General features: G+C 38.3%; 1 protein-coding gene across 1 annotated transcript; it reads left to right on the top strand.

Moving 5' to 3' along the window:
• The first annotated feature begins 25,067 nt into the window (after positions 1 to 25,067).
• On the top strand, positions 25,068 to 58,459 carry PKN1 (protein kinase N1). The gene is made up of 23 exons (XM_015822384.1): positions 25,068 to 25,115; positions 26,638 to 26,703; positions 31,662 to 31,962; positions 39,253 to 39,398; positions 41,070 to 41,199; positions 41,862 to 42,007; positions 43,401 to 43,614; positions 43,983 to 44,183; positions 44,339 to 44,448; positions 44,859 to 45,002; positions 47,360 to 47,435; positions 49,592 to 49,748; positions 50,475 to 50,571; positions 50,659 to 50,741; positions 51,693 to 51,771; positions 53,594 to 53,685; positions 53,897 to 54,073; positions 54,358 to 54,420; positions 55,159 to 55,235; positions 55,814 to 55,956; positions 56,376 to 56,483; positions 56,775 to 56,855; positions 57,511 to 58,459. The coding sequence occupies exons 1-23, from the start codon at positions 25,068 to 25,070 to the stop codon at positions 57,712 to 57,714; spliced, it is 2,943 nt and encodes a 980-aa protein (XP_015677870.1). The 3' UTR covers positions 57,715 to 58,459.
• Positions 58,460 to 60,327: the final 1,868 nt, after the last annotated feature.

Raw genomic sequence — 60,327 nt, 5'->3', positions numbered from 1 at the left:
TCTTTCTTTCTTTCTTTCTTTCTTTCCATGGCTTCTTTTGATTAATTTATTGCATCCAGACTCTGGTCCAACCCTGATAAATTAGATTTTACAGATGCAATGTTATTTGACTTATTTTTTTTCTCTTAACAGAATAATGCAAATATTTCTTTGAAAATGTTTATGCAGTTCTTGCTTCTCATGTCCCAGGAGCCTCAAATTACTTCCTTAGTAACGGATTAAAGCTGTCTTTGTGTCTAAATAGAAGAAAATGCAGAATTTTTAACATAGAGCAAAACCTAAAATGTAGTTTGGCATAGGCACATTTAGCTGATGTGAATAATTTTTAGGTTACAAAGAGCGAGCTCCCAAATTATATCTTTATAGCCACCGATCCATCTAAGTATATTAGTCTGCCTGCATATCTCAAAAACTTGAGACTGAAATATTGTTCATTTCCTATGTATACTCTCTGTTTCCCAAAACTGTTTACAACAAAATTTTACTTGTACATTTTTTTCACCTGAGAAAATCTACAAGACTCTAGACATATGTATATAGTTTTGCAAGCACATGTAGATTCACACAAGGGTATGCCTAGAATTGGGAGTTTCTGGTCACAGTGGCTACTGTCTAGATTGGGTTTATACATGTTCAGCTTCCAGTAATACATCCCAGCCCAAACTGCGAGATACCTTGCCACCCAACAATTCTTGGAGGGCACTATCTGTATGAATGTATGTTTTATAGGTAGTGCTCAACTTATGACTGTAATGGAGCCTGCCCATCATGGTTGTAAGTCGTGACAGTTGTAAGTTGGATCACCCATGTGATTCACCCTTTTTATGACCTTTTTTGTGATGATCATTAAGTGAACTCAGCCAACATAAAGCAAACAACATGGCCGTTAAGTGAATCAATGGTTCCCTATGGGCCGGTTTTGCCAAAAATCAGAAGTAAATGCTGATTTTTCAGCAAAACCATTATAAAATGTGGTCACGTGTTTGTGGGACGCGGCAAGCAGTTGTAAATGTGGGCTGGTTGCTGAGCATCCACTATGCAGACATATGACTGCACAGGATGTAGCTGGATGTCAGAGCTGGGTCGTAATTACGCCCAGAGAGCTCCATCGTAACTTTGAACAGTTGCTAAACAACTATTTGTAAGTCAAAGACTGGCTGTATTTTGTTGTAAGTCAAAGACTGGCTGTATTTTGTTGTATTGGTTTGAACTTGTGGGACCATGAGAGTTTAATAGCTGTAGAATAGAGAAAGGTGACCTGTAGTATTCCATATGTTTTTGAACTAGAATTCAAGGCATCCTTCATGATTTGTGCAGCTATTGAGAGTTGCAATTCAGAAATGCATGGAGTGCTTTATGCTGTTCTACCCTGCAGTATAAACTTTTTCAGCCTCTTGCCTGGAGACTGATTTGCTTTTCACAAAATGGAACTGAAACCAGAAACTGATGCCCTGTAACGCTATATTGCATGTGTGTGTGTGTGTGTGTGTGTGTGTGTGTGTGTGTGTGTAAAAAAGGGCTTCATGTTGGGCGCTTGAGAAGTGAGAATGAGAGCTCATGTGTCTGCCAAGGCTCTTGTGTGCCTGTTTAGTATTTCCACATTCATCTTGGATACAGAATATTGTCTGGAAAAACAGAGAAGAACTGCTTGTACTTCTCAATGCTCAAAGCTTTGAATCCTTTCTGCGATGGAGGTGAGAGAAGCAATGGGGTTCTTTTAGTGTCTGTATTTGTGTGTGTGTGAGAGAGAGTGAGATTCTTCTTTGAATACAAAGTGCCTCGGATTGCTACATCTGCCTGCTTCTGATTTTGAGAAGCTGTTCTGGTGACTTCACTGCAAGGCTAAGCTACAACTTTTCTGAATGGCTGTTGTTGTACAAGCAGACAGTTTGCTATGGATACTCATTTCTTATAATATCTTTGCTATATATTGGCTCTGACTGGCAATTGGCTAATGTTGACAATCTGTTAATCAGAGCTTGATTTTCATAAGTTGTCCATTCCTGCGATTTTGTGCTTAAGTAGCTGCAAGTGAATGATGTATTGGGAGATGAGGGGAATCCACTGTTTTCCATTCCACTTTATGGATGCCACTTGGAAGAAAACAGTATGATTATACTGTAGTCCTTGGTCCTTGGATTTGTCTGTACACATATAGGAAATACAATTTCAGAATAGTATGAAATAATTAGAGACATGTTCTATTTCAAAGATATGCTGTTATCGGTATTAAAGAACAACAAGACAGTAAACAAACCTTGAGGTACAATTTTGATATACTTGATTATTATAATGTAATAAATCAGTTGTTAGGCCTGATTCCCACACTGAGCCAAAATTAGCAAATTTTCGAACTAAATCAAAAGTACATGGATTCAGAAAGCAATGGATTAGAAAACTGAGCAAAAACCAAGTACCTTTGCAATATTGTTTAGAAATCTAGTTCATGTATTCAATCTTTCAATAGCTAATTTAACAATAGAAATCTTTCATATTTTGAAGAAAGGTTGATATATTTAATCATCTTTCCCTAAACAATAATTCATTCTTATCTCTGCCTTTATATTATATTTCATAGTACTATATTCAAAATACCTGTAAATTGCTTTGTGGATTCAGGCTTATTATGACTCCTACAAAGAAGAGGAAGAGACAAAGAAGAAATCAGTGTTGTTCATAAATAAAATTAGGCTGATTAGCTAGTCAGGTCAGCCAAAATGTGTGGCTTCTTAATGAAAAATCATTTGAAAGGTGTGTCTTGAAATTTATTATGTATGTCTTAGAATGGAGTGATCTTCCATTTTGAGAAGGGAAATAGTTATTTGTGGAGTGCATTAAGCAAAGCTGTTTCTTTGTGTGCAGATATCGGTAACGATCAATGCTGTTTGCTTCTTTGATATTACTGTCCAAAACTATTTTTGTCAATCCATGTACTGTACAATTTTTTAAGCCGGTCCTGCATTTTCCCTTAATCTTTTCTAGTGTAATTAATTTAGGTAGGAAATACTTCTCATTGCATATGTATTCTAGAATATTCCAATTTCCTAGATGACATTTGCAATTTCCCAATCTTTTTTTCTCTGAAGGACTCATTCAAGTTATCTTTTATAAATTATCTTTTATAAATTCACATTTCAAAGGCTTTTTTTCTCCTGATTGCCACTACTTCATACAAAAGAAGCAGCAAGACATAACAGCATGCAATTTGCTAACCAACAACAAATAAGTTGACTGACTTTTTGAAAAGCTACCTTCATCTGTTTAACCCTACTCCTTGTTTCCATGCTAAAACAGGAACAAAGACTCTATTTAAATTCCCTTGGCTGCTGTTATTTAATTTGGACGTGACAGGAGGGAATTTAAGCAGGATGATTGAATGCAAAGTAGTTTTCAACTAATTAACAAATGTCTTATAATTTGTCCATGAGGGATACTGCACTTAGAAACATTGATATGATTTCCTCAACTTTGCTTTAATGTGCTGTTTTGAATCTTAGGGCATATCGAGATACTACTGAAATTCTTGTTGTCATGACCTTTAACTGGATGAAATCATAGGCAACAGTTTTGAACCAAGGTACCTTAAATGGGCTGACTTACAGAATGTGTCCATGTGTCTAGGATCCATGACTCCCAAGGGATGAAATTTGGGAAAGTGGTGGCTGCTTCATTGCTACTGGCTCCTGCTCCGATCACATGATGTTCACTTTCAACGTCATTTTCTAAAAGTACAGCAGGTGTTCATATTTTCACAGATTACATTTGATTCACCAGGTATCTGGTCAAGAAGCAGACCTGATAACATAACTGTAAATTTACTTTTATCTCATAGCCACTATGAATGCTGCTCAAGCCCAACAGTGATGTAAACCCCAGGCTGCTGCTGCTGCAGCTGGGAACAGTGAAGGGCAGCAATGAAGGCTTCCTTGTTTCTCTCTTTGTTATCTCAGACACCTCTTGGCCTTAGCTATGTTTTGATTAAACACCAGTTTCCCTGCTGCTGTGTCAAGCAGTTCTAAATCTCAAGTTGTTTTCCATGCTTCTTCCTTAGCCAAAGTATGCTTAAGCTTGTTTTATTTATGAATTTTTTAAACCACTTTAACTTTAGAAGACTGAGTGATTTACAAAGAGCCTTCCCATGATTCTTTTCTCCAGGCTTCTGTCTTTTAGTTTACAATGAGTGACTGGAGTATTTCTCCTTGTGTGACTAAATCAGCTTGCATTCAAGAAATGCCATCCATTAATGTGAAAAGTCAGAGGTGACCTTGGTTGAAGCCAGTCCTCTCTGTGTGGCCTAACAGAATTCAGTACAGTATATACCCATTGGTTAAAAATTGCTAAAATGGTTTAAAAGAAATCTAAATCAGGATTCAGATACTTTACTACCCTTTCTATTGGAAAATTGATACAGTACTGAAAACATCAGCCTCGTAGTAATGGCAGGGTTTAATTAAATACAAAGTAGGATTGCAAAATTGGATAGGTTCATATGGCCTACTTTGTGAAACAGTTCTTCTCTAGGGAGGACAACACTTATATTAGGATAGACTGATAGTCAAGAGAAAGCACTATACTTCACTGATTGATAGGATATTGTTACTCTTTGTCATAGAGCAGATATCTTGCAACACCTGGTAAGCAGGACTCCCAAGTATGATGGTTTCTGGGGAACCATGTTCCCATTCACTTACATCAGTGTTTCTCAACCTTGACAATTTTAAGGCATGTGGACTTCAACTCCCAGAATTCCACAGCCAGCAATGCTGGCTGTGGAATTCTGGGAGTCGAAGTCCACATGCCTTAAAATTGTCAAGGTTGAGAAACACTGACTTACATGCTGTGAAGTTCTGACTTAATGATGGGAAGAAGAACTTATTTTTATTTTTTTCAATGACTTGTCCAATTTTATACCTCTTTCTTTTCTAAGCAAAGAAGCTTAATTTTGGCAATTTTTTCCATAGGAAAATGATTTCACCACTTCTTTGTTTTTGTTTGTTGGACAGAACTGTCCATAGTATTCCAAATATGACTCATTATGATGACATTTTAAAAAAAAATCCTTTCTAATGATTCTCAAGATGAAAATTGTCTTTTCCAGAACAGTTTAATTAAAAGTTTTCATCAAGCTTCCATCCCTATCAGAAGATCTCTTTCCTAGTCAGTCTCTCTTAGACGATTTGCCATTAGTATATGTATGAATTTAGGCTTTTAAAAAAATTATTAGTACTATGCTATAATGTGCATCATTCAGTGCTGTTTATAGTAAGCCTCATCTAGAATTGGAAGGAACCATCAACCTAATCTCCTGCTGAGTGCAGGAATCTAAATTAAAGCACTCCTGATACATTATTATCAAGCCTCTGTTTGAACACAGAGAGTTAAGGACCTTATGCCTGATCCTCTTGTTTGTAGAAATCCATTTAGAGTTCTTCACTGCCCTTTTTCCATATTGTCCTCTCTAAATAATTTGGTAGGGTCTATAAATTTCATCAACCTTCTGTTCCCCCATAATTAGATAATTTAAGGATGAGTTAAAAATTAGCTGATTATTTTCCATTCTTTGTGGAGGAAGAGCTCTTTCCATCACCCACCATTCATAGTTATAATTGCTGATAATTATTGGCTGTGAATCCTGTGTTCCAGAATTCAAATTGTTATATCTGAATATAGTATCATATTGGGGATTAAATAACAGAGATTGCTATAATTACTGTAAAATGACTAAAGGGAGTAATAAGCTATACATGCAATTAAATCATGTACAAAAAGCTGTTTTACCTGTTAATTTTTCCTTGTTTTCTCCCTTCTTCCATGAAGGCAGAACGAAAGAAACCAAACACCTCGTTCACATTGTAATCATTAATTGACAACATGTTCCACATATCACCTGCTCATAGGTACTGTTCCAGGAACAATGTCTTGCATCATAACATTTTTTTTCAGACAGTCCTGTATTATAAACTTTTTGTGTCTCATTATAATTGTCTTAATTTTCCCCAAAGAAACCTAGGAATTGTAGTTCAGCAGGAGTGCTGATCATTCACTTAGAAATTTATAATCCCATCTATCAGGATTCCCTAGAGAGGATGATGAAATGTCCAGAATCTCTAGTCCAGGCATGTCAAACTTGCGACGTCATGTGATGTCACATGAAGTATTGGAGCTTTTTCGCCATTGCCGGCAATGGGGTGGGCGCGGCTCCGGTATGATGAAACCGGCCCGCGGGCCGGCAGTTTGACACCCCTGCTCTAGTCTGAGAGGTAATACCAAGTATTGCAAGCTGTGATGCTTGCTCTCACTTAGTGAATTTGCTTTTAATTCATGCACTAATCCCTGTTCCAATCATCAATGAATGTAATTCTAGTTCAACTAAGCGCCTCCTGGTACTAAATGCACCCCACTATAATCAGTTCCACTAAATGGGTGCGCTGGGTGGTGGGTTCAGATGGCCTAGTTGGAAATTTTCTCTTATCTTATTGTAACATGGACACAGCCTGCTTCATTAGCCTGTAATGTGCCAGTTTAGTTCCTGATACTTTGGCAGGGATTCTTGGGAGGGATGAATCAACTGTATGACCAGTTCTCTTCTCCTACACAATTGCAAATCTTTTGAAGGTCCCTTTGGACAAAAGGCAACAATTTCCCCTGGTTCCCAGCATCTGAGTCAGTTTCTCTCACTGGCTTTTGTCCAAGACAGAGTTGGAAAAAAGGGGTGGAAGAAAGTACAGCCTGCTTCATTAACCTAAAATGAATTTGCTCAGGCAAATAACATTTCTTGGCTTTTCAAAATCAAGGCCGTTTTTGTTCAAGCGCCATCCTTTCTCCCCCTCCCCCATTTTGCCTATGGATGGTAACAGAAACAATGTCTTCCTGCAAAGTTTCTCATAATCCCTACTAAACTCTAGTGACCTACACAGGGGGAGCTTGCTGGCAGGAAATTGGATGCCTTGGTTGCCATCACACCTTTGCTAAACTTCTACATCCCACTGTGTTAGTAGTAGGGCAGAATCTTCTCTAGCCACTTGTCCTTCAGCATTTGGGATGGTTTTGGCTTTGATCTGCATCTCTGTGTCTTTTTCAGCAAATAGTTTGGGTTCCTTATGTCCCCATATGTTAGCTCACCTGAATTATCCACAGGCTAACGGGGGAGCTTTTATAGAGGAGTTAGATGGGTCAAACAGACAGGTTCTTGTGCTTCCTTGGCCCTGAGAACGGTTAATGTGGGAACTGGCTTGGATTTGCAGAGCCTGATACAGGCATTCAGCCATACACTGAAAATGTGCCAAGCTTATAAGATCTTTAACAAACCCTTCCCCCAAAGTTTTTCTGGAAAAGAATAAATTTATACTTTGGGTAGTGCTTCAGTCTGTTCTCTGTATGCTTGCAGTACTTTAAAGGAGGAAAGAGAATTCAGATAGAGAGAAAGAAAAGAAATTATATACCCCCTAGAGCAACCAAATATGAAAACATTCCAAGGCAGAAGATGGATGTAACAATTTGAGTTTGGTTTATATTGTCCTGTAGCAGTCTTTGAGAGTCTGCTAAATAAGCTTGGTCCTCTGAGAGAATCTAGACTGGCAGGCCAAATCCAAAGGCCCCTGAAAAAAGAGGATGTGTCCCAATTCCTCTTTTTGTTGTAACATATCAGCCTCTCTAATCAGAATTCTGAGTAACAAATGACCAAATAAACAATGAACAGTTAAGAATGAAAACTGTCTTGCCAACTATCTGGCTTTAACACTCTTCCTAGTGCCCCAGTATCTGAGCTGTGAATGGCAGGGGATTTGCTAGTAATTTTCCATATGTGATTTAGAAATTCTACTCCCTGTAATGGTGGTTAGTGTTACATGTGAGGGCGGAATGGGGTATCATGCAGGAGAGACATCTTGGAAAATCTCTAGTTTCACATGAAAGTTTCCTGATTAAAAAAAAAAATCAGGTATAATTGAAAGTGTTATTTTTTCTAAACAAAATGTTCAAAGGAAAAGCCAAAGCAAGTGGGAGAGGATGGAGATTTACAGTTTTGCTTGTTTTTCATCACTGGAAAACAGAGGACAGATATTTTTTCCATTCTTTGCAGTAGGAGAATTACAGTTTCTGAACAGTAAGAATCCTGTAAAGAATGTATTTATTTGGGATTTTGAAGACAAAGATCTATTTTTCCTGCTCTCCCAACTATTCCTGCTCTCCCAAGCTATTTTTCCTGCTCTCCCAACTCTTCTTTAAATGTATGTTACATCTGGCATCTTAGAAGGCTATTATTGTAGTAAGCAGTCTGTTTATTGCTGTTTGCAAAGGAGTTGTATGAGCAATAGTAATTATAAAATAGTTTTTAAAAACAAAAGCTAATAGATATAGAATGGATAAATATTTCAATAATTTTAGCATGCGCAATGTAGTTGGCATTCAGTTTATAAGAAAGCAACCTTAATAGGCTAGCCTTTACCTTCCTATTTTCTGTGATCTAGTATGCACTGGGTTTTACCTTTCTTGCAGCCATTAGTCATCAGATATTTTACTATTACAGTAAGAAAGGAAGGCCATCAGGAAAACTAGATTTACTAGGTTTCACTTTATTTGCAACTATCATTCAATAGCTCTGTCACAGATGCCAGAGGGAAAAACTAAAGTCCTTACCACATTAAAAATAACCCCCTTTATCTTTGTTTCCATTTTCCCCTCCATCTTTTTTTCTTGTTCTGTCTTTAAATTGAGGAGTGCCGTTGTGCTTTTTTATCGATCATTCTAGTGTAAGTGCAGGATATAAAAACAAAAGGTCAGTAGTAGAATTTACCTTGTGCTGTATCATGGCACTAAGCATTTCCCTGCATTTAGACCCATAGCATTAGCTTATATAAAGGCTGAAACTGGCAAGAAGGAAACCAGCAGTTCTTAGGCCAGAAAGAATTGCTGTGTAAATATGGAACAGATGGTCTGACTCTCAAGATTCAGAAAAGAATGACCAACTATCTTTTGGCTTAAAAAAGAGGGAGGAAAAAGGCCCTGAGACTCTTCCTCTTTCCCTCCCTTACAAGCAGCTTAACTCCTTCTTTATGCAGCAGGTTGATTTTCTGTGTATATATATAATTCCTTGTTGGCAATAACTTATCTAGCCATGTTAAGTTTGAGAAGCTCATTCTGTTAGCTAGCTGCGTGAATGCAGAATTTAATTTCCAGAGTAGAGAGATTTATTACCATGACTGGTGCAAATGCTTCCAGTATGGTGAAGTGAAATGCAGAAAGCTGTGAATCATGGCACATGTCAAGATATGTATGTGTTGTTCTGGTGTGTTTGAGCCCAGCATTTATCCTTGTAGTATCTTGTGGATGGTTTGGTTCTCTTATGTAAGAGGTTTGGGTTATTTAGAAGATTATTTGCAGAAAATCAAACTATTTACAGAATTTAGGAAAGCTACTTGTTAACCCTAAAGTCTTTCACAAATGATGCTAACTATAGCAGGAATTCTTCTTCTTCTTCTTCTTCTTCTTCTTCTTCTTCTTCTTCTTCTTCTTCTTCTTCTTCTTCTTCTTCTTCTTCTTCTTCTTCTTCTTCTTCTTCTTCTTCTTCTTCTTCTTCTTCTTCTTCTTCTTCTTCTTCTTCTTCTTCTTCTTCCTCCTCCTCCTCCTCCTCCTCCTCCTCCTCCTCCTCCTCCCCATTTCTCCAGTTGCTGAATGCACAACTCCTGGCAGTAAAGTTAAGATCTTTATGCTCATTGCTTTGTGTCGGCTGTTTGCCAACTAGCATGAATTATTTATCACGCTGCTGTATCGGCACTTGGTTAATGCCCTGCAGGATACATTAGAAAATTGCCAGTGTCCTAGTGCCTTGAAAACCATGATACAAGGGAATATTGCATAGTACGGTATTGTTTTATTTCCCATTCCAAAATTCTGCCCAATTTCAATAACAAAAAACCATCCAGTGCTACAATAATAAATTCAGCCACTGTTGTTATAAGATATTTGTGATGTAGGAGGATAATTGGTATTCATGGGAAATAGAATGTTGAGAATTAGAAATAGTATTATATTCTTTGAATGACCAGTCCTTTTGGTTTATTGGCTGGATTTTGTAGCCAACTACTATGACCACTGGTTTGCAAGCCAAAGCAGGAACACGACAAGAGAATTTCACTGGAAAGTAGTAACCCCCCCCCCTCCCCAACTCTCAGTGGGATAGCACTTTCCTGACAGAGTTGATGCACAACTTTGGGATCCTCTTGGACTTACGATCCTGCTTGAGAATGCTGTAGCTGTGGGGGGGGGCATTTGCACAGATCCATTTTGTGCCAGTTGAGCCCATTTATAGACTAAGAGGCCTTGCTCACAGTCACTCGTGGCCTTTCCACTTCCCAGTGATGAGAACACTGCAAGCACACTCTGTATGGGGCCTCCTTTGATGAACTTCAGGAAATAGCAACTGGTCCAGAATGTAGCAGGTGCACGGTGTCAGTGCCATCTGGTTTGCAGCATTGCTTCCAATTTTTCTGGTACTGGTTGTCACCTTTGAAGCCCTAAATGACATGGTACCAGCTTATTTGTCGGATCGCCTCTCTGCGAGGGTATCTGCTTATTTCACTAGATAGATGGGCATGCTTCAAGTGCCTTCTGTAAAAAATGTAGTATGCCTGCTCAGTAGTGGTCCCTATCTTGTAGAACAGTGTTTCTCAACCTTGACCATTTTAAGGCATGTGGACTTCAACTCCCAGAATTCCACAGCCAGCAATGCTGGCTGTGGAATTCTGGGAGTTGAAGTCCACATGCCTTAAAATGGTCAAGGTTGAGAAACACTGTTGTAGAACAACCCTCCCTGCACCGGCAGGCCATTAATCTTCCAGTAGGCCTTCAAAAATTAGCTCTTCTTCCAAGAGTTGGGATCCAGTGAAGCTGGAGCCCAGTGATTGTTATTATTCGGAAGTGTTGTTTAAGAGTGCCAAGGCCATGCCTTTTGAGATTTTGTTTGTTTTAGGTTTTTAATTTTTTTACATGGTTTTATTGTACTTGCTGTAAGCTGTCCAAGATTATGGCATATAAAATGGGCATCCATATATGTTTTCTAATAATTAACTAAAGAGGGTGAAAAATTCTGTTTAAAAAAATTCTTCACTTCAACCTTAAAACAACGAAAAATGCTGCTTTACATCAAATACTCTAAACTGCTATTGTCTACTCTGTGTTTCAGGTTTTCCGAACAAAGGTATTTGTGATCACCTGCAACTTAATCTTTTTTAATTCAAGCTTCTAGGAATAGAGTAGGTTTCTACCCTAAAACAAAACTGTTTATCAAGAACAAGGTTAAATCTACCCGAAGTGATAATATGTTTATTTAAGGTTAAAATGGATTATGGTAATTGTAAATTAATAAAGTTTAAAAACAGGATTAGAATTTATAGAAATTTAATATAGAAATGGATTATTTTAAATATATTATATTATTTGAGGGAAATAGAGAGGGAATATTTAATGTATTTACTTGGGTTATTTTATATGGATTTATTGTTGGATATTTGACTACCCCAGCACCACGGTGTGTCCCGAGCACTTTGTTGTAAGAGTTAAAAAACTAATAAAATTTATTTTTTTAAAAAAAGAACAAGGTTAAATCTGTTGCCTTGTAATAGAAGAATTTTTGCCTTGTTTCGTTACTGTAGCTGCATTAAAAAAAAAGTTCTCTCTGTGGCAGAATAAAACAAGAGTCTGTTCTTTGTGGATTGCCTGAAATAAACCTATCTGCCACTGCCAATTAATCTTCATCTTATCCCATGTAAGAAGCCAAGGCAAGCAACAGCTGATGTTGATTGAATTCATCTGTGAACAACTACAATTGAACTAAGCCTTTGATAAAATCTAAGTACCAGCAGTAATATTTGTAGTCTCTTAGTTATTGTGGAATAAATATTAACAGCTATTTTAGTTTGGAGATTAAAACTCTTATTTTTGGCATTCCACATTTTAATAATTTACTGTTATATTTTTTAACTATGGAAATCTCTAATTAGCCAGCAGGGTTGATGAAGAGAGTTTTTGACCAAATTCAAGTAGACATGGATCTAGAAAATAATATACTTTGAATAGTCCTGGAGTTGGTCACTAACCATTTACTCAAGGATCTTATATTGTATAAGAAAGATATGTAAATAAATGGCCTAGAGTTGCCTACTTCTAAACCTAAATTAGATTTTTTTTCAGAACTGTCATTAGTGCTGCAATTGCTCTGTCACTCAAGGAGGCATCATAAATTCCTGCAACTAACTGTCTCTTCTTTCCTTATCATCTGTTAAGAAGCCTAATTAATTAATTAATTAATAATTAAATTAATTAAAGAAGAAAGCTGAGTGCAGCTTTCCAGAGGGCAGCAAGGAAAGGTAATGAAGTTAACTGGGATGAGCAGTATAAACAACTTGAAGCAGCCTACATGAAGGGTCACACCAGGAATGCATTTATGCAAATGAAAAAGATCCGAACATCATTTATTGCTTGTAAAGGTATCATTAAAAACAAGCAAGGGAAAGAATCGTCTGACTAAGAAGGCATCAAGAACATATGGCAAGAATGTACAGAAGAACTGTATGCAGGTAGCAAAGGAGCCCAGCCTCAGGGTGATGAGGAAAGAGAAGTAGAAATAGAATCGACCATCCTTGAGGAAGAGATCATATGGGTGATGAACCAACTGCCAAACAACAAGACTCCAGGTGTTGACACTATCCCTGCAGAATTACTTAGACCTGTACCACCCAATGTCATTAAAGACCTGTGCGAGAAAATCTGGAAGCTAACACGTAGCCACAGGTTTGGAAACGCTCAGTATTCATTCCACTGCCAAAAAAGGGTGACTCTAAAGATTACTCCAATTATCGCACAATTGCTCTCATCCCTCACATAAGGAAGGTTCTGCTTAAAATTATATACCACCAGCCATCTACCACCAGCCATCAAAAGGGCTGTCTACCACCAGCCATCAAAAGGGAACTATCAAATGTCCAAGCTGGCTTTCAAAGGGATCATGGCATCTACGATCATATTGCAACTCTGCACTGGATCATGGAAAAATCTAATGAATATCAAAGGATCATTTACATGTACTTCATTGACTACAAGAAAGCCTTTGATTGTGTTGATCATGAAAAGCTATAAGACCTGGGGGTACCAGCACATCTGGTCAAGTTGGGTGCAATCATTGTACACAAATGAGGAAGCCACTGTGCAAACACTATATGGAGACACCAATTGGTTTAAGATAGAGAAAGGAGTGCAACAAGGTTGCATTCTCTCCCTTTCTTATTCCACCTGTATGCCAAAATGATAATGAGGAAGCTAGATTGTGAAGAATCAAAAATGGGGGTAAAAATTGGAAGAAACATCAACAATCTTTGATATTCTGACAATACAACTCTCCTCTTAGAAACCAAAGAAGGCCTGGAACATCTGATCAAGAGAATCAAAGAAGAAAGCGAGAATTTTGATCTCTTCCTGAACATCAAAATGACCAAGCTCATGACCACTACAAGGAAGAGAAACATCAAACTAGTAATTGATGGTGAAGAGTGGAATGTGTGGAAAAATTCACTTTCCTAGGATTACAGATAGCTCAAAGAAATGAATGTAGCACATAAATAAAATGTCAGATTGCACTGGATCTCACAGCAAAGATGAACATGAGCCGAATATGGAAAGGAAGGACATCAACCTGGCAACCAAATGTAAATTACTTTGCTCTGTTGTGTTCCCCGTAGCTACCTATGGTTGTGAAAGTTAAAAAAGCAAGACAGGAAGATTTGTTTGAGCTATGGTGCTGGAGTAGGCTGGAGTAGGCTCCTGTGGTGCTGGAGTAGGCTCCTGTGTATTCCTTGGATAGCAAACATGACTAACAAGCAAGTACTGGAACGCATAACACCAGACATGTCACTAGAAGGCAAAATCATGAAACTGCATCTCACTTACTTTGGCCATAAATTGCGGGGGAGTTTATTGGAGAAAGCAATTATGTTTGGAAGAGTTAGGGGTAAAAGAAAACCAGGCCATCAAAGAACACAGTGGCTGCACACTATTAAAACTGGCACCTGCCAGAACATAGAAAAACTCAAAAGAAATAAAAATTGGAAAACATGGAGAGATCTGGCCCATAGAATCACCAAGAGTTGGATTCAACTGAATGGATAACATCATCATCAAGAAGCCAAACTGGGAAAAGGATAAACAATTTGTCACACCTGCCCTAAGAATCACGTGAAATGTTAATACCACTTTACAATGCCTTGGTAAGGCCACACTTGGAATATTGCATCCAGTTTTGGTTACCACAATGTAAAAAAGATGTTGAGACTGTAGAAAAAGTACAGAGAAGAGCAACCAAGATGACTAGGGGACTGGAGGCTAAAACATATAAGGAACGGCTGCTGGAATTGGGTATGTCTAGTTTAATGAAGAAGGACAAGGGGTGACATGATAAAAGTCTTCCAATATCTCAGGGGCTGCCACAAAGAAGAGGGAGTTAAGCTGTTCTCCAAAGCACCTGAAGGCAAGACAAGAAGTAATGGATGAAAATTAACCAAAGAGAGAAGCAACCTAGAACTAAGGAGAAATTTCCTGACAGAACAATTAATCAGTGGAACAACCTGCCTCCAGAAGCTGTGAATGCTCCAACACTGAAAGTTTTAAAGAAGAGACCGGACAGCCATTTGTCTGAAATGGTATAGGGTTTCCTGCCTGATCAGAGGGTTGAACTAGATGACCTCCAAGGTCCCTTCCAACATTATTATTATTATAAGAATTTGTCTGCATCATTGGATATCAGTGAACTGGAACTTGAAGTACCAATATAAAGTCAGTTTTGTTTACCAGATGATTAAAACCAGTATTAATATATAATATTTTAAGCTGGCATGTCAATGTGATGTAGTTTCCAAAGCTGCAGAAGCAAATAATTGTTCTTTCAGCTGTATTACTTAAAGGACTCAGTGGCAAGCTTAAAATCTAAGCCAGGCACACTCTTCTTTCCTTCACTGAGTGTCTTTGTGAAGAAGACAAAAAAAAGCTTCTGATTGTGAATAATTTTCAAAGAATCTCCTTCTGCCCACCCTACAATTATTTCAAGATACGTGAACGAAGCATCTGGGCCAGAATACATTGAAGCAATTCAGTGTAAAGAAATCTTGAGGTTATTTCTTTATATGCGTAGCAATATATGTTTCCAAATTCATCCAGAAGCTACCCCAAAGGGGGTAATTCGTTTCTTTAGAGTCGATTTTCAAGGAATTAATTTATAGTAGTAGTGGCCATGTGATTTTGTGACTTCTCTAAATTTTTCGGATTATGCTATCAAATTTAGAGGCAAAATACAAAAACTCAGGAATGTTATTTTTAATGAAATTAGAAGAAAAGAGAATGTTTCAGAACTCTACAGGGTCTAAAATGCTTACTACTTAAGAAACGTCATAAGATTCTCTCCAAATTCTGAAAATTTCAGTCTGTCCCCATTGGGAATATCGTATCGGAGCAAGAGGCCCTTATAAGTAAGAATTCACATTTTTGTAAGTATTGTCCCCACCATCCAAACTTAAACTAAAAGCACAAGAGGGCTGGAAACAGTTATTCAGAAACTGTGTTTATAATACCTCATTGGGTTGGTAATGCTTGAGTGATGCTTTTTCTCACCAAGGCAGATCGACCTGGTTTGTTGTTGACATTGTAAGGTTAGTAGAGGCCATGCAGTTACGTTTTGGAAACTTAATTTTACAAAACCAAAGAAAAAATAAAAGATTTTTCTCCCATGGAGAGTTTTGCTATCCAGGAGTAGCTGCTTTAGCTAAGGCTGGGATGGTCAACTTTCCTGGATTGTGCAGCTTACTCTTCCAAGTAGGTGGAAAGCCACAGGCAGCTGGTGATGTGTGACATTTTTGGAAAATGCAGATGCGGTTTTTCAAATTTCAGAATCAAATTCAGTTGCAAAATTGTCAAATATCACTGGTGTGATTTGGACCCTGGGAGAGTGCAGTTTAAGGGTGGAAATGCCACTCCCATTCCAATGCTTATTTTAAGCTGGGATGGCATTATCAAACATTGGTTACAATTTGGTAGTATGGTGTTATTATGCTGGGGACGTATGCAGCCCATGAACTATATACTGTCTGCCCCTGAGATAATTGGTTGGCTTCTCCAAACAAATGGTCAACTGTTCATTTGCTTCAAAGGGTTGATGTCATGCTGAGACTGGACGTGTTAAGCTGCATTGCAGGTTTTCAATATAAGGCTTGGTTTCCAATCAGAGCAGTTTCTCCAGTCAGTTCCCTTTTAAAATAGAAAGGATGTCTGAAACCTGCTGGCTCTTTGATGGCTTAAGTCCAATTCTTGTTCAGCTGTCTTCTTATAATCCTTTAAATTCCTGGTTTTTGTTTCACTTGTTTTAGGTTTTTGTTTTGTTTATTTTGAGCTTTTGTTTTGTTGTTTTGTATCCGACATATGAATTAATACTTTCTCAGTGGTTTGTTTACCATTGGCATCCATTCATCCAGCTAATGAGATTCTACGAAATGTTATTATGCAGCAGTAGTATTTCTGGAAATCTTTGCTATGTTGCTATGTCAAGGTTACACGACTCACTGCATTGCAGCCTTTAGATTTTCAGCACCCCTGGTACTTAAAGTTCAGAACTGTTTTATTAAAAAAAAAAGTATGTGGGTATGTGTGACCACTAGTTGGCAGCAGAATTAGATGTTTTGGAGCTTTTGCTGCCATCTAGTGGTTGTGCTGATTTTGACATCTGAGCTGTGGCAGTTCAAATGTGTGTATGTGTCTCTGTGTGTATACTAGGACAGTGAGAGAAAGCTTGTTGACTACTGAGACTGTCAGAATTCTGCTTCATGAAACAAAATATAGCACTTCATTAACAATTTGAAATTCTTTTTCTCAGTTTTTTGTGCTCTCTTCAGTGATGGTACATAAGTACTTGCTATCTTATTTTGAGGTGTCACGTTTTTTGACATTTCAAGTTGGTCCTCCTCCACACGATTGTTCTGCCTGAAATAGGTGTATCCCCTTGGAAGACATGAACATCACAAATGTGTTGATTACATACTGTATTTATCCTGCCAGGGATAAGGATTACATAGTTATGCTACAATCGGTAAATTTTGACAGTTGAGAGCAGCATACCAGCAACCCATATCAGAAATGGAAATACTGTAGGCTGAATGAAACACAATCCACATCAAGGGAGAAACTAATTTATTTCAATACACGTTTGTAGAGCTCAGTTCTCTGATGTTTTATGAAGACTATGCTCTTTCAGCTTTGAAGACCAGAAATAAGGAATTAGGCTACTTGAGGTACATTTTCCTTCACCTCAGTCACCTCACTGTTGCTGATTCTCTTTGCTTGATGGGTTTGGAGAAGGTTAATGCAAGCTGGTGCAGACCTAAGGCAAATGTTTTCCTTCAGCCTAATTACTGCATTTATTCACCTGCAGGGCTATACTCATTATTTAGGATGGACAGGGGTAAAAGGAAGAAAATATATCTTTGTTGCCACTTAGGAGAAATCTGGATGTTAGCAGCACTAGTAAAAATCCCCAGGTATTCTCTTTGTCTGAAAAAAAACCCCCATCTGTGCATCCACTTACATTTGATTTGAAGGTGTGCAATATATGATAACCCAATAGTATCTTCAATGGATGGTAGAAAATCAGCTCTAATTGGACATTTCTGCTGAATGACAAAGCTCTATGAAAGGTAACTGCTTATACAAGGGATCTCTCATTTACCATGACATAAAAGTGTAATTCTTATGTTTTATGAATCTATAGACAGTATTTAACACTATATGCATAAGAAAGATTGATTGCAAGCTCAAATTTGTTACAGTCCTATTATATTGGGAATGAGCAATTCTGGGTCCAAGAAAATCTCCAGATTATACTGTTGTAATGTGGTAGCAAACCTACCATTTGCTCATATTTTCTGAATAATCTTGGTTTGCCATGAATTAGACTGTCAAATGCAATATGGCATAAGGAGGTAAAACTGAGGTAAACCAGCATATTCTGAATATTGTGGCATGCCCATGAATGATTGATTATAAGTACCCAGAACTCAAGTTGAAAGTCAAGTCTCCTTGAAAACAAGCCTATCTCTTGATTTACACAAAATCTTATAAGAATTTTTAGAAAATAAAAACAGTAAGTGGATATAGCCAAGTATACCCACCTGCCCAGGAAAAAAAGATAAACGTGATAGAGGGTAAGATGATTCTGGTGGCTTTGAAAAGATGGCAGACTAGTAACCGTAGCAATTTACTTTCTGATATAGACAACAACAATCTTGGCACAAGAGAAGCGAGCACTCCGTAAAGCCAGAGCTGCAAATGCTAAAGCAACAGTGTCCACATTTCTCTGTTCAGTATGTGGCAGAACATTCCGTGCTAACATCGGTCTAATCAGCCATCTACGGACACACCGTTGATGGCCCACAATCCACAAGATGTCAAGGTCTTCATCGAAATCGATGGACGAACAACATATACAACAACAACGGTTGCAGCTATTTAGTAGCAGCACCCAAAGTATCTGTCAGAATTGTGGCGGCAGAGCCCCTTGGTGTCCTGTACACTTCAGTTAGCATGGTAGTCTCTAATCCTTGATTATTATGAAAATAATAAAACATAATGATCCTAATGACTTGTACCCAATTTACATATTTCCATTTTAATTCATTAAAAGTTAGAAGAGAGAGGTTGTTCTGTTCTAGGCTCCAGTGAAAAGGGATTCTTGAGTCTGATTTAAAACAAAATAAAATGAACAAAAAGGCAAATCTAATTGCAGCAAGGGGCAATTTGTGGCAGCTTTTAGCATCTATTGAAAAAGAACAAGGGGGAATATTATCTCCATGTTTCCTCTCATCCTCTGTGAAAGCCATAGTCAGTCTAAATGAAGACCAGAAAAAAGGTCTTTTTTTAATTCCTGCTGCCTAGATTTCTTAGGCCTTCAGGGCTTTCTTCAAGCTATTTTGTACAGAAATAGTTGCTTTCCTTTTATAGCTGTGCTGAGTGCTGGTCCCAAGGGGGCCCCTATCACTGAGTAAAACTGGAGCAGAGCATCGTATTCTCTATAGAATCCCACATTTCTCTCAAGTTCGAATTTAAGGTAGTTTTTTGAGATTGAAGGTTCTGTAGCAGATTTGAATCTTAATCCATTGAATTACACATTAAAATATTTTACCGCACAAAACTATTCAGGAAAGTTGGTTCCTTTGCTCTTCTCTTTCATTTTGTAGGGATGTGCGGTTACCACAGATGAAAGTCCAAGAAAAGGCATGCCTTTTTTTTAAGTAGTTCCTAACAAATACAGCCACTGTGCTCATGCCTGATCCAAAACACCTGTTATGCTTCAGATCCAAACAGCTACACTATAAAAAAAAGCCATATTCTGTGCTTATTTACATAAGTTTGTTAAAAATTATGATTGGTATAGCTTTCAAGTGAAGCCAATATATGTTTTTGCAGTGAGTCAGAAGAGAATAGCTGGCTCCTTTCATGGAATACCCTCAATATACTTTCATGGAATATACTCAAGCCTCTGCTTGAGTCCATGTATATGTGTTAGAAATGCAAAGCGCAATGATAGCAAATGTTAAGCACTGTTTTTGCAGGCTGAATCTGACTTGCTAAAACAGCCAAAGAAATGAACTCATCAAAGAATTAACAGTAATAGAACCAGTTAAGCAACACAACCAATGAACAATATAATTGCATAAATACATTTCTTTAGCTATTGGGTTGAGATTTCTTCCTGATGTTTATGCACAGTATACATTCTGTATTTGGCAATCTATTTAAAAAAAGAAAAGTAAACACACAAAATACGTGGGGGAAACAACATCTCAATCCAGAAATTCCAGGGTAAGGGATAGGGTTCCTGATCTGAATCCTGATACCAACAAATTGAAAAGCACTACTGAATTTTCATAGTAGGCAGGCAGCATTATTTTTCTTAGGGTCTGAAATGGAGCTTCTGAGACTTGGAACATGTGCGTAACTGATGCGCCCTCATCCTCACTGAGTCCTTTCAAATGATTCCAGCCAATGATAATAGAGATGGAACATGTAATGCATGCTTTATTTGCTAATGTGTCCTTTTCAACTCTCTATGGCTGTCTGGTGGTTTTTTGTTTTTTTTTAAACTAGCTGTGGGACATTGGGAATCTCAGAATAATATAAGAAGAAACCAGCTGGGAATATTTAAAACATTTTTTTCTGGGTTTTGAAAGTTTCAAGCTCAGATTGTTTCGCAGCCCTACCCAAAAAAAGAATTTGAGTCATATCAGATATTATAGCATATCTTGTTTTTAATTGTCATCAAAATTACACCAAGCAGACACCAGCATTTGGTGCGCTACACTCTTACTTTTTAATTAAAATATTCTGAATATTTACTCCCTTAAAGTGCTAAGAAAATACTATAAGTAATAAGCTAGAGCAAAATAGATAACATAAAATCTATTCCATACAACTGGACTGAAACTGTCTTAACTGGAAGTGAAAAATTGGAAGAAACACAATTGGTACAATTCTTACAACCTATATATCCTTTTCCCAAGGATAAATAGAATAGTATGATTGTTCAGAGTTACTTAAATCACCTTATGTGTGAAGTAACTTGAATAAAGCAAAAACAACAGAATTTGTTTCAATGGATTAGAAACATACATGTTTGTATAGTTTAGTTAAGCCAGAACTTTTAAATACCACTGTATATCCTAGGAAATATAGTCAGTTTATAGAAACCCTTCAAGAGAAGGTTATACTTAAAAATAATCTTCAGAAGATTACTGAATCTGTGTTTGATTCACCACCTAATATCTATATTAAACATGTTATAAATATGGAGAGAATCCAGGTTCAAATATATGAGAAGGATTTATAACTAACAAATCTGGAATAAATACTGGAAGGTGGAAAGCATACACATTTGACAAACTATACTAGTATCCATGGTGCAACATAATAAGATGCACCAGTAAAATTAGAATGTAGAATACTACATATTGATATCTGTACTACATATCTGTGACGCAGATTGAATTTTGGATCAGTTTTATTTTGTTTTTGTATGCTAGTGAATGATTCAACAGAATATTATTCAACAGAATAAAATATAGCTGGGAATCAGCTGCTTCACCTTTAGATATAAAGTGGATGTACGTTATAACATTGTACAGTTATTTTTAATTCCTTCTAATGCTGTATCCATTAGCTTGCATATTTCATTGGGGCAGAGTATCTTTTGTTATTCCCAATGCTACAATAACAAATGCTAGCTTGAATGATCTATACAGCCTATTGTCTTTTCCTGACAGCTGGCTCATGACACAAGCTTGTTTGAGAGTTCTAAGCATCTGCACGTCTAAAATTACTTATCTCATTTCTGTGTCATCTGGATCGTATGCATATACAGCATAATTATATGTCATCTTTTCCTGAGAAAAACTTTTGTAGTCTGTAATCTTCAACAACATAAGCAAAATAAGTTGACTTACACGAAGGGAGCAAAATAACCCTGCTTGATGGGTCAAAAAGCCAAGCTGTACATAATCAGTTTTTGGAGCTCTGTTGGCTGAGCTTCTGACTTTAAATGGTGCAGGATCAGATGCCCTTGGTGCAAAGATTTTTCTACAGTTGGAAAAATGGTTAATCCTTCCAATTTCATGATGTTGAGCACTGGGCATCATAATACATTGAGCTGAAGTTTTCTTGCTTGTTTAGTATTTACCTTTTTCCTACAGCAGAGCCAGGACATCCTCTACTGCAGCAGCCCTCAACCTTTTGGGCACCAGGGACTGGTTCCGTGGAGAGAGGTTTTTCTGTAGACCGGAGGGCCATGGTTTTGTGTGCTTCCTGCATCCCGCAGATGGGGCTTCGCTTGTTTGTGTGGCCCGGTTTCTGGCATGCCGCGGACCTGTGACGGTCCATGGACTGGGGAGTTGGGGACCCCTGCTCTACGGGGTATCCTCGTTCCATTCACTCCAGACATTGGGCTAGAATTCTAATGTAGATTTTCATAGGAAAGGATAGTTCTTTTCTCAATTCCAGTCCAGCCTTGCTCCAGAGAGGATATGAGCCAGCTGCCTTCACAAACCATTCATGAAATGCAGAGTCCCTCTTCATATTTACCTCTTCTTTCTTTGTTCTCTTTTTTCCCTCAGTTTTCAGTTTAGTGACTCAGATGCAGGGCCAGGAGAGTCACAAATCGCAATGGCTGGAGCTGAGGCAAGGGTCTGCTCCCAAATGGCATGATAGTACACTTTGTTGTTTGACTACCAACCAGTGCTTCCACTGCTGAGGGAAGGATAGGATTGGATTGCACTGCAGATGAACCAAAGAAAGGGAATTACACTAATACTCCTACTCTTCTTATGCAAGGGCCTTGATGAAAGATCTGCAACCAAGCATTCCTTCTCAGTCTTCAAACTGGAAAATAAGCATCATGTGGTCCACCCACACATTAAGAGATTCTTAAATTGGCTTCCTTATTAAGACCACTCAATACCCACTAGTTTCCATCATGGCCCTTCGGGTAATATTAAACTTTAGGCGGAGCCTCATTCAGCCACTGTACAAATTATCCTTAATGGAAAGTAGCTATAATGTAGGAGATGACTAGGGTGAGACCGAGGGAGAGGTCAAACAGGTCACCAGTCTTGAATCCCTTTGCGTCCACAAGAGATCTAAGTCCAGCACATCTTGAATTCCATTGATTCTTATCTATTGCCAAGTTGCTTTGACCAATAGTACTTCAGATTTTGTAGAAAGTGTTAGCCTACCATAAATGTGTATTCATTTGAACCACCTTGACTCGTGATTTCCTGCACTTGATATACAACCTTGGTTGGGCCTATGTCAAAAATAGGTGAGCTTTCTGCCAAAAAGAAGTTCTGTATCATCCAGTGAGTGCTATCACTTTGTGCCTAGATACAGCCTTCATAACCAAGATAAATTCAGTCTTTCGCAAGGATTAGGAAATGATTCATTCTTCTTTCTCCCCCACCTCAAGACAAAACTAGAGAAGAATTGGTACAAACCAGGTACCAGATAAGACATCAAAATATACCTGAGTAAAGACAGTGGATTTCAGAACCTAAGATAGCCTCCAGATTTCTTTCAACAGTGTCATCAGGCTGTTAAGTTTTATTGAATGTGATCTTAATATGAATGAAGTTTATTTCAAATTAGGCTACAAAATTCAGAATAAACTTTCCTCATTGAGAATTCTGATCTTCTACTCTAGGAATGCAACTATCTTGATCACCTTTGACATTTACCTAGGCATTTCTAGAATTGCCTCCTGTCTAAAGGTTCTCTTTAAAGACAGCTATAGCACATTGTATTATAATATTATAGAATGTCTTCTCTCAGATGCAGGAAAATACTACATGAGATTTAATCATGAAGGTTCTCTTTTTACACAGGAAATGGTGTAGCCAAACCACATAGATATTTCTATAGTACAAAATAGGAAGAAATACACATTGGGGGGCCCATCAATATGTGGGACCAGTGTACAGTATGTAGTTTAACCATGTCTCCCTTATCCCTAATTTTCCCAAGTGTTCTTTTGTGGGCTTTCTTTCTGGTTTGTCATTATGAAACTGCGAAAAAGGAACTATCCCCTCCCACAGGAAGCTGCATCAGAACTCTTTCTAGGCTAACCTTGCCTCTGGAGTGATAAGGAGATTCTGTAGAATTTTCTGTATGCTAAGAGAGCTTTCATGGTAAGTCCAATGTATCTTTCCAGGCTATATAGTATTTCCTATTACGAAAAACTCAATTTACTGTATATGTATTTGGAGGTATATCTATATTTTTACTCTGAAGAACTCAGTCTCAGATCTTTAAGATAAATCTTGTAGGAAATATGTAGTAGACATGGAACAGCTTGTTTATTGCCTTCCATTAGATATATTTGCATCTCACTGTCGACATACATGATTTTTGAACTTTTCCGATACTTGCACAGTTTTGTCTTCTATGTCCGGAATACAGGAAAAAATTGAAAAAGTAAATGGAGCTTTGTACTCTTCCATATAGAATCATGCTGGCCTTAGCTTTGCTGTCCTAACATTAGCTAAAGAGCTTTCCTCCCTCTTGCCTTGACCTTTGCATTGCAGTGTCTGCTACGCTGTGTTAAGGTCAACTCTGATTCTGAAGGAAGTGTGGTGAGTCAGCAGCAACTTCGTTTCCTGCATTGCATCAGAAGGTTCCAGAGCAAGCACAGAGGAGGTTCAGAGCGTGACTTGGCCTGAGTCCCACTCAGGCCTGAGAGAGCCAGTAAGACATACATGTCCCAAACTTCAAGAAATACAGTCTAAGCCTGCGAGTGCCATTTATCTTCACAGCCACACTATCAGATTCCTTTTGTTTTCACATCCTCACAGGACAGTGACGTTCCAGAAGATATTGGCCACATCTATACTTTTGTGTGACTTGCCCTGTAATATGTGCTCTGTTCCTTCTGGCTGCTTGCTTCCTCAGTACAACCAATATTAAACGTTTATGCAAAATGATTTAATAGTTTTGTGAATCATACCAGCTGGGACCGATATAAATTCACAAATGTTTGAATTTATGGAATATTTTCTAATCCAAGATTTATAATATGGAGAAACATAACAAAAGGGTTGCAGATACACTATATAAGCTATTTTGTGTAAAAAAAGAGTAAGAAACCCTTATAGACCATGTGAAAGAGAAATTTCGAAAAGCCAACACATTTCTTTGCTAAAGTAATGAACCCTCAGTGATGGCATCTCTGAGAGATTAGTTACTCCTGCATAATTGCACTTGTTTTATCTAATCAGTGTTATAAGGAGGCACCTTTCATAGTAGATTTGTTTTGTTTCTGATATACCAATTAGGTATTGATATATATTTTTTGATATATTGATTTTTTTTACTGATCATTGGGTTGGGAGTGATGTAATGACCTTAATTATTCATTAATTTAATTATTAGCTTTGAAGCTAGTAAAAAAAAGTATTGTGATCATCCTTGTTCCCCATCTTACCTGCATTCTAGTCAGTATGGAAGACAAACCAAATAATTACATAAAGACAATATATTTTCAGAAGGTGAGAAAATAGCTATTATCTGTTAGTTTGTTCTTCACAGCAACCTTTAGTACACGTTGAAATTATTTTGCATCCAAAATAGCCTTAATTTGTTTAGATCAGTCTACCACCTTTTGCATTCCATTCTGTGATTTATCGCTTGCAAACTCTTGGCCTCCATGCTTTTTTCTCTCCGCTGTTTTTCTTAGTTTGAAGAAAAATTCTGAGGAATGTAAAAACTTTCTCACTATATTGTTATCCTATATGTGAATTGGGCGACTATATAAGTCTGTTTGTTAAAAAAAAAAAAAAAGTAAATGTGCAATTTTAATTGGTCCATATAAAGAAGTTATCCTAGCTGTAATTTTGGAATCCTCCTCCCCTTTGAAAATTCACTCTCAGATATAGGAAGGAAAAGTGAATGAATTGAAACAAAGGGGAAGACTGAGAATATTGTGCTTAGAGAAGATTGAAAAATAGATTTAAAGAGCGAGACGAGAAGTTTAAAGAACAAAAGGCAGTATTTGAAATTGGGTATGACTGTGATGGAAGAAAGGCAGTTTGCAAAATTGGAAGGATATGAAGTGGGTGTAGGGAACGGTCATAACGTAAACTAGATTTATATTTGTTTTGCTTTTGTCTTCTATCTTAAATTTATTTTGCTTATTACTTTTGTTTTCCCCCTCTCCCCCAGCTTCGTGTAGTAACAGTGCTTAACTGCGTAGAGAATAACACGATAGATATGTATTTATGTAAAATTAGCTCATAAAGAGAACGAATTATGAGAAGTCAGCAGGAGGATATGCGAGCCTCATTTTCATTCCTCCAGTTGGCCTCTGTTTTGGTGTTACTAGCAAATGCAGGAACTGTATTAGGAAGTGGTTTGTTTGCACATAAGCTGGAAGAGCTGTTTGAATCAACATGCAGGAAGTGAGGGTGCAGTCAGCACACAGTAGCAAGCAAACCAGTGGCCGGCTGTTTTATCTCCTGGCTCTCGGATGTCCTTTTCGGAACCAGACACCAGCTCCGAGCATGACCTGGAGGTACCACCTTTTGAAAGGGAGCATGAGGTGGTTGGGAAATCACTTGAACATTCCTCTCTTCTTTCTTGCATCTTTTAATAATCAGAGAGGGAGGCTGTTGTGCCAAGCCTTATAGTAGTGTGAATACGGAAGTTAAATGGGAGGTGGAATTTCAGATTAAGTGAGGAATTAGGCTGGAGAAACATTATAGCACGAATATAGAGATGTATGGATGTGTATCCAGTGGTGGGATTCAGCCGGTTCACATCACTTCAGCAGAACCGGTAGCTAATTTTTTGTTGACCAGGCCCAGAATGGACTTCCCGAAGCAGCATCCACACAGAGAACTGGTTGTTCACATATTTGAATCCCACCACTGTGTGTGTATCTTGTACCATAAAGTGTGTTTCTGGTTTGAGATCCATGGTGCCTTACCCACAAATGACCTGGAAGTTTGAATTCTTAATTTGCTGTGCAATAGAGGATTGGTGCCTGATCTGAAATATCTCTGAATATTACAGAATAACTACATTAAAAACTTAAACAAGCATGCTTTTATACGAATGGAGAGCCTCATGCAAGACTGGGTGAGGGCTGCATATCCATAGGTTTAATCTGGCCGAATATTTACCATCATGCCACCATGTGAAGACAGCTTGCTGAGGAATGGTGGTAAGAGTGGTGTGTTTGGTAATCTCAGTGGATTAGAGGAAAATATTGTCGGCCATGTGTGGAGTTTAAGAGAAGGAATGATGGCAAACAGGAGCAATAGAGTTATGAATTTGTTGAATGGAGTACAAATATTGTGTATTAAGAAAGAGAAAGCTTACAATTTTTTTTAGCGCAGGACATATTTGATATCATAAAGTCTTTATATATTGACTAGAATTATTTTTTAAAACATTAGTCTTATCAGAGAGCAAATCTATGCAGGTTTTTGTTCATTTAGAAAGATCTATCTGCATCTTGCCTTTCTCCAAACCAGGGGTAGGCAACCTTGGCTCTTTTATGACTCGTGGACTTCAACTCCCAGAATTCCTGAGCCAGCCATGCTGGCTCAGGAATTCTGGGAGTTGAAGTCCACGAGTCATAAAAGAGCCAAGGTTGCCTACCCCTGCTTCAAACCTTTAGTGAACTGGCTCTCTTTTCCCCCCTCCAATTCACTTCAGTGTAATATTTTAGCTATTCCCAGTGCTATCTTCTCTGATTCTTTAGGTTCACCCAATTATGGAAAATGACAATTAATACATAGGAAGAAAAAGGCCCCCCTTCCTCCTCCAATGTTTGGAACATTCTTCCTTGTTTCATGAAACATGAGAAGACAGCAGCTGCCCGTTGTGTTTTCTAGCCCACTTCTTAAATTCCCTTCAGGAGGTTTCTCACATGTTGCTTATGTTATTGAATGAGCTGCGTGAATGTCATTTGGTTGCACGACTGATTATTTGGGGGTTGTAGTCTGTAGTTGGAATACTGTAATCGCTTCTGACTTCCGGGACAAGAAGAATCTACTGGTCTATATTTCCCATTCCATATCAATTTGTCCATTATTAGTGACTACGTGCTTTTAATTTTTACTCAATTCCTATCCTTAATTTTGACTTGGACATCCTCCTGGATTTGTGGCTTCTGCCTAAGGAGCAGATGACATAGCAAGGCAAGGGCGATTTTACATAGAGGCATTTTGTGTGCCGGTTACACCCATTTACTGAACTAGGAGATATTATACAGTAGTCATGCCCTGGTCATTTCCCATCTGGATTACTGTGATTTCCTCTGTAAGGATTCTTGAGGTCCATCTGGAAATTATGCAGCGGTGGGGGCAGTTTTGGGCATCCGTATTTTGCCCATATTACATATGAGCTTCTCTGAGTCCCAGGGGTTTTGTTACCAGGGGCAGAATTCAAGGTGGTGGTTTTCACCTTTGATGCCAAGGTTACTTGGGAGTCTGTATCTCATTGAGTGTATCTGTCCATCACATCCAGTTACAGTAGTCCTCGACTTACAACAGTTTATTTAGTGACCATTCAAAGTTACAACGGCACTGAAAAAAAGTGACCTATGACTGTTTTTTACATGTGATCAAAATTCAGATGGTTGGCAACTGGTTCATACTTATGACTATTGCAATGTTCCGGGGTCATGCGACCTTCTGACAAGCAAAGTCAATGGGGAAGCCAGATTCACTTAACAACCACGTTACTAACTTATCAACTGCAGGGATTCACTTAACAACTGTGGCAAGAAATGTCGTAAAACGGGGCAAAACTCACTTAACAAATTCTCACTGAACAATAGAAATTTTGAGCTCAATTGTGGTCATAAGTCGAGAACTACCTATAGATGGGTGGGTGAGCTTCAAGTCTTTTCTGTTAAATGCTGTCATCTAAGGGCACATAGGATCCCAGAGATTCAGCAGGCCTTCGACTTTCTTGCCTTCTGGAACGGCTTGAAAAGCTGACTTTTCCACAAATATTGGGGTGAGATAAGGCTGGAGCCTAACAAGATGGTATTTTAATGTGTGGGAGAGCGTTGCCTTGAGATGTCATGTGTTTTTATAGCGATTGATTGGCTTTTTTTGCTGTTTTTGTGTGTGGTTACTATATAAGTGACTTTATTAATCTTTTAAATAAATAAAAATAAAAAATAACTATATTGACAGAATCAAAAAGGATTTGGTTCTTATGAAGTATTGTTTGTTTGATACAGACCAGTATCATACAATAAATGTTCTTTTTATAATAAATTCTTCTAAATACTAAGCACATTTAGGGAGTTGAATGATATGACAAGTTGCGGTTAACATTGGAAATGAAAAGTGTTCAAATTTGGCTGTGATGAAGAAAGAGAGGGAGACATGTGACAAATAAAAGAAACATGTTGTAGCAAAGAGGTACATACATTGTTACTAAGTGTTAAATAATATATTCATGTATTAAATAACATATTCTGCAACGGCAATTATAGGTATATGTGCAAAATAAAACTGGTGTTTATTGCACTTGTTTATTGTTTTTTAGATTGCTCTGAGCTCGTTTAAGAGGAAGAATGATAGTAATACTTCTTATCTCAGTGAACAGATGGCAGAAACCTTGTGTTGTTGAAAAAAAAAATCACAAGCTTTCCACCATCTTTAAAAACAAAACAGTATTTTAAACACAGTGACCAATAAAACGCTGAAGGTAAAAATAAATAAATAAAACAGCATTGGAACCAAATGGAAAAACAGAAGAAAAGAAACCACACAAAAGCAAACAAAATATCAATGTATTTGGAATCTTAAGGAGAAATGTTACCATCCCCATTAAGTACTTCTGTTCACAATTAGATTTGCATAGGCATAAATCTTAAGATAATTCCTATTCTAGCATAATTAAAATACCACATCGATCAGCTAAGATTTCAGTATAGGCTAACTTGTTTTGTGCAACTATTTTTGGTTTTTATAGCAAACTATGCAAGTATCATAGTTTTTTCTATCAGCTCTTCAAACTAGTGCCTGTTATGAGTTCTGTAGCCCTAATATATAAGTCTAAGCATGGGAATTATTGACTTTGTTTGCCAAGTGAAACAAGATTCTTAAGATTGCAGTTCAGGGAGGTTGGGAGCAGTTGTCAACATCAGCATCAAAAAGATATCCAGGATAAAGCTGCATATGGTGTATTCAGGAAAGGAAGGAAGGAAGGAAGGAAAGTATGTTTGGATGCAGAAAAAAGACAGAAACCAAGATTTCTGGCTTTTATCTTTAGATTGGAAGGGTGATGAGAAGGAATGTAGTTGGCGTGGGCCTGAAATTAGGTTCTAGGTCTGAGGAGAAAATGAGGTTACAATAAAAATGAAATAGAGATTAAATATAGTCAAATGTTGTCCTTGGTCCGTTTTTCTTTTCCAGTCCTGCAACTAATGCAAGTGTATATCTGTTTCTCTCCTGTTTCTTATTTCCCTAGCAGGAATTCACTATTAATACAATGCAGTATATAAGTTAATGAATTATTTGGAGTATATTTTTTTATTAAAATGAAACTGAATTTGGCTGATGAATTCTCCTTCCTTCCTTCAAGCCTGACTGCTGGGAAATTAGAATATTTGTTACAGCCAAACCCTACCTGTGATTAATCTTGATAGGGGTTCTTTAAGGGAGGGCCAGCATCATGTACTATTACTTGAATTTAGTGTGCTTCAGGAAACCATATAATTTTCCAACTTCCTGCTTCTGATAAATGGCAAAATATGGGACGAGTAAGAGGAATACATGCATATGAAGGTCATTTATATACATTTAATACTATATCCTCATTAGGCTTATGTTTGTGTAAGTATTAATTTTTATTTAATTTTAATGTTTAATTTTAATATTAAAAAATTAATATTAAATTTTAAATTTAGTTTTAAATGTAGTGAATAATGATTTAAATTTAGATTTAAATTTAGTTTTCAACAACCAGGTTTATAGATTTAAATGAACTTACAACCACAATTGAGCCCAAAATTTCCATTGCTAAGCAAGGCAGTTGTTAAGTGAGTTTTCCCTCATTTTACAACCTTTTTGCCACAGTTGTTAAGCAAATCACTGCTGTTCTTAACTGAATCATGTGGTCATTAAGCAAAGCTGGCTTCTCCCATTGATTTTGCCTGTTGGAAGCTGACTGGGAAGTTTGCAAATGGTGATCACAGGACCCCGGGACAGTGCAACTGTCATAAATACATGCCAGTTGTCAAGCATGCAGAATTTTGATCATGTGACCATGAGGATGCTCCTCAGTGCTTGTAAGTGTGAAAATCGGTCTTAAACTTTTTAGTCCCATTGTAACTTCGAATGGTCACTAAATGAATGGTTATAAGTCAAGGACTAGATGTAGATTCCTTGTTTTAAATTGAAACACTCAGACTGATTTTATTCCATACCAGAATTGAGTACAGGTAATTCTTGACTTAGAACTGTACCATTGTTTAATGATGGTTTGAAGTTACAGCAGCCTCGGAAAAAAATGACTTATAACCCATCCTTGAAGTTACAACCATCACATTGCTTCCACAGTTATGTGATCGCAATATTTATGATAGTTGCAGCCTTTTGTGATTACGTGCTTGTGATTTGGGACTTTCCCAGCCAGCGTTTGATAAACAAAGTCAATTGGGGAAGCTGGTTTTGTTTAATGGCCGTGTGACACATTGACAATCATGAAGATTCATTTAACAACTGTGGTAAAAATCAGGTTTCGTCACATGACGACTTCTTTAATGACCATATTGTTTAGCAACTGAAATTCCACTCCCAATTGTAATTGTAGGTTGAGGACTACCTATATTGCATTGTAGTTGCTGTTTATTTAGAGATAGCTACTCTACTTGTTGCAACTATAATACATTTAGGGAAAGAGTTAAAATTGTTGAAGGGGTTCAGTTTGCTGGATTTTTTTTCCCTTTTTCCTAGTTTACAGCACTAGGATATTTTCAAGGCTTTTACAATTTCAGAAAGGAACAGAGACAAGGATTAATATTGGTAGCCTTTTTTGGTAGTAACTTTTTTGCCATGCTTCTTTTGCAGAGTGACCCAGGCAACTGGTCAGTCCTGGAGCACCTGGGTCTGGACCAGAGCTCAGATTTTTCAGACACCAGCGTGCAGCAGAAATTGGATGAGGAGAAAGAGAAAATTAAACGTGAGATCCGCAAAGAACTGAAAATAAAGGAGGGAGCAGAAAATTTGCGCAAGGCTACAACAGACCGTAAGAATCTCTCCAATGTGGAAAACTTGCTCAAGAACTCCAACCGCAAACTGGAGACGTTGCATCACCATCTTCAGGATCTCAATGCACACATTGTGGTCAAGGACCCCGAAGAGCTGGGGGGTGAGTGTGCTAATTTTTTTGGGGGGAGGGAGAAACATGGATTAGATATTACACGGTGCAGAGGGAAGTATTCATTTGGAAAAGGAACTAAAAGAAAAGCACATAGATTGTTGTCAGCTCTCGGTAGAATAGGCACAATAAATTTTCCTAGAGGAGGTTTATAGCAGTAGAAAAACATTCTTAATCTGAGTTTTTGATGGTTTCTTTCGTTAGGAAAGAAACAACCAGTGACACCTTTCTGAAAACTCTGCTGGCTGATGAGGAAATTAGGCAATACACTGGTGATGTTTGTGTTTGTCTCTGATATAATGGCTGGCACTTCAAAGGAAGCAATTACTTTGTCAAAAATTGTGCATTACTTACTTACCTAGATCTGGTGGCATCTCCATATATTCTCAAGGGATTTTGTAGTAGATTTTGTGTGTGTGTAGTATACTGTATGTGTGAGAGCCAGTTTGATCTAGTGGTTAAGGCACCAGACTAGAAAGAGACTGAATTCTAGGCCTGCCTTAGGCATAAAAGTTGGCTGGGTGATTTTGGCCCAGTCCTTTCTTTCAACCCTCAATGTCAGGCTTAGGCAACAAGCTTGTCAGTCAATTCTTGTTGCAACCAAGTGTTGCTCTCCCTATCGAAAAAGTGGACTCTGCACTTGTAGAGAAACACTAGGAAGGAAAAAAAAAGATAGTACATGAGTGTGCATGAGCATATGGAGCTCATGAATCTATCTTATCTCTGCGGACTTTCCAATATTGAAACTTAAAGTAAAGGCACTTATTCGAAACCAAATACTTTGAGGTTGATAAGAGTGCTGCTCTGATTTGTAATACGTGTCTCATATATAATAAATTCTTCCTGCATGAGTAATAATTCATTTGAGTTATTGTTCAAGTTCTTTAACAAATTGAATTTAGTTACAGATAGGTTGATGTGTCTAGCCTATTATTTATTTATTGGTGTATTCATTCATTTTTAGCTTACTTATTAGATTTATATCCTGTCTTTCTTTCAAGAGCAAGAAATGATGTATGTAGCACTCCCTTTTCTTGTTTTTCCCCTCAATAGCAACTCCCTTTGTCATAGGTTGGGCCAGTGTTTCTTAACCTTTGCAGTTTGAAGATGTATGGACTTCAACTCCCAGAATTCCTCAGCCACCATGGGGAGAATTCTGGGAGTTGAAGTCCACACATCTTAAAATTGCCAAGGTTGATAGTGATGGTGCGTTGGGCGGAACATGCCCCAAAGAGCCATCTGAGCTTTCATGACTTGGAACTTGAGATCCAGCTTTTCTGACCATCCAGATAATCAAAACAGGTAACAGAAGGAAAAAAGCATTAAAATGCATGCATGTAGTTTAAAAAATATTCAAAGTGCTTTCCATCCCTCAGCTCCAATCTACAGCCTCTATCTTTACTCTAACATTTTGGGCCAAGTAGTTTTCTTCTCTTTCTTCCTTCTCAGTTATTCTGGACTGTGACAGTGGCTCATTTTATATGACAGATTATGCGGATTGTAGCCGGACAAGTCCAGGAATAGTAGCTGTTGAAAGATCAATATACTAATTTCAAAATCAATTTATTTGTTTGTTTGTTTGTTTAGCAAATTTATATAGCCACCCAACTCATACATAGGTGACTCCATATAGCTTATAACATACATACATACATCATCTATCTCAAAATCAATATACTTCCATCATTATGCATGCATTTTATATTTTTGTTAGTTTTCACATTTATTGAATGAGATCTGTCAGCCACTTTTTGTATTTTAAAAAAATGCAAAGTATTAACAACCATTTATTTACTGGGTAAAATAAACACAGATGTAATATCAGCAGTTTCATAACCTTATTTTCTATCCAATTCTACCTTTTAGGAAAGCATACGAAAAGAATTAATGTTATTAATCCAGTTTCAGTTTGCTTCATCTGTTACTGATGACACACAGTATCAAAACCAAATGATTTCCTTATGTATAGTTACCATTATGAACCTTTAATAGAAGTTGTTTAGTTGCCAAGGATTGTTTCAGAAACCTCTTTGTATATAATCCACACTCCAGACTGTTGGCAAGTGAAACCTGAAAGTTCAGAAGGGAAGCAGACCTGATGAATGCTTTTTCCTCTCTTGCTTAGGGCTACCCAATCTGGGATGCGAAAGACCAGATTTGGATAGTAGCACAGTGATACAGACTAGTCTAATTGCAATCCGGTGGTCATCTGGAACAGATCAGGTGGCCCTATTATTTCATTGTCCAGTTTTTATTCCAGCCATTGCAGAGATGTGGGTAACAGAAAGATAAACTCTTGATCTTCTCAGACAGGAATTAATCTTACGGGACAAAAAGCAGCAGAAAGAAAATGCCATCTCCTCTTGAAGTTGTAGAGATTAAGCAAAATCAAGATGGTCCCCCAGAGTTCTTTGTGTAGACCTGCCTATGTTTCTGCTCTTATCTCCCTTGAGGAATCTTGCCCTGCATCTTATCCTTTAGTAGAGGGTTCAGCAAGGCAAGAACTGCGTTGTATAAAACTAGGACTGCATCATATGTAGAAGTTGCTGAGACTTTATCAAAGAGGAAGTGGCTGCTATTGTACCTGACTCCATTCTAAAATGCATGCCACAAAATGGAGGAGGAGAGAAGTTCAGAAAGTAAACAGCTGGACTAGAAAGAGTTTGGTACATGGGTGTGGCTATTTCCTCTTCAGTGGGGGAAAAGTAGTAATGATTTTGGGCCCAAAACTCAGAACTCCTGCAAACAAAAACAAGAAACCCTACACTGAGCTTTATAAGCCTTGGGGAAATGCTACTGTGGTATATACTATGCACCCACAGCCACTACTGATGAGAGAATTCTGACTAGAAGAATGCTTGAGCTTGACTCCATTTAGTCCTACAAATTTTGGTATGATGTTATCCATTCCAGAATCACTTGCTTAAAAGATATGAATTGATCAGAACTGAAGAAGCTTCTTGGATGAAAAGTGAAATGTCTTCAAGGAAAAACAAAGTCCACTTGCCTTTTGAAAAAGCATCTTTGGGATATGAGAGGCTCCTTTTCTTTAATCAAGTGGTAGCACTTTTTTGAGTAACACATTTTGTTGAAAGGCATAAGCTTTTGGGAGCTACAGTTCACATCAACAGTTGCACTTCACCAATGAAATGACCTATAGCCCCCCCGCCCTTATTATTTATAAGTAATTCAAGGTGGCAAACGTACATAATACTGCTTCCTATTTTCCCCACAACAACAACCCTGAGTGGTAGATTTTTGGGCTCAGATTGGGTGGATTTTATGCTTAAAGCAGGACTACAATTCACAATCTCCTAGTTTCTAGCCCACCACCTTAACAATTATAGCACATCTATACTTTTTAATAAAATGTGTTAATTGGAAAACGCACTACCAGATTCCCTTTGATTTTTTTTTCTACCAGAGACTACTATGATTCTCTTCCTCTAATGTCTACAATGGGAAGCTGCTTTTCTTTAAAAAGTGTTGTTCTAGTTGGCTTTCTTTACTGTGAAGCAAATAATTACCAAGCCGTAAATACCAAGCTGTTCTGCCAGTCTTTCTTAAGAATAAACATCTAATTTCATAGTTAGACCTTTGTGTCAGGAAATCAAAAGGACAGAAAACACTAATTTGGAAATTTATGACCTTACAACTGTCTAATGCAGGGGTGTCAAACTCCCGGCCCACAGGCCGGACGTGTCATCCGGAAGCCACGCCCACCCCATTGCCGGCAATGGCAAAACTGTCCCGATACATTGCGCGACGTCACAAGTTTCACATGTCTGGAGATCCACAAAATATTGTCTAGGACTCAAAATGTACAGAGATATAATATAAATTATATAAATACTCTAATAGAGTAGCAGTGTCCACAGAATGTAGATAATATATGCATTATAAAAAAACCCCTCCTACATAGTTTTATTTATTACTTATTTATTAATCCAATTTATATTGCTGCCCATCTGCCTGAGAAACTTTGTATGGCAGACAGGATAAAAATTGAGAATTCCATGAAACCTCCAAAAAAAACCAAAAAAACCCAAAAAACATTAGGTTGATTGAATCTTACCATTTTCTCTTGTGGCCTCATTGGAAATGTGTTCTTCAGTTGAGAAAATAGTGTGATAAATCCTGTTACTAGATTTGACATATTTCCATTGTTTAACCTTTTACACTTAAAGAAATAATAACATGTTCTCTATTTGTCTCTCAGTTTCTCTCTCATCACTTTCAAGTAAAATATGTCCTACATTAAATTGTTTTTCATTGAAATGGGGCTCTTTCTCGGCACTAATAAGATGCAGCTGCTTTGTAACAGGCATTACCTGTTTTATGGAATTATATTTGCGAAGGCCTATGATTTAAACCAGGATATTTGCTTTTATGAGAGCCAGTTTGGTGTAGTAGTTAAATATACCAAGCTAGAAAGCAGGAGACTATGAGTTCTAGTCCTCCCTAAGGCAGGAAGTCAGTGGGATGGTTTTGGGCCAATTATTCACTTTCAACCCTAGGAGGAAGGCAGCTTCAAACCATTTCTGAAAATATTGCCAAGAAAACTGCATGGACTTGTTCATCCAGACTGACTTCAGGCATACACACACAAAATCCTCTTATATGTGATATATTGTAAGCTACAAAGTAGATCATATTAAGAAATCTGACCATTGTTTGTGGCAGGTTTTCCTATGTCCTCCACACATATTTTAATTTTATGCCTTAATTATAACCTTTATAATTCAGAATATTTTCAAGGTATCTAAAGTAATATTTTAAAAATAAACCATGAAACTGCAATTAGCAGTGAAAATAAATGAAAAAATAAGAGCACCAAAATCTGTTTTACTATACTAGTGTTCCCAACTAGATTGGTTAACAACCACTTTTATTATCTATAGTGGCTGAGGAATGATAGGCCTTGTAATCCAACACATTTAATTCTATGGCTGTGAAAGAACATATCAAACACTTCCTACATTTTAGATATAAAAATCATTTTAAAATTTGTTTATATCAGATGTCTATTGAGTAATCTTCAGGAGAACATTTGAAAATTGGATTACTAGTACTGCAAGGGTCCTCTTCCCACCCTAACAAAGTAAAGCATTTGACTATTAATCATTTTGGAGTAAGTAGTCTTTAGATACTCCTGTTGTGACCTTTGAAAGTCAAAGAAAGTTTGAAATGTGCATTCTGAATTATGGTTAAGGTACAAGGCTAGAAACTGGGAGTGTGAGTTCTAGCTCTGCCTTAAACAAGGAAAAGCAGCTGGTTGACTTGGGGCCAGCCACTTCTCGCAACCTCATCTCACAGGGTTGTTGTTGTGAGGAAAATAGGAAGAGGAAGGAGTACAGGTAATCCTTGACTTACAATCATTCATTTCATGACTGTTAGATGTTACAACAGCACTGAAAAAAGTGACTTATGACCCTTTTTTACACTTACAACCCCATTGTCACGTGACCAATTTTCAGACCACTTGGCAACTAAATCGTATTTTGATGGCTGCAGTGTCCCAGGGTCATGTGATCACCTTTTGTGACCTTCTGACAAGCAAAGTCTAGGGGGAAGCCAGTTTCACTTAACAACTGTGTTACTAAATTAACAACTGCAGTGATTCACTTAATAGCTGTGGTAAGAAAGGTTGTAAAATGGGACAAAACTCAATTAACAATTGTCTTGCTTAGCAAGAAAAATTTTGGGCTCAATTGTGGTCACAAGTCGAGGATTACTTGTATTAGGTATGTTAAGTTATTCATAAAAAAATAATAAAGGCAGGTTATAAAATAGTAAATAAGTGAGCAAGAGGCTAGAGTATTTTCAAGATACATTAAATTATTTCTCCAAATAAATTGGGTAGACTTTTAAGTTATTGTGTTTACTTACATTTCTTTCCTACCTAGTTGAGTGATTGGCCTACCCAAAACTTGACAGAGGATAGACCATTCCCTGGTGGACATTATGGCATTCAAACCCAAGAGAGCAAAAGCCAGAATATTGGGGTGGAAAGGAAGGATGATCAAGTAAGAGATCAACTAGAAAATGTTAATGGGGAAAGGAGAAAAAGAAGGAATGAAAAGAAAGAAATAGTACTGTAGTTAAAAAGCAAGAGAGAAGCACTAACTCTGACAGAAGCAGCTATGTTAACGAAGTAATATTTAGTCCCTATTCACAAAATGCAACTAAGAGGGAGATTCTTTAATTCCTCTATATTGGCTGCTTTTTGATAATAAATTGAAATAATTACCCTCTCGCCAATATGAGGACCCTGAGGCTGCACAAGACCTGTTCAATCTTCTATCTTATCTTATCTTATCTTATCTTATCTTATCTTATCTTATCTTATCTTATCTTATCTTATTATTATCTATATAAATAAAAATGTAAATGTTCGTTTGTTCAAAATCTTAAATCTCTGAAAGTTCTTCACCGATTTCTTTGAAATTTTGACACAACGTTGCATTCGAATACGCGCGTGTTTTTATATACCTACTATTATATACATGTCACACCTGTGACAGGTAAAAGGTAAAAACATGTTTTTTGAAAAACAGCGCCATCTGTTGGTATACCCACAAGCATTGTGAAATTAAACATATTAGAAACGTGCACTTTCTCTTTTCTTTCTTTTTCATGTAACCAGACTGAGCTACAGCAACGCATGGCCGGGTACAGCTAGTATATAAATAAAAATGTAAATGTTCATTTGTTCAAAATCTTAAATCTCCGAAAGTTCTTCACTGATTGCTTTGAAATTTTGACACAATGTTGCATTCGAATACGTGCGTGTTTTTATATACCTACTATTATATAGATGTCACACCTGTGACAGGGAGACAGAGAGAGAAACAAGAAAGAAAGCGATGTTTAAAAGAAATCAGACGGTGGTCTCGCCACCCTGTGTCTCAATTTTAGCAGAATATGTGCAGGGGGGACAAGCATTGTGAAATTAAACATATTAGAAACGTGCGCTTTCTCTTTTCTTTCTTTTCCATTTAACCAGACTGAGCCACAGCAACGCGTGGCCGGGTACAGCTAGTATAATATAAAAATGCTCAGCAGTTTTCTGTGGTTTTTTTTATCACTGTATATTGCTGACATTGGTAGATTCCCCCCCCCCCAGGATAGAGAAGAGAATCTATGTTCCTGGCACAGAGAATCTTCCATTCTTCTAGGCTTGTGACACCCTCTCCTTACTTTCTGTTCAGAAATTCAGATGGTTCTTTTTAAGGATGTGCATCCTGCTTATATTAATGTCTATGACTGATCCCTTTCTAGATGCCCCACAATCACCAGGCAGCCTGAGCCGATCAACAGCTACTAAAAGTCGTATTGCTGGTCTGGAAAAGCAGCTCAACATTGAGTTGAAAGTGAAGCAGGGAGCAGAGAACATGATCCAGATGTATGCCAACGGTGCTGCCAAAGTATGTTTGTTTTCCTCTCCACTGTCCTCCTTCTCTAAACAAAGGCATTTCTTGCCATTTTACATAAGCTCAAGTACCGTAATATGTCTGCCCTACAAAAGAAATATCTGCATCAGTGTCCTCAACCTGATAAAGAATCTGACTCTCCATCTAAGTCAGTGTTGCCTGTTTTAGTAGCTCCATTCTCTCAAAGGTGTTAGGAAGTTTTTTCCCCAGCCAAAGTATCCAAGACGTTTTAAATAAGAATGCATATCAGCATCCCTGGTTGCCCTTACATGTTTTTCCTGCAAAGCAGAAGTAACAAACCAATGTGCTGATTTCCAAAGTTCCTTAGATAATTACAGAATTATCTCTGTGTTGATGCTCAACATATCTCCCACTGGAAACCTTTGGAATACACTGTTCTAAAATGTTTAAATAGTTTATAGCACAAGAACAAGCAGCTTCTGATAACTGCTACTTCAAAGGGCTCAAGTTACCTTGAAATAGAACATTCCCTAGCTTTGCAAGTAGAAATAAAAATAGCACAACATTCTCTTGGGGAAGGGGGGGGGGAAACTCATTTGGGGGTTAGGCTCATTTGGGGATCAACCCTCTATAATTAAGCTGGCCAACTCTTTACTGTGAACCATCCTCAGTACAAAATGATCTGGAAAAAATGCTTCTTTAAAACATCGAATGAAATGGTGTGGCCTATGACTTAGCAAATTGTGGTCTACATTTCATATATAATTAATTATATCCTTGATGCTGATCCTTATCATCCAAAAGACAAATATTGATTGAATTGATCTCAGTGCTGCATTTTAGCCTCCACGAACTTTGACAGAAGCAGATGCTTAAGAATCTGAATTTTGGAACGTTCTTTAAGTAAAGAATTATTTTGGAAATAATTTTGGCTGAAGAAGTAGACAGTTCTTGTGATTAACTGAAAACTCATTAGAATTCCTGTATTCCCACTCCACTAGCAACATACGAGGGTAACAGTTTGAGTCCTCAGGTTTGGGAAGTATGTATGTATGTATGTATGTATGTATGTATGTATGTATGTATTTATTTATTTATTTATTTATTTATTTATTTAAACTATCCACTTGTCACATGATTCAGGATGGTGTACATCATTTAAGAACAATAATATATTCAATAAAACCATGTAATAAAAAAAGACCACCACCCCCCAGAATTTATATACTGTAGACACATAAAGTGGCAGGGGAAAAAAATCATCCAGGTGGTCATACTGGTCGGAGACCCAATGCTGAAGGAGGGGGGGGGGACTCAGGTCTTTAATGCCTTTTGAAAGGCAGGCGGGGTCAAGGTCAGCCAGATCTCAAAGAGAATGCTGACCCAGTGACCAGGAGCAACAACAGAGAAGGCACATTTCCTGGGTCCTGCCAGATTGATTGATTGATTACATATTGGAAGATCGCCCAACTCTTGCTGGATGGGCAGAATTAAAGAGAGATAACAATTGGAGATAATAATTGTTAATACCCTGGAAGGCAGTCCAGTTTGTTCTGTGTGTATTCTTAGAGCTTATTTCGGTCAGTTGGTCTGTCAGCCTGTCTGTCTTAAACCTATTGCCAGTTACATTGATTTTGCTGTGATTTTCAATACTTTTTTTTCTGCTGGAGAGAATTCAGTCCACCCCTTTGGTCTTTCATCTAGGATCGGAAGTTGCTGCAGACAGCCCAGCAAATGCTACAAGATAGCAAAACCAAGATAAACATTATCCGCATGCAGATTCGCAAGGCTGTGCAAGCTGACGAGGTGCAGCTGACTATGGAAGATGGGCAAGGTGAAGGAGACAGTGAAGAAGAAACCCCTGTTTGCTGCAAGCTCTGTTTATGCTATAGCCAGGCTGTCACTTCAGAAAGGCCAACGTCCCTGTTGCTCTCTCAAACCCTTTAGGAACTAGGAAATGGTTTTTGGAACAGTTTAAAGTCCTGCCTTTTCCCCAGCTGGTGTGAAGCCCCTATTTCTGGGTCTGGATACAGGTCTCTGGGTTTCCCTTTGGAGCTAAGCACATATTAAACACAAAGGGATCTATCATTCTTTTAAGCCAGGGATCCCTTTTTGAACTGGTATGCACCGTAAAATGTAAGAGCTTGTCAAAGTGACAAAATGGCTGCCATGATAGGTAGGCAGTCACAATACATCTATTTATGTTTATATCCTATCAGTGAGGCTGTTCTCTATATTTTCTCCAGTTCCCTCCATCCTTGGATGTTCCTTTGCTATTATTTGCAGGCAAATAGTCTTACTTCCAATAGAGCACTGGACTATAGTCTTCCATCATGTTTATTTCCTAAGAATGTCTTTACAAGGGGTTGAGGGTATTCTGGGAAATACGTAATAGTTAAGGCTGCCACTGAACTAGGGAAGTTGTGGGTGTCATTTCGTGGCCCTGGTGCTAAGCATACAAACGGAGATAGACTGACTTTTTAATGTTCCTTGCAGGGAACACAGATCTAAGCGCCATAGAATTGAGAATTGAGGAGCTTCGCCATCACTTCCAAGTAGAATATGCTATATCTGAAGGTGCCAAAAATGTACTGCGCCTTCTGAGCTCCAGCAAAGTTCAGGATCGTCATGCTATTTCTGAGGTAAGGGTGCAGTTTCCTTGGTTGGTATTATATAATAAAGATACATAAAATGATTGAAGAAATGAAGCAGTAAGCAATTCAGTGCTACTGTAAATTAGTAATAATCTACAGCAGAATAGAAATAACCTAATTTTTTTCCCCAATTATGCCATTCTCTGACATATATTTGCAACTTTTGCATCACCTGTTCCCAGACTCACGTTTCTAGACATTTTTGGCGTTACAAGTAAGCATTCTCAGTCGGTGTGCTTATTGTCCAAACACAACTTCCTATGCTACATAGGCTCAGTCTTCTTTAGACTAAGCACTGTTTTAGACTTTGCGATGGCATCTTAAAAATCACAATTTAGAAAAAAGTTGCTTTTGATTAAATTAAATTAATATGACTTTCTGATATATTTAATAATATCCCACTTCTGGCATATTAAAAAATTACAGTTCAAAGACAACATTTGTGTCTGTTCTGGGAGATGGAAAGTCTAGAAACACAATAAACAAACATTTGAAGTGGATCACAGTTGACATTTTGGGAGGCCACTGTTGATCTGAAGCCTCACATTGTATGCCCTAGTCAATTAAATCCCTCAAACAAACAAAAAAGCAACTATTTTTTGTCAAAGAAGTTGTGACAGGTTTCTTCATTGTCAGAACATTTGCATCTAAATTCTAATAATTGCTGGAGAAGAGTTAAAAAACATTGCATTACATATACATTTCCTGTAACCTGTACCCATGGGCACAGGGAATACTGCACTTTGGTTTCCTACTTTCAAGCTCTGTCACTGAGATATGGCCTGGGATCCAACAGCCCACTTGCTGAAGAAGGGTGCTGAGTCCATATCAATGGTGGCGAACCTATGGCACTGGTGCCAGAGGCGACACTCGGAGCCCTCTCTGTGGGCACACGTGCTGTTGCCCCAGCCTCGCCTCGCCCCACGACTCCCTCCTCACCAGCAGCCCCCCTGGAGGAGAGTTGTCCCCGAACATGGCCCACGTGGAGCAGCACAGCCAAGGACATGGCAGCCAGGCAGCATAGACAAGACTCTGCCCTCATGCCCCATAACGCGGGCAGAGGGCATGGCTGCCATGGCGCTGCTGGGCTGCCCAGGTGATCTGCGGTGGGCCCTGGAGGCAGTGAGTGGCCCTGCAGGCAGGTGGGGTGGGGGACAGGGTGAGGGTGGAGCTGGGGCAGGGAAGGGGGTGGAGCGGAGGCGGGGTCAGTTTCTGGGCACTCGATCTCTAAAAGGTTCGCCATCACTGGTCTATATCATTGTTAATATATCAGGCAGACTGTCTTGGTTTGGAAACTGTGTGGAAATGGAAGGAGCATATAAAATGGGTCATTACTAGGCTGAGCCAAATTGGTACTTGATGATCTGGACCTTTGCTGTAGGCACAGACCAGGCTGAACGAATCAAGCCAGAAGTTGGATCTTTTGCGATATTCTCTGGAGCAACGTCTGGCTGAACTGCCTGAAGATCATCCAAAGGCCTGCATCATCAAGGAGGAACTCATCTTGGCCTCCTCTCCTGCCTTCAGTGCCCGCAATAGCAGTTCCTACCAGCATATCCAGTATAATACCTTATCAAAGCCATCTCCACTCACAGGTGACTGCATTCCCCCTTCCGCCTGGGCATAGGTTGGGTCAGTCTATTGCCAGAATGTTTCAGTTTAGTTATTGAGCGTGTTTAATTCGGTCTGAGCCATTTTAAGAAGGTGATATAGAAATGAAATTGTAATAATAACAGCAACAATGAGAACATTCCACTTAGTCAGTATCGCCATCTCATACAGTAGTTGTTTTCTGCACTTTCTAATCCATTCTTAATGTACCTTCTTTTCCATACACAAATGAGATAATAGGATTTTTTTTTTTGCCTGATCTCTTGCTGACTCTCTTAAGGCTCAAAGGAAGTATTGTCGTTTTGTTTTAAATGTTCCAGACTTTGGTTCTTAGCAGTTTTTTTCTTGGCAGGGACCCTGGAAGTACAGTTGTTAGGCTGCAGTGGGTTGCTGGAGGTTGTCCCAGGACGTACCCGTGGCTCCACTGTCTGCCTGCCTTGCAACAGTCCTGGTGAAGCACGGCCTTCATTCATGACCCGCAGCGGGCGAGGGCTGTATAATCGCAGTGGTAGTGTAAGTGGCAGGACCACCATCAAATCAGAAGATAACAGCAGTAAGTAGTCTTGAGGGTGATCTGCACTAAAATGAGAAAATGAATAAGAGGGATGTTAATATGTTTTAGTGCTGCGTTGGTGTTAATGCAGTTTGGTCAGCATGAAATGAAATCTATCTTATTTGCTCTTTCTCAACGTTCCAACTGTTTCGTAGATGAAATAAGTGCTGTATTGAAGCTGGACAATGGAGTTGTAGGCCAGACCGCTTGGAAATCCATTGGCCTACAAGCTTGGAACCAGGTTTTCACAGTGGAATTAGAAAGGGTATGTGCAAAGATGGTGCCTTTTTAATGGGCTTCAGATACCAGATCTGTGCTATATAACATCTATCTGCTCATATCTCTGTGGCAAAGAAGTCATGTTACCCCCTCCAATTTCATGCCAGAGTCCCGTGAGTAATAACTGCAGGGAGAGGAATCAGGTTATTATAGAAATTATTTTATTTTGTGTTCCAGTTGATATTTTTCATATTTATTAAAGTGCATCTGTTCATAATGATCTCTTTTGTGTACTCTTTGATATCACCATTCTTCAGATAGAGAAATATGGTGAAGCCCCTATTAACTGATTGTTGGGAAACAATTTGGACCTCGATGTAGGAATAGTGGATGTGTTGTGGAGACAGTGACTACTTGCTGCTGATCTTTTTAATGGATCTCTTCTCTCCATATCAGTCAAGAGAGTTGGAGATTGGTGTCTATTGGCGTGACTACCGCAGTCTCTGTGCCCTGAAATACCTCAAGCTGGAAGATTTCCTTGACAATGAACGCCATGAAATTCACCTGGAATTGGAGCCACAGGGCACTCTGTTAGCAGAGGTAACAGAAAAAAAAAAAGATTGGTGTCGAGCTAGGTGGGAAAGAACTGACATTCTAGTACTTAGATTATTTTAATTGAGTGAGTGGATAGAAAGTGTTGAAATCCAAAAAAAGCATGGTAGCAGCAACATGTCCCAAATATTGTTCTGCAATATTTTTATACAGTGAATGAATTTAAACAATGGTGATTTCTTTATATAAGTGCTATATGTACAGTTGTGGAGAGAATGAAGAGAGAGCATTATTATCTACATGCTACTAAAAAAGTATTCAGGCATCTTATTTTCCTGTTTCCAGTTCTTGCGTGTGATAATTCCACCATTAATCCATACGTGCTGTATGTGTGCAACATCACATACTTAGATATAAATCAATTACACAGGTTTTCCTTCCTCCCCCCTCAAAGGGAGTGGAATGGGGAAGACATGTGGGCCATTAGATGTCATGGGAGCCCCACCAGTCTAGCCAATGACCAGGAATAATGGGGCTATAGTAGAGAGCAATGTCTTATGGACCCTAGAATCCCATCTCTACTCGGCTGCTTCATTATAGAATCAGGCATTTGCTTCTTAGTTTATTCAGCCTGTAGAGGAGGTCTGTCCTTATCCAATATTGATACTGCACTGTATCAGAGTTAAAAGGATTCCTTATATAAAAACTATTGTATAAGATTCTTCAGTTTGTTCACTCAGCCTGTTCGATTATACCATATCAGCAATGAAATGGAGAGGGAGTCAGGTGAAAAGAAACTGACAAACCTTTAGTTATTTATTTGAATTTATTAGCTGCCCAATTCCAATGGATTCACTTTATTCCCAAAAGTTAGCAGGAAACTCTTAACCAATGACAATAAGACCCACACAGTTTATCATCAATAACTCAAGAAGGACAAAACATTTCTTTCTTTTTTTCTCTTTTTTATATTTTTGGTGTCATTGATTAAACATGGCACTATTTCCTATTGTGAAAATTCAGTTTTTACAAATATGTTTTGAAATAGTGTTATTACTTTAAAATAATTATTCTTACTGAACCCCATTGCAATATGCTACTTATGTACTGCCATTTAAAAAAAAAAAAGGGACAAATCATCATCAAAGCTATTCCCATCCCACATCTTTCTATTTGCATAAATACCCCATATTTTAATCAACCTAGTTTTTTTCGTCATGTGCAACCCCCATGTTTAATATCAGATCAGATATTCCCTGATTATCTTTGAAAAATGATGTTGCAATTTTCAGCAATCAAATCAGTATATGATGATGGAATATTTTAGCTCTGGATTGGAATTAAATTGCCCTAAAACATGAGTTATCTGTGGAATATCTCGATGTATAATTTATTACAGTTTATGTAAAAGATAAGTGAAAATGTCCCTGTAATAAAAGCTCAACCTTAAAAAAAAAAAGAATGAATAACTTGGAATTACTGAGCAAAATTGTCAAATAGTCTGGGACAAAATTGTTATTTTTTGAGGTTCTACATATTACAAGATGCTAACTTTCAAATCATCATGAAATAATGGCTTATAATGAATAAATATTTCATCCTTTTAATATTGGTCAGTTTCTAATGGACGTTTTTACTTTATGGAAAGATTTTGCCATCACAAACAATTCACAGTACAAGATTATTTGCTTATAATTAACGCTATCCTTGAGATGCTCAGTGAAGTCAAAATATTTCAGTTTTGTTGTGCTTCATTAACTGGGCTAAAGGTTCTTATCCTGTCCATTTGTGATTCTCCAGAAGCCGTACTAGATATGCTTGCTTGTACAGCCTTGAGGCTTTAGCGTGGGGCTGGATCCCACACTTTGAACTCTTAGATATACTGCTAAGATTTTGCATTATTTCAAGCTTTCATTTTTTAAAATCTTTCCCTGCTTTATTTGTTAAACCTATGGCCTTAATCATTTTGGGATGGTGTTTATTTTATATTTCAGCCAGGTTGTGATTCACTTTGAATGTATTAAAGATAAAGAGTAGTAGGAAAGTCTTCATAAATAAACATCTCTGATTTCTGATTATAGATTTGTTTTTTAATGTAGTGGATGGAGGTTTGACCTTTCGGCTACAGTAGAAAGTGGGGCAGTAGAACTGTGGGTGGGAGCCTTGCACTCTGAGGCTCATGTCTGATGAGGTGCTGATGATGGCTGATGAAGAGGAGCAGGACTGAATTCCTCCTTTTAAAATGGAGGCTCCTCAGCCCTAGTCAGCCAGAGGTTGCTGTTCGCATCTGGGTCGATCTAGCTTGCGAAACAGCCTGAGCCTCACTGCAGCAGTGTTGCAGCAGGAACTGTTTCTCAGGATGCACTGCCCCTTTGCCTGGCTTACAGTACACTCTCTTGCTGCAGGTTATCTTTTTTAACCCTGTCATTGAGCGCATACCCAAGCTCCAGCGACAGAAGAAGATCTTTTCCAAGCAGCAAGGTAAGGAATCAGACCACAGTTTGAATCTTGATCAGCCAGCCTTGAGTACTTCCTTAGTCTACAGTGTTGAAGGACCGGGTCATACCAATTGCCAGCTTGGTTAGCTCTGGGAGAGAAATGGCATTGGAAATAAGGTGCTAGAATATCACGTTGGCATATTTTTTGTGTGTGGAATATCTGTTGTCGCTGTTGCATATCATGCGTGGTTGTTCACTTTATTCTCATTGTGTGACTGAGCAAGGGTGAGGATGAGCAGGCCAAGGATGAGCTTCTCCAAAGTATTTTCTTCTCCAAGGGAACATTTCCTACTAGGATCTCAGGCAGAAAAGTAACCTACTGGCCTCCCCAATGAAATTTAGTCTTGTAACATACTCAACTATTTTCTTGCTGCATTTAAATGCTCCATTCCATAACTTGAACACATCATTTTCAAAAAATGGCTTCAGTAGTTGCTTTCATTAAATGTTAAATACCTGCATCTCTTATGAGAGAAATACACAAGCATAGGTATCTGGAAACATGCATAGCATACTTTAAATATTAAGAGTACCCCAATGTCTCAATAATACCTCAATAATTTAATCTAATCCTTACAAAAGATCCTTTACCATAACAGCTATATTGTAATCCAGTCTTTGGGGACAGGCTGAAACATGTATAGCATACTTTAAATATTAAGAGTATCTCAATGCCTCAATAACTGAGTTTAATGAGGATTGGAATCCAATAACATTTGGAGGCCTTCAGGTTTCCCAGTCCATGTTGGATGGAGCTGAAGGTAAAAGGATAATAGCTTATATTGGATATACAACAGATCTGGCAGAAGGGGCATGCTGCAGACCCTGTCAGTCAAGGAATTTTGACTGGTCGGGTCCAGGAGAAGAAGAGTCATTTCTTCCCCGGTTCCCACCCTCTGGAACATTGTGCCCCTCTAGATGAGATCTGCCCCCACCCCCTTGGTTTTCCGAAAGGGCCTGAAGACCTGGTTCTGCCAGTTGGCTTGTGGTCCCAGTGGGGTGGTCCATGATGGAGATAGTTAGTGGAATAAGAAGATCTCATTTATATTGACTATGTATAAATTTAATAAATAAAGCAGCAAATATAGGTTTTAATCTAAGCATTTCATAACCCACTTTCTTGGCCATTTATGTAGACTTAGTTCTTATATTGTTGTCTCGTCTTGGGGATTTGATCCTATACAGTATGTTTGGATTTATTCATGAATGTATGGTATTTGGATGGAGGCTAATACTAATTTCTGTTTTCCCTATGGCATTTTTCTGCATAAATATATAAAAACATAAATGGTTAAATTTGAATTGATGAAGGCAGGTTTGGGAATTTTCCTGTACCACTGATCTCATACATTTCATTTCATGATTCCTGATTTTTATGGATTAGTGTAGCACTAGGCTATTAGGTAATCAAATGATCCTTTTTGAATGGCTGGAACAGTTATAAATAGTTACATGTAGCACAGAGTTGGCCTATGGAACTATGTGTCATAAGAACTGATGGCCATTAGGTTAAATGTTTTGAAAGGAGTATAAGAAAATTAATGAGGGATAAGGCTGTTAATGCTTAAATATCTATGATGCTCTGTCCAGGATAATAATATACCTCCAAATATGAATTTCTGAGGAATAACTCAGAAAACTATTTACAGGCTTCACAAATATATAGTACAGGTAGTCCTCAACTTACAACGGTTCATTTAGTGACCGTTCAAAGTTACAACAGCACTGAAAAAACTGACTTATGACCGTGTTTCACAGTTACAACTTTTGCAGTAGCCCCATGATCATGTGATCAAAATTCAGATGCTTAGCAACTGGTTCATATGTATAACCATTGTTATGCCCCAAAAAGTAATCATTTTTTTCTGACCTTCTGACAAGCAAAGTCAATGGGGAAGCTAGATTCACTTAACAACCGGATTACTAACTTATCAACTGCAGTGATTCACTTAACAACAGAAATATTGGGCTCCGTTGTGGTTGTAAGCTGAGGACTACCTGTATTTCTTGGCTGCTGTGGAAGTGGGATGCTAGCTCTGTGTGTCTTTGGTTTGATCCCATAGTCCCCTTAAATGTGTATGCCTGCCTGTGTCTCATCACTTGCAAAATTCCAGCTGTTCTTCATCTGTGTCTTCCTAGGGAAAGCTTTCTTGCGTGCTCGTCAGATGAACATTGATATTGCCACATGGGTACGTCTCTTGCGACGCCTCATTCCTACTGCCAGTACTACAGGGACTTATAGTCCCTCAACGCAGATGACTCCAACATCTGGCTCAGAAAGTAGGCAGAGCTCTGGGTAGGTGTTTCGGGGGTGAGCAGCTAAAAATCTTAGCCGCTGCAGCATTTATAAACCATGTTTTCATGTTTCATATTATACTTATTTTACTTTGTTGCTAGTGGCTGATGAAAGAAAGCTAAGGTTTGGATATTTCTGAAGCCATATATTTGAGGAAGGAAGGGAGTCCCTGCAGATTTTACTCCGCTGGTCATAACTGACTATAAGGGGCCCATTCCAAGGGCCATTGAGCAAATGCTGTCCAAAGGCAGTCATGTGACCAGCATGATATCATGGAGCACTGTCTCTTTCCCACCAAAGTGGTACTCGCATTTGCATGCTTTCCAACTGTTAGATTGGCAGGAGATAGGTAAAGATGAGAGTTCACTCATCGAGCAATGCTCGGTTCTTAAACCCGGGCTGTTGGCTTTCTAGCCAACAAGCTCAGCATCTTAACCACTGAGCCAACACACCGCCTATATTTAAGGCGCTAATATAAAATTTCTTGGATGTCCTGCTAAATCACCTCAGGATTATAGGCCTAAAATAAAATCTGTCCCCATGTGTAGCTTACAACATCCCTTACTATTGACTGTGAAGGCTAGGACTGCTTGTAATTTGTAATTCAGAAACATTTGGAAAGCATCAGTGTCTCGACCCCTGGAGTAAATACCTTAATTAACCCAATTTCTCCTCAGGTTGTAGTTTCTGTGGTAATTTTCCATGTAATTCTTCCCCCCCATCCAGGGACATTGCCATTGAGAAGCTGAACTTGGAAGGGGATAGAGTTCAAATTGGGCATTTGGGCCAGGATGATCCTGAGCTTCCTGAGAAGGTCTTACTGGTAAGTGTCTCTTTTTCAGTTTGGCAGGCAGGGAAGCTGCTGTTTTCCAGCAGTTACTTCTTTTTTTATATTTCTATTTCTTTACAGACTTCACAAGCTGAGGAGGAGGTCTTTCAAATGGAATTAGGTTCAGGAAGTGAGACTAGAGGATCTGAAAGTATTTTTCACAGGTAGGTAATAGCTTTCTCCCATTTTCTGCCATCATAGACTCTTTACTTGTTTTATCTTGCTATTAATTATTCTTTCCTGTGAAATGGCTCACTTACATCTCTAACTCCTTGTTCTGTCAGCATACTATAAACAGTCTGTGTTGCAAATAAATGCATAGCTGTTGATACACTGATTTTCTACCTAGGATTTGCTTCATTAAATGTGCACAATGCATAGTGCTTCAAAAACTCTAATGCATATAGTGATGTCTGAAACGAGGATACAAATGTCACCAGTACAATGTCTGATAATAAATGACTTAATTCCCCATCATGGTAGAACATCCACAGTGTGCTGTGCTCACCTTGCAAACAGTGAATTCTAATGGGAGTTGAGTTAATATATCTCTAGGCAAAACACAGATAATTTCCTTGTCTTTAGATATTTCTTTGCTTTTGCTCCCTCTCCTTGACCTACATCTCGTATGTGCTTACTGATAAAATTATGCCAGTCAAATCTGGTGGCATGCCATCAATTACATCTGCATTTACCCCATATAAGTATTGATGTGATCATGCAAGATACAATTATTTTGATAAGACCCTGTATAAAGAAATAGGGTTGTTTATTTATTTATTTATTTTGCTAATTTCAATCCTGCTTGAATGATCAGGAACTTATTTACCTGGTAGAGGAATAATGCCTGTCTCAAATGTCCTTCTTGACTTGTTTAGATGTAGTTCCCACAATTATCATCAGTGGCCATGTTGGCTAACGGATTCTAAAGTACACAAGTCGGGAGGATTGGGAAAAGTTGTTTTAGATATTCATAGGAAAAAGGAATGCCCAGAGCTGATTTTGCTAAATTGTTGACTTTAACAACTTTATTTTTTGTATAAGGATTTGTGTATGTGTGTTGGGGTAGAGCTGGTGGTAGGGAGCCACCCCTGACTTTCTCTTTTATTTTGTAGCGGCCATCTGAGAAAAACACCTGTCACTATGGATGATTTTCATTTTGTAGCTGTGCTAGGTCGCGGGCACTTTGGCAAAGTGAGTATTGCATGCCTTCCCCCCAGTTTTTCCCAGTATATCTCTCTCAATACAAAACATCTGCCTCCATCTTGATGGATGCAGAATCATCAATTAGTAGCATAATGAGAGTAAACACAGTGTTTGGAATGTGGCAGTCCTGTTCCTTTCATCTTTAATATATGTTATTGTTAAGAAAAGAGAGATAGAATGGTATACATTGAAACAGCTCGGTTTTTAAACTTAGCATTAAACCTTGACAACACAGAAGAATATTGATCAGTCTTTCCATTATATCAAAAAAGAACCAATTCCTAAACAGAGAGCAAACAACTAATACCAGCTCAAGATTTTAAATCTAGATACTACATTTGATCTTAGTTAAAAATTCTTGGCTGCACTGTCTTTTTCTGTCATAAATGAGTAATATTTTTGTTACAACTTTAATACTGGAAATTCAATAAAATGTTGGTTAAAAAAGGAACCACTCCTTTCTATCCTATCAAAGAGGGTCAGATAATAATTTAGTTCCATAGTGAAATGCAACTCAGCATATGTATGCATACTAATAAAGCTGACATTGAAGATAGTTAAAGCCCCTATCATTATATAATATTTTTTTTTAGATTAATTTTTCCTCATCAAGTCTTTCAAAACTTTAATAGGTCTCCTTTGTAACTCCAGTACAGGTAATCCTTGACTGAAAAGACCACAGTTGGGGCCCAAATCTCTATCATTTGAGTGAAGCAGTCATTAAGTGACACTTCATGCGACTGCTTTGCTCAACAACCACAATCCCATCTCACCTAATTGCTGAGGTTAACCAGAATGCGGGAGTGCCTCAAGGGACGGTGGAAGCTCTGGGCGGCCCAGGGCCCATTGGCACACAGAAACCTTCTATGGGCATTCCAGGAACTATAGTGTATGCAAAGCTACCGCAGTCCTGCAGGCCTTCAGACTGCTCTCCACCCAGCCATGCATGGGAGCCCTTGGCCAGTTCCAGGGGTTACTGGGACATATGAAGCTGCTGTGGCCCTGGACCTGCTTCCCTCCTAGCAGTATGTGGGAGCCTCAGCTGGCTCCTGGGGCTACCGGCACACACGAAGCTGCCACTGCCCTAGACGCTTTGCCCTGCTCCCCATCCAGTCACCCAGCCACGTGTGGGAGCACTCAATTTACCTTGACATTTTTCTGAAGCTTTTGACAGACATGGCAGCCAATGGAGAGGGGTGGTCTTCCTGCAGAGGTGGCCTCATGCCATTCTACAAGTGGGTGCTGTTCTTGCAATCCTTTAGGAGAGGGGTCTCCAGCCTTGGCAACTTTAAGACTTGTGGACTTCAACTCCCAGAATTCCCCAGCCAGCCATGCTTGCTAGGGAATTCTGGGAATTGAAGTCCACAAGTGTTAAAGTTGCCATTGTAGGTTGTCTTGCATATGTTCTAAAAGCTCCTAAACTTTATTTTTCAAGTTTTTTTAGTTTTTTATTTTCCCCTGAAACACGTGCAGTCATAGGGCTACAAATATATGCCTTAAAAGTATCCAAAACGACGATTTTAAGTGAATCCTTTCATAACATATATGTATCTTGGAAAAATAGGATGACACTGTTTATAACCGTTGGTGTTACCAAAACAAGATCAGTTATTGCAATAGGACTTATATTACATTTATGTGCCTGATCAAAATCAAAATACTAAAAAACAATCAAGCTGAGAATGAACCTGATGCAGAGCTGAAAGATATTTTTTTCTCTGTGAGCCTGCTTTGCATTTCCTGACCACTATTCTTAGTCACTGATCAATATCTTAAATAACGACTTTGCTTCTGTTCATGTTTTATATAGGTGTTGTTATCTGAGTTACACCGAACAAAAGAACTGTTTGCTATTAAGGCCTTAAAGAAAGGGGATATTGTTGCAAGAGATGAAGTAGAGAGGTGAGTTAACTGTGAGTTAGAAATGGAAAGGGTAAAATGCCCAGACAAATATATAATCACTCAAATGTGCAAGTGTGTCAAGGTCTGTTCTTTTTTAATGATGTGTAGTTGTGCACCACTGCTATTATGAAACTGATAGTTAACATGACTGAGGATCGAATTGCATATAGCTGTTTCCCATCCTGATAATAGTTTTCCCCCCTCTTCCTAGCCTGATGTGTGAGAAGAGGATTTTTGAGATTGTGACCCAAGCACGGCATCCTTTCCTAGTGAACCTTTTCGCCTGTTTCCAGACACCGCAACATGTCTGTTTTGTCATGGAGTACACAGCAGGTGGAGACCTCATGATGCACATACACACTGATGTTTTCTCAGAGCCACGTGCAACGTAAGTGCCACATCAGAGAGAAGACAGACCTTACAGTACAAAAAAAATGCATCTTAAAGGGTTCCTGAAAGAACCTTGTTGGGTGCCATTTTAAATGTTGCTATCCTTCCAATATACCGAGAGCAGATTTAGGTCTTGAGTTTTTCAGCCCCATTTACTGTATTTGTTATATCATTATTCTCTCTTAGATTATAGCTCCCACAAATGGGAAGCATTATTGACTACCAGAATAGAGCTGGCATTACCTCTGTTACAGGGGTTTCACAGTTTGTTCTCACCTTCAGGTTTTATGCTGCTTGTGTTGTCCTGGGCCTGCAGTTTCTTCATGACCACAAGATAGTATATAGGTACGTATCACTGTTAAAGCCATTCCATATGTTCCCTTTCTTTCATAGTCTTTTCTGCATCGTTTCACATCATCATATTATTACACCATAGGTAGTCCTCATTTACTGATCACAGTTGGGATCAGCAACTCCATTGCTACTGACAGAGATGGAAAGTGAAATGTCATATGACTGCAGTAACTTATGATTTCTGTTCTAGCTGCAGTTATTAAGCAAATCACCTTGGTTATTAAACATGTCATATTACTTTAACTTGTGACTTCCTGCCAGCTTCCCTACTGACTTTGCTTTGAAGGTCATCAAATGGCAATCACATGATTGCAGGACACTGTAACCATTTTAAATATGCACTGATTGTCAAGTGCCCAAATTACAATCACGTGGGGGGGGGCCCTAACGGTTGCAAGTATGAGGACTAGTCTCCTTTTTCAATGCAGTCACAACATTGGTTGCTTAATGAGCAGTCAGTAAGGAAGAACTATTTGCATATTTCCAATTCTTTTCATATGAGTAACTACATTCACTTAGCAAGGATAAGCGTTGTTCAAACCATTTCTCCTAAACATGACTTTTGAAATGTAGTAATGTCTTTAGATCCTGCCACAAAGAGCTAAGGTTATAATGGAGGATTCCTGTGTAAAAAGTTTAGTAACTCCACTGTCTGATTTTTGTGGCAGTAAGTAACAATTCCTGCAAAATGCAGTAGTTATTTTACTTAAAGGTTTTCTTATCCTTCAGGGATCTGAAGCTGGATAACTTACTATTGGACACAGACGGCTTTGTGAAAATTGCAGATTTTGGCCTTTGCAAAGAAGGTGATTTTGAGGGATGGGTTAATTTCTCCAAAGTTGGCATAAATATTTTAAATAAAATGAAAACATAATGTGTCTCTCGGAATTATGCTGGCATGATTAGCAGAAGCTGATCTGCAGCTGTTCCCAAAAAGCCTAGGTGTCAGGGAGAGCAGAGACTGCAAAAGAGGTGAGAGAAGCATCTATTTTGCCAAGATTTTTTGTACAATCATCATGCATGTATTGGTAGTCTTGTGATATATAAAAATATAAAAGTTAGCAGTAAATGTTGGGGAAAAATCCCTATTCTGGGGGATTTCTAGGGGCTGTGGTCAATGACATCAAAATGTCAAATGTAACCAGGTGATCAAGTCCCGCACCATTTTACCTGTGTGATGCATTAAGGGGTGGGTTGGGACTTCAATTGCTCATTTTTACACTCACATTTGGATGCCATTCCCCCTCCCCCGGGCTGTGGACAATCCTGTTCCTATTTCAGAACTTTCTATGAAGATTTTGAAATTTTTGATGTTCTCTACACTTTTGTTGAGGATTGTTGTTGAAGTTGTATTTTTAATACAGCTTTTCTTTTTGTTTGCCAGGAATGGGCTATGCTGACCGTACCAGCACATTCTGTGGGACACCAGAGTTTCTGGCTCCTGAGGTGCTTACAGACACCTCCTATACAAGAGCAGTCGATTGGTGGGGCTTGGGGGTCCTTACCTATGAGATGCTTGTAGGTGAGGTAAGTCACCCTTATGTAATTACGGAAAATGGCAAGTGGGACAAAAAAGGGTTTTGGATTAGATGCTTGGGAATGGGTCTTTACTGTTTGAAGTCATGGCATTAAACATTAAGGGAAAAATAAACTAAGTGGTGTATTTATATGTGTGGCAGGGAGCTTGATAACAAGAGGCTAAAGTATTTCTTAATCTGGGCAACTTCCAAGTGTGTGGCCTTCAGACTCTCAAAATTCCCCAGGAAACATGGCTGTTGCTTGAACTCTGGGAGTTTAAGACTGGAAACTATCCAGGTTGGGAGATTCTGATCCAGTTTCTCAAGTTTTTCCGGGAATCTAGGATTGGTGAGGATGGATGGAATTGATTCTGAGAATGATGGAAGAATCCAGACTAATATCCAATTCTGTCCCAATTGATGTTGTAGTCCCCATTCCCAGGAGACGACGAAGAAGAAGTATTTGACAGCATTGTCAATGATGAGGTGCGCTACCCCCGTTTTCTTTCCACAGAGGCAATTGGAATCATGCGCCGGGTGAGTGCCTCCTGCTTCAGCTGTAAATTTGCTAGGACTAAAACTGGAGAGGAGATTCTTCTAATGAGGTTGTAGGATTAGGAGAACACAGGGAGGGAGACTTGAACATAATGAACATAGGCTTAGTTGCAACGTTTCCATACTGACATTAGATTTGGGGTAGGCAGGAAAATATAAAACGCGATATAGCCATGTAAAATACTGTTCTGGGCTTGGGGGAGAAGGTGGTGGGTAAGACTTGTTTTGTCTGCCCTTATTGATTTGATGTTGACAACCTCACTTTTCATTTAGCTGCTGCGTCGGAATCCAGAAAGGCGCCTGGGTTCTAGTGAGCGTGATGCAGAGGATGTGAAGAAGCACCCATTTTTCAGAGTAAGTACCTCGTTCCTTTTCTATTCTTTCTTCAGATTGTTAGTTATGGATTCTTTCAAAGAAAGTTCTGCACTGTCTTCTGGGCTGAAACTATCAATTGAGATCATCCTTCACTAGGGCTATACTGGAGCAACCAAGACAGTGTTCCTTTGTGCCTTCTTAGAGAAGGACACACTGTTGTAGCATAAAAAGCAGATCCCTTATATGTCTGCTTTAAAAGCAGAGAAATTTTAATCCATTAAAACATAGGCTACTTTCATATATCTGATCACATTTATGCTATTAAAAAAAAGCAGTCTTGTTGCACCCAAAAGACTTTTACTGTCTGTGGACAGTTTCTCTTTTTCTGAAGTGGGAGATTTCCTGCACTATTTCTGCATCTAAAATCTATAGCTCAAATGAAGTACAGTAGAAATGGCCACCAAATAAGGATTTTGAAAAAAGAAAGCTGCTTGCTCTGACACAGATGGTTTTTTATTGTTAATTATTGCTGTAGGCTCCATATGTTTCCAGCATCTTGTAGCTTATTTTGTATACTTTTCTTGCTTTCAGTTATTCAGTGTGTTATTTATTTATATAATTTCCTTTTCTAATTTAATATTAACAATCATCTCAAAGAAGTCAAGGGTTCTTACTTTTTCCCCCCTGTACACAGAGCATTGAATGGGAAGCTTTGCTGGCTCGTAAGGTCAAACCACCCTTTGTGCCAGTGATTAAGGGCCGTGAAGACATCAGCAACTTCGATGAGGAGTTTACAGCTGAAGCAGCTGTGCTGACACCACCCCGTGAATCACGGCCCCTCACTCAAAAGGAACAGGATGCCTTCAAAGATTTTGATTATGTCTCCAGCGTCTGCTAGCTCTGGAAGTGACGGCAAGGAGATTTCCTCAACACTGCCAGCTCCGTGAGGCAGAATTCTGTTCCTCCACTGACTCAAGACACTTCCTAGGACTGCCTGCTAGCCCCAGAAGCAAAATCCAGAAAAACCCAGTCACATTGCTAGCAAAATGTGGAATGAGTAGCGTTTCGCCAATGTATGCCTGCTCTGGGATTAGAAGGGCAAATTCCAGTAATATTTCTGCATTGTCCCAGACAACAGTATATAATTCATGCAGAAAGTTGGGCACCTGCTGGCTCAAAGGGAGGGGAGGAAAGAGAAAGAAAAGGAGAAAGTAAGTTTGAAAGCCAAACATAACTTTGTCCACCTGCATCTTCATGAAATTGTTGCCTACGATGATTCCCAAACTTTCTGCTGGAACAGGCAAAACTATTATTAGGAATCCACCAATACTGGAGATGCTGAAGTCAAAGGGCCATTCTCTGCCCTAACACACTGAAGGATTTTTTTAAAAGCATATTGTGAAAAAAAAGGGGGTTGCCTTTCTGATACTGTTGCTGAAATTCACTGCTTGAAATTCTAACCCAGAAGGGAAAACTGAATCTCATTCTGCATCACAGCTTTCTATCAGTGCACAAACTCTCTTGGGTCGATTTTGAACCAACTCTGTAATTCTGGGCTTTCTTTACAACCATTTGCAAAAAGCTCACGGTTTTTTTCCCCTCAAGAATTATCTTCATATTCATAAGATAGACATACGTACTGCTAGTGAATGTGTGTAAATTATTATCTTACCCTTCCTGGGAATTCACAGGCTTTGTACCCATCCCATAGCGGTAGCTGGGGCAGAAAGCTTCTTAAGGTCCCAGGTCCCATACTCTGAACAAATTTGTTTGGGCATTAGTGAAGATCTAGATCTGGTTGGGAAATAATGGCATTAAAATAATTGCAAGAAACAATCAAGAAAATAGTGGCACCAAATGAAAAATTATTGCTCGTGTGATTCTGGTCACCAAATTATAGTAATTTAATGAAAGTTACATCACACTTGAATAGTGTAAGAACTATATACTTGCACCTTCATCACAGCTAGTTTTCAGTTAAATGGCCAACAAATCATACATACAGAGGCTTATTTAATAAACTGGAGGAGAATTTCTCAGGACAAAATACTTGATTCAGTGAGGGGATATACTTGATTATAGAGCAAAATCATTGTGGATTTCAGAGCAACATGAACTCAAATCCATCATTTGGAAATAACGATCAAATTGTTTAGTTTCCATTTTGTATCCCAGTTCTCTTGGAGATCTGCACACTATTATGCCAAGAGAGTATATCAGACCTCAGGAGAAAAAGTGGTTGAGACTCTGGATGCTTTCAGACAGATAACTTAGACCTCTATAATAAAAAAAAAAAGTCTTGCTATTTTAGTTTATTTTTCTGTAGTAGATCTGTAGTTAAAGAGAAGAAAGGGAGATGAAGAGATAGAAAACAGAGGAAAGTTATAGGTGAACATCAAGGACATCAGAACATGAAATGCACAAATAAGACAGAGAATGGGTTTGTATAACTCTGTAGACTAAAATGTAGCTGGCTAATTTATGGTTCAGTGTGTTGTGCAAAGTTCGTGGGATTGGCTTATGATTTAATAGAAGTCAGCCATTGCCCAGACACTTCTTGCTAATTTGGTAGCTTTATTAACAATTCTGCCTCTATTCCTAACTTTCACTAGTGACAATGTACTTGTGCTTGCCCTGCTCTGCCAACAAGAAGATAAATTGTACAGGGCTAGATAGAGTTTTGAGTTATTGCTCTGGCAAATAAAATATTCATGAAGAAAGAGGCAGTGAGAAAGGAGAAGATCTTTGCAGTGTATTTAATGAAAGCATAATCCTGTTCAGAATGCAACATCTACTATTATAATTGTCCACATTAAAATAACTTTTTTTTATTAAAAGTTTTATAAAGTTTACAATAAAAATCCCCCCCACCCCTAAACCCCCCTCCCCCCCACTTCCCAGAGCTGTTCACAGGGTTACAAATCATAATCATAATCTAAATAACATTAAACCAACTAATTATATAACCAAATCTATAACACACTTTAACTCATTTTAAAAATAAATTTAAATAAGTTAAAATTAAAATTAAATACATTGTTAAAAGAAGAAAAAACAAACAAACTAGTAAACAACACTACTAGTTGAAATTATAATAAAATCATACAAGCTATTATGCAAGCACTTAATAAAATAATAACAATAAGAATATTTTAAAATTTTACCCAAAAGCCAAATGGAACTTTTCAGTCCCATATTTTTTTTGAATATAATCTATCCATCTTCTCCATACCGAAATATAACTTTCATATGACTGATCCTTCAAATAAGCAGAAATCTTAGCCATTTCCGCTAAATTTGACACTTTAATCAACCATTCTTCTACAGTGGGCAAACCATCCGTCTTCCAATATTGAGCTACCAATAATCTTGCAGCTGTTATAAGATTCAACATCAAATTCATTTCTTTGGCATCCAAATTTCCCATAATACCTAACAAAAATAACTGCGGTGTAAACTTTATCTTCTTCTTAAAGATATTTTGAATATTCCACCAAATCTTAATCCAAAA

This window comes from Protobothrops mucrosquamatus, unplaced genomic scaffold, assembly GCF_001527695.2.
Source record: "Protobothrops mucrosquamatus isolate PMUCROS unplaced genomic scaffold, P.Mucros_1.0 scaffold1544, whole genome shotgun sequence".
In the NCBI taxonomy this organism is placed as follows: Eukaryota; Metazoa; Chordata; class Lepidosauria; order Squamata; family Viperidae; genus Protobothrops; species Protobothrops mucrosquamatus.
The sequence above is the reverse complement of the archived record's forward strand: the minus strand, read 5'-3'. Positions and strand labels throughout refer to the sequence as shown.

Bases quoted from the DNA above. Each gene is read 5' to 3' on its own strand.
- PKN1 (XM_015822384.1), top strand. From the start codon at position 25,068: ATGGAAGACAAACCAAATAATTACATAAAGACAATATATTTTCAGAAG. The intron at 41,200-41,861 runs GTGAAGGAGACA...TGTTCCTTGCAG, and splicing joins GACTATGGAAGATGGGCAAG to GGAACACAGATCTAAGCGCC. The intron at 43,615-43,982 runs GTGACTGCATTC...TTTTCTTGGCAG, and splicing joins AAAGCCATCTCCACTCACAG to GGACCCTGGAAGTACAGTTG.